This window comes from Corythoichthys intestinalis, chromosome 13 (assembly GCF_030265065.1).
Source record: "Corythoichthys intestinalis isolate RoL2023-P3 chromosome 13, ASM3026506v1, whole genome shotgun sequence".
Classification (NCBI taxonomy): Eukaryota; Metazoa; Chordata; class Actinopteri; order Syngnathiformes; family Syngnathidae; genus Corythoichthys; species Corythoichthys intestinalis.
Window position 1 is genome coordinate 27005536 of NC_080407.1, and position 72089 is coordinate 27077624.

At 40.5% G+C, this 72089-nt stretch overlaps 1 protein-coding gene across 2 annotated transcripts; it reads right to left on the reverse strand.

Moving 5' to 3' along the window:
- Positions 1-17050: 17050 nt before the first annotated feature.
- Positions 17051-34808, reverse strand: LOC130928998 (gastrula zinc finger protein XlCGF57.1-like). 2 transcript variants are annotated; one of them, XM_057855838.1, is made up of 2 exons: positions 34426-34808; positions 17051-20229 (listed from the first exon to the last, which is right to left on the reverse strand). In XM_057855838.1, exons 1-2 carry the CDS (start codon positions 34550-34552, stop codon positions 18434-18436), a joined length of 1923 nt encoding a protein of 640 aa, XP_057711821.1. In that variant the 5' UTR covers positions 34553-34808; the 3' UTR covers positions 17051-18433. The 2 variants fall into 2 exon arrangements, with proteins under 2 accessions (XP_057711821.1, XP_057711823.1); XM_057855840.1 differs by lacking the exon at positions 34426-34808 and adding an exon at positions 33715-34342.
- Between the last annotated feature and the right edge of the window lie 37281 nt (positions 34809-72089).

Genomic DNA, 72089 nt, shown 5'->3' on the forward strand with positions numbered 1-72089 from the left:
TACAACTTAATCCTATTTGGATCATGTAACAACATTCAAACTACAAAGGACCAGAAAAAAACAAATGAAGGCAAAACAACAATACCATAAAACAACAAAAACAGCGAGCTGCAAATTGCAGGCATGTACATAATGAAAAATTAGAGTGCAATATAATGAAAACTACACAGAGGAGACTGTTCATTGTGAACAAAAAATGTTCATTGTGAACAAAAAATGTAAAAAGCATAAGCACCGTTACCCAATTCGCTGCTTAATGCATCAGTACGTATTAAACAATATAAGTAGAGCAAAGCCACATGCAGTTAATAAAGGAAGACATTATTTCAGTTACATTCAGAATACTATACTGTATATAAGTACGGTCTTTTCAACTTATTTTCAGAATAAACACTTCATGTTTTCCCCGCAAGTGTTGTTTAGCTATTTAACATTTTTAAACATGCATACGCTTTTAAAAACTTTTTTTCAGTACGGCCACTTACCGTGTTTTCGAGCGGTGAAATGACGTTACTTGTTTTCATCGCAAGGGTTGATGACATTTCCGGTCTGAGGAGACTGAGAGCTGCGGTATTGCGTCATTTCTTATCTGCGGGATGGGTTATGAGACGAGCGGCGCAGGGTATAGACTAGAGCTGGGAATCTTTGGGCACCAAACGATTCGATTACGATTCAGAGGCTCCGATTCGATTATAAAACGATTATTGATGCACCACTCCTCTTTTTTTTTTAAATCTTTTTTTTTTTATGTTTTGTACATTAGTTCCAAAATTGTTCAAAAATCCGCTCAGGCTAAACCAAACTACTATTTCAGTATCAAGTTAACATATAACAGTAAACAAATATACGAAAATAACAGTAAATAAAAAACTCCAGTCCCCATTCTGTATCAGCAGCTTTAAACTATATTCTATTAATTTAACGTTGTGAATCAACTGTTACAGTTGTTAAAATTGCTCCCGTTATTCCATAATTTCCCTTCTGTCTACTTATGTCAGAGTTTCAAAACTATTTCATCATTTAAAGATAGATTCAAGACAAGATTCTGCCGATTTAGGAATATTTTAGATAAAAAGTTAATTAGGTTCGCTACAACACAGCCTTCTAGAGAGGTCTACTGCTTAAGATGCTGCTTTAAGATGGCGGCTGTTTACTTACGCCGGAAAGTCTGTCATTTCGCATCTCTGTTCAATAATACAAGTTCTAACACCGACATTGCAAGTTTGCATCTAGTTCTACATACTGTATATATGATATCTACTGTAGCCGTATGTTTGTAGCAACTAGGAACTGGGTGTTGTTTGGAGCAGCTGTCAGCCACAGTCAGGTATGATTGTTTTTTTTATCCAGCGGCATGAGTTGAACATGATATTTACTCTCTGTCCGTTCCTCATTGCGTCCCAAAGACCGCGCTGACTGTGTTTTACTTCCGCTTTACCTGGTATAATTCAATTATCGGAATTTGGATATATGTGAATCGTTCTCGAATCTTCCACGGCCGAATCGCGAATAATCTAAGAATCGGAATTTTCGCACACCTCTAGTATAGACCCCAATCACCAATGTCACACAATCACATGATCGCTGTGTTGTGCCGCCATATTGTCCGTCATTGTGTGTCCGTATTCTCAATGGTCTCAATTTATTGTGCAATTTATAGTGCAATTCATGGATGCCCCGGTGCTTTCAGACGCTGTAAACTCATTGGATGTGTTGCATAAAAGGCGTTATGTGGAAAAGCTTCGGTCGATCCATTCGCCAGATCTATATTTGATGCCTAAATCGATATTTTTCGACCCGCTGTCTTCGCCGTCTCTGCCTGACATCTGCTACCCTGATATCTACAACTATCTTGTCCACAGAAACTCAGCCTATTCTCACGAAAGTTTGAAAAACTTTAAGAGCAGCACTCTAAGCAACATTACCCAGTGTGACCCTTTACTTCCAATTTTCTAAAATGGCGACAATCAATAAAAAAAAAAAGTTGACTGCGATGGCCGACGCTTCAAGGATAGGTGGATATTGGACTATTTCTTCAATAAGATACGCAACAACTGTGTCTACCTCATTTGCAAAGAGACAGTCGCTGTTTTCAAAGAGTTCAAAGTGACGCGATATTACCAAACAAGACACGCTGACATGTACGACATTACAGGGCAGATACGCAGCGAAAAATTATAGCAACTTGAAGCTAGTTTAATTTCACAGCAGCAGTATTTCGCAAGAGCCCGAGTGTTGAAAGAGAACGCCACAAAGGCGAGATTGTTGAAATTATGAATTAAAAAAAAAAATAATAAAGCAAATGTGACACACAGAAGGGCTTGCTAAAATTTGTTTAAAAATATTGTTCTACGTAAATCAGCCAAGGTAGCCCCCCACATTTTTACCAGACCAAATCTGGCCCCCTTTACAAAAGGTTTGGACACCCCTGTTTAACTGATGATCCGTAGACGAGGCCAGCTTCTTTCACTTGGTACCAGCTAAATATTATTTAAAAAATAATGATGGCGGAAGAAATAAACATCTTGAATTTGAAACTGTATGTTGTCGGCGATTAGCCTCGCGATGATCTTAATTGTGGTTGTCAGCCCAAAACCCTCTAAATATATATTAAATGCATCTTACCAGGTATAAAATGACTACTACATAGTCTGTGGTGATCGTTTGGTGCCCAGTTTTCTCGTCGAATTGCAGCAGTCCATCTCGCTCTCCTCTTCGGGTCTCTCGGAATTAGCGTTGGGCATCGAACATCGAGCATCGATTGGACCCGGTTCTAACACGCCGATGGTCCCGGAACCGTTCGAATTTTTAGATTTCGGTCCTACATTTCGATGCCCTGACCCGGTGGCCTTATGTAAACAAAGAGCCTTTTCCGTTGAAAATTCTTGTGAATAAATGCTTAAATCCATGAATTCTTTATAGATATGGACGTAAAACAGTCTCGATTCTTGGTTTATAGCAACAACAACAACAAAAACGTGCAGTTAGCATTAAGTTTACGTAAATATATTGAATTATGACGCCAAGGCCGTAGCAGCTAATTTCTCCCATTGATTTTTTTCACGTTTCAAAATGCATGCATGGTACGAAAAATATAATAATTACCTTGAATGCTCGAACAAATCATTACTAAAACAATAATTCCTGTTCGTTAGCGGTACAGCTTTCGTACTTACGAAACTCGACCTAAATCCGGCGTTGGATTGCTGCATCCCTGCATACATATGGTGAAAAACACAGACATGACTGAAAAAAGTTTCTGCTTTTGCTCTTCTCTTTAAGCCAAAAGAACTGTTGTGTTTGATAGAACACTGTGCTTATATGCTGCAATAGCAGATTCATGTCGCAATAAGCCCCCAAACTATTTTTAATTTGTCCGTTTTACCCTGGAAACCCCCGTTACAGACGTCGCGCAACCGCTTTTGTTTCAACCCAGCCATAAAACAAAGGTAATTAATTATATTTATTATTCAAAATCTCTGTCATTTTTAGCTTAGAATCATTAAGTGATGTTTAATATTTTGTTAAAAACAAAAAACACTTTAAAAAATTTTCACTCGCATGTTTTAAACTTTTAAACAAATGACGTCTGTAATTAAGTCACGGATATCTAACTCATAATTATTGCTTAATTGAATTTTTTTTGTTTGTTACTGTCGCATTTTCTCCGATGTTAGATGATAAATAATCGATCCAAACAAAGAAAAAAAACAAAAAACATTTAAAATGGCAAATATATGAAAATGAAAATCTCGACCACTCCTTGATGTCTGCAATTTCTGCATCGCGACCCTTGTTATATTACCATGTGTCACCTATAAAACCCCCCAAAAAGTCCAGCTGTGGCCATTCACAGCTGTGTCTTGACACTCATTTATACATGCTACATGCAGTTTTTGGATCGAAACAAGGTATGTACGCGATAATAATAATAATAATAATTCACGCGTTCGTTACATCGAGATTGGATTACTGTAACTCCCTACTTGCAGCTTGTCCTAAAAGCTCTCTAAAAGGTCTTCAGCTAGTCCAAAACGCAGCAGCAAGACTTTTAACAGGAACCAATAGAAGAGAGCACATCACCCCTGTGCTCCAGGCACTTCACTGGCTTCCAGTCGAGTTTAGAATTAAATTTAAAATACTCCTTCTTACATTTAAGACCATTAATGGGTTGGGGCCATCTTATCTCACCGATGCTCTGGTTCCATACCGCCCCAACAGAACACTCCGATCTCAGAATGCAGGTCTACTGGTAGTTCCCAGGGTTTATAAAAGTACTGTCGGAGCTAGAGCCTTTAGCCACCAAGCCCCTGTTTTATGGAATCAGCTTCCAGCTAGTATTAAAGAAGCCGTGACAGCCTGCACATTTAAGATTAGATTAAAAACGTTCCTATTCGACAAAGCTTATGGTTAGGCTAGTTGAAGTTGGAGTAGACTCACAGTTTAGTCTAAGCTGCACTAGAAGCTATAATGCTGGGGGCAGTACAGCCGCTGAGTTCTATCTCCTTTTCTTACTCTACCTACCACTTGTCTTACTTTATTTCTATTTTCCAATGTTAATATCTAGTTGTCTAGTCTCTTCATCACTAGTCACCCGGTGTCCCCTTTCCCCCCTCCCCTCTGGGGAGGGGCTATTTTTCAGCTGCAGCCTCCTGACTGTCCGGACCCCTGGCTGGATAGACGTCCTCGCTGCTACCCCCGTCTCATCTGACTAGAGGGACTTCTTCTTGCTCCTTTACTCCGCTGTATTTTTACGGACTATAATTTCGCTTGCTAATTCCCATTAGCCGTTCTGGGGTTCCTGTCTATCCGTCCTGGGAGTGGATCTCTCCTGACTGTGGTACTCCCCAAGGTTTCTTATTTTTCTCCCAATTGACTCTGGAGTTTTTGGAGTTTTTCCTTGCCGGCATGGAGGGTCTTAAGGATAGGGGATACCCAGGACTTGAACTGCATCTATTCATCTTTGTTGCTTCATTTCTAATTGTGTATCATATTGCCTCTGTAAAGCCCTTTGAGACTTCTGTTGTGATTGAGGGCTATACATATAAAACTGAATTAAAAAATTGAATTGAATAATATCTCGTTAAAGTCATAGCGTCTGTAATTCTGCTCTCGCGTGCTCTCACCTCCAAATAGGGTTTTGCTGTTTAAAAAACTTTTTTTTTTTTTTTTTTAAATGCATTCCTCTTCAAATGTTTTCTTCCCCCAGAAAATTGAGATTTTAAGCTTTCCAATGATGTATCACACATGCATATCAGACAATTTTTAAATTTTGCAAATTGGGGGTCTCAGAGCGGGATCACTGTACTCATCTTCTCCAAGTTTTGCAAAAAGGAAAGACGCTGCGGTAGTCCATAAAATATATCAATGGTTTTCTTGTGTCTTGTTGGTTTCAGAAAATATCTTGGTGCTGAGCGGCAGCAGCCAGAATCTCCTGGCATGAAAGAGGATGTTGAGCACCCCCAAATTAAAGAGGAGGAGCCAAAGCCCTGCCAACACATGCAACTTCCAAACAAAAAGGAGGGGGAAGAGCTGCCATGCGTTAAAGAGGAGGATGAGTAGAAGCATATCACCAGGTCGACTGGTGAGCCCTTGAAGAGTGAAGATAGTTTGAGCCAGGCCGCCAGAGGGGCGGAGCCTCCAAGCGGCAGCAGCTCAACAGAAGGATTGCAAGCAGACATTTTCATCGCTCCATCAGACAGAAATGGGACCACATCACACTCACCTTACAATGATGATGGTCATAAGAAATCTCACCGTGACGACAAACTCTGCAAATGTTCTCAGTGTGGGAAAACCTTTGCTAATAAGTATACTTGTCGGACGCATATGAGGAGCCACACTGGTGAAAAACCTTTTTCTTACTCAGTTTGTGGTCAATGATTCTCTCAAAAGCAATGCTTACAAAGTCACGAAAAAAAACACACTGGCTTGCTCTGTTTGTGGTGGAAGATTCATCCAAAAAATTAGCTTGAAAATACATACAAGAACCCACACTGGTGAAAAACCTTTTTCCTGCTCAGTTTGTGGTCAAGGATTCATTCGGAAGGATCGGATAAAGAGACGTGTGTGTTGATGTGAGGAGCAGAGGCCAATGACTGTTTTGCCTGGCATCCATGCTGGCTTCATCAGATTTTTTGCACGTAGGACAATTGTATTCAATTGAGCTTCCTTAAATCCTGTTGAGGATTGGCACTTTTGGTGCCTTGCTTTGCCCAATTGTTGTATGAAGTACATCCACCCTATTGCCTAAACCTCAGCCGATTGAACTCTCTCAAGTTTGTCATGTTTGTGTGCTTTGTCAGGCGCATTAGTAGCACTCATTATTTAAAGACTCCTGTCACCATATGCGAGTGTCGGACTATTTCATTAGTTTGCTATACCTTACATGTTTACTTAGTTTTTGCCATTTTTCTGGCCATCGACGCCTTTCTCTTGGTTCTCTCTCCGACTCCGTTCGCGCTTCTATTTGTTTGTATTTTTTCTCGCGTGTTCTGCGTGCTCCCTTTGTTTTTTTGTTATAAATTTTACACAAACTTCCTTGTCTGTGTTGGATCCATATTATACGGCTCGCCATTTCTTTACAAAGTGGCATTATTTATACAATACTTACCCCTTTTGGATACATTTGGTTTATCTCAGCATGTCACAGTTCCAAAACATAACAGAGGGCACATACTGGACTTAATAATATCCAAAGGTCTTAACATCTCTGAGGTCACAGTGAATGATGTTGCTCTGTCTGATCACTACTGCATTATGTTTAAAATGACCACCCCTGTCCATCCTCTGAAAAGGGAAACAGAGCTGATTAGGAAGCGTTACATAAGTGATAACACATGTGCGTTATTCACACAGGCCTATGCCTCATCATTAACCCCTACAATAGCTCCAGTGGAAGAACTTGTAAATAGTTTCAGTTCCAGTGTGATGACTGTAATGGACACTATTGCCCCGATTAAGACAAAAACTTTGTCAAGAAAGAAGAGGTCACCCTGGAGAAATGCCATACTAGCTATAAAACAAAAGCAAGTTTGTAGACGAGCAGAACGCAGATGGCGAAAAAACAAACTCCTAGTTTTTTATGATATCCACAAAGAGAGTCTTCGCAAATACAACCAGGAACTGAAAAATGCTAGACAATCATATTTTTCATTATTATCATTATTATTATTATTTTTCATCATTAGTAGAAACACCAACAATACTCACACACTATTTTCTGTTGTTGACAAACTGACAAACCCACAAGCATCAATACCTCAGGAATCTGAGGTGTCCTGTAATAATTTCGCAGCATTCTTTACACACAAAGGACTAAAGATTAGACAGACTGTGTGCAACTCCGGATTAACAAATGTTACACTAAACGCCTCCCAAAATGTCCCCCACGTCAATCTTAGACAGTTTAGCCTCTTGGACTATGCCACTTTAACAGAAATTGTGTCCAAATTAAAGCCCACAACATGCTGCCTTGACATCCTTCCTTCAAACTTTTTCAAAACTGTTTTTCATTGCATAGCCCCAGACATACTTCAGATTATAAATACTTCCCTCCAAACAGGAGAGTTTCCTCAGACTTTAAAAACTGCAGTAATAAAACCTCTCCTAAAAAAACCTAATCTGGATGCCTCAACCATTAGTAATTACAGGCCAATATCAAATCTGACATTCCTGGGGAAAATTATCGAAAGGGTTGTGTTTGAACAGATACAGACTTTTATGATGCAAAACAATCTTTTTAACTCATTTCAGTCTGGATTTCGGCCACAACCTAGCACCGAGACCGTGCTTATCAAAGTCCTAAATGATATTCGTCGGAATACCGACGCAGGCAAATCATCTGTTCTGCTACTATTGGATCTCAGCGCCGCATTTGACACGGTTGATCACAACATACTACTCAGCAGATTGGAACAGTGGGTAGGGCTTACTGACACTATTCTTCAGTGGTTCACATCCTATTTACATGATAGGGATTTCTTTGTGTCAATTGAAAACTATCAGTCAGAACGAACCAAATTCACGTGTGGAGTCCCTCAAGGGTCAATTCTTGGACCACTCTTATTTAACATCTATATGCTTCCGTTAGCTCAGATAATGGAACAGTATGACATCTCCTATCACGCCTATGCAGATGACACACAACTGTACATTTCTGTGTCCCCACATGATTATAGTCCCTTAGTCTCCCTGAGTAAATGCATTCATCAAATCAATGAATGGATGTGCCAGAATTTTCTCCAATTAAATGTGGAGAAGACAGAGGTGATCATTTTTGGGCCAAAAAAGGAAAGGTCAAAGATAAGCAGCCAACTTAGCACAATGTCACTTACAGCTACAAATCAAGTCAGAAACCTTGGCGTAATTATTGACTCAGACCTAAAATTTGATAGCCATCTAAAGTCCGTCACTAAATCCGCTTATTACCACCTAAAAAATATAACCAGAATTAAGGGGCTTCTGACTCAACAAGACATGGAAAAACTTATGCATGCATTCATTTTCAGCAGATTGGACTACTGCAACGGTATATTTACAGGTCTTGATAAAAAATCAGTCAGGAAGCTGCAGCTAGTACAGAATGCTGCAGCCAAAGTCCTCACAAATAAAAGGAAGCTGGACCACATTACACCGGTTTTGAAATCGCTACACTGGCTTCCAGTGAGTCAAAGGATAGACTATAAAATACTACTGCTCGTCTACAAAACACTTAATGGCCTTGGACCAAAATACATGCTTGACTTGTTAGATTCCTATGAGACATCTAGACCCCTAAGGTCGTCTGGAACGGGTCTTCTGCATGTTCCAAGAACAAGAACCAACCAGGGTGAGGCAGCATTTAGTTATTATGCTCCTCACCTCTGGAACAAGTTACCTGAACATCTGAAGTATGCTCAAACTGTTAGCTCCTTTAAATCAGGGCTAAAAACGCTTTTCTTTGGCACTGCATATCCATAACTGTCTATATATTTCAACCTACCTGCCTTCTATTCCTCTTGTGCTTATCTCCATTGCTGATTTCAATGATTATTAGTAGTAGTAGTTTTTGCTTTATTTTTATTTTTGTTTTATTTTTATTTATTTATTTTTATGCTGTGATTAAATGCGATCTTTTGTCTTGGTTTTTACGTTGTGTTGATTTAAATGTGATTTTTATGGTCTTCATGTGATGTAAAGCACTTTAAATTGCCTTGTGTTGAATTATGCTATATAAATAAATTTGCCTTGCCTTGCCTTTCAAGCTACATTTTTCACATTTAATATTTGAAACAGCAGACCCCAATTTCCAAAAATTCAAAATCATTCATAAATAACGTCATCAAACAAATATGGAAAATTAGAATATATTGTTCAATATTGCTAAAATACTAATGATAAAAAAATCAATTCTGGCTCACAAATGAGTTTTTTGTGGCGGGATTAATGTACAATTTTTAAAAATTACTATTACTACTTGCGGTTGACAGAGACATGTTGCAACAGAGTATGAGGCCCAAATGAAGAAAAATGAAGACGTAAAAAAAGGTCCATGACAGTAAAATCGTCTTCGTACTACAAGACTTTTTTTTTTCTCGTTGTAAGTTAGTTTTGGTATATAATCTTTGTTCAAAATAAATATCTGAATAAATAAAACACTGAAATATTTGCATATTTAACTTGGAAGATTTTATGTCTGTGGAAAATGTTTTTGTTAATAACATGGTCACCACCTGACACCTTGCTTGCTACAAGGGTCACGTTGAATAAGGCGCTATTGGAACGGAAAAATTAACTGTTGACAAAGGAGGTGTTACCGTGGCGCAAAATGATTTTTTTACTATACAAAACAGTGACATTTTGTAATATTGAATTTGAGGTCGAAAATGAAAATGACTATGATGATGGTTCTATGATAGTGCCCAATGAGGAATTAGATTTAGACAGTGGTGTCCAGAAAGGAAATCTATCTTTGGTGTCTTCAAATAGGCAGGATATTTTTTGTTGCCATAATATTATTTTATTGTTGCTATTGAGCTTCCGCTGTGCAGGAGCTGTTGGTTACTTGTGTGCAATTTATTTTAGTGTTGTGAAAAGGGGGTGTTAAACCGAGGCTTATTGGACCTTTTAGTTTTCAAATGTGTTCGTATTATTGCGCCATCTAGCTGTGGGGATTTGCATAATAATACACAGGCACTTCTATTTCCTAACTATCTGGCATGCGTGTGCAGAGGCGTTGCGTCCCATTAGGCAAACCAGGCAATTGCCTAGAGCCTCCAGCTAGCAGAGGCCCCCAGAGGACCAACAGATTTAGCACACACAGTTTTACTGCACTGTCGCAGCGACAAGTGTAGGGAGTGTGGAATCATTTGGCAGATTACTAACGATACTATTATCAATCCCAATCAGCACTAACCATGTCACGTAGACTATACATGTTTAAAAAAGTCCAATCAGCTATTAAGACCACATGATTATTTAAAGAGTGACTCACCAAGTACTCTCTGGAAAGTCCTTGCCGAGATGTTTTACGGTGATTATCACAGGCCACCTCATTATTCATGTGACTACTTAAAGAAATGGTGATTTTTCCAAAAAAGTCTATTAATGGGTCTATCGTATTCCTCGTCGAATACTCTATAAGAAAAATATAACATATATGCATCGAGAATAATACTAAACGATTTTATTAGCGATTTTAATACTCCTTTTAACAAGGTTCCTTTGGTATGCATACGTTCCCATAGCAACCAGTCCTGTTATTGTCCTACGTCACAAGCACTGCGTATTCTGGGAGCGAGAATATGCGTAAGGTGCACATTTCGAGTAGAAGACAGCCACCTGTAAAATGTGTGCGTTGATGAACGAATGTAAGTACATCCATATGAGTCAGTGTAAAGTGCTTAGTTTTCACCACTTTTATGGCCAAGATGACCGTACGTGCACGCAGCGCGCACTAGCAACCCCCCCCCCCCCACCCACCTTTGTGTTCATTATCCTGCGCGAGTATGTATGTGTGTGACGTGACTCAGAGTGAGCATGGGCGGCGATCTGGTCTTTTTTTTAATTGGCAAAATGAAGAGAAGTTATTCTTCTGGAAGCGAAAAAAGAAAGGAAAAAAAGAAAAGGACAAAAGGAAGCAAGACAGCGGTGAGTTTACTATGTTACTGTAGTTTTATGTCCTAAACCAATTAACTGCCTTGACTTGTTGTAACTAGCTTGTTATCGTTTGCTAACAGCATTGCAGCATGCTAGAGTTTCTTCATACATAAAGATGTTACCTAGAACATGAAATCAGTGTTTAGAATCAACATACACACTGATCAGCCAAACTGATGTTGCATGTTTCACTTCTGTGCTAGAATGTTATCCTTACTAAGTAAAAGCAATATAACTTACCAGCTAGTCAGTAGAATACGGTACGTGTAAAGGCATGTGCATTAAGCACAATAATTATAATAATCTGAAGTACATTTTGTTTATTAAGGCAAATGTGTGTAAATAGTTAAGGATAGTGATTTCTTTGTTTTCATTAGTTGTGTGAGCAACAGATATTAATTATATAATGCAATGGTGGGGGGCACTTTGAGTGTCCTGAAAAGCGCTCTATGAGAGCGAGGCATTATTAGACTTTCATTAAATATGCTATTGCTCCAAGTCCAACTGTCCCCCTTACTTGCACACGCTCGATGGGCTCCATGTTGCTTGTTGCCTGGGGCCCCCGGGGACCCTTGCTACACCTCTGTGCGTGTGTACTGCCTTCGTGCACGCCTTGTATGGAGAAAACTCGCAAGCATGACTAATTTTGTCCGAAAAGGCTATTTTTGGATGGGAAAAACTAAAACAGATCAAGAATTGAATGTGGATATTCAGTTCATCAACATTGAACAACAAATATTGAGGCACAGGAGACTGTTGCGGAGGTGCTCTGTCCGACTGTTGATGCCGCATAGAGACTGGCAGTCACATTACGAATTCTAGCATCGGGTGGAAGCCGGCAAGTTGCGTTGTCCATCGTTTTTTCAGATTTCTTTGCAGTGTCCTACCACCAGCCAGTGTGAAGCCAAAGCAGTTTTCTGATGGCAATGGAACTTCTCGAACTGCGTTGGAAACCTTGATGGCAAACACGTTATCATAAAAGCACCAAGGCACTCTCAATCAGTCATGATGTATCAAGTGTGTGAACTGTCTGTTGTTGAAAATTGAACTTCGTAAGTCGGGTCTGCCTTAACAGCGTAGGTCCCCCACAGAAGTGTAAACCAGCCTTGATGAAGGGACATTTCCGCAAAGCGCGTACCGAGGCTCGCTTCATTTAGGGGAGGTTGCGAAAAGGATGATGTCCGACGCCTCGCTGCCCAGCTGTACCAAGTCATTGCTTCTGGGAGTGCTTTAGGTTTGATAGCTCGCCAGCACCTCTGGCTACATTCAAAATGAGGGTGTTTGAAAAAGAGTTGCGATCAGGTGAGAGTCTGGATAGTTTGGAGGCGGTTTGGAGAGTGAAAGGTTAAGGAGTGGTACAGTAGTTGATACGATGGAGCCAGCCTGTGTGGAAAAACTTCTGTTTTTGAATGAATGAACCCCACCCCCTCCCCTATGCTGTACATCAATGTTAAAGTTATACTTTTACTGTTCTCTCCCTGCCTACGCTCATGCCAATTTCAGAAAAAAAATACTGCACAATCTGTCATACGATAATACCATTTGAGGAATCATTTTCACACGCACCCACTACAGAGTATTTATTATTACAGTAATCCCTCGCTACTTCGTCACTCAAGTTTCGCAGTCAGTGCATCGCAGATTTTTTTATGTTGTTATAAGTATCTTGTTATAGGAATGAAAAAGAGTTCTAAAAACATTTATGTTCACTTGATATTCATCCACGTATTTATCTACACTTACATACTCCCCCACACATGTATCATGAGAGAATGTATATACAGTATGTATTAGTTATACATTATTTATTTAGGGCTGTCAAACGATTAAAATTTTTAATCGAGTTAATTACAGCTTAAAAATTAATTAATCGTAATTAATCGCAATTCAATCCATCTTTATAATATGCCATATTTTTCTGTAAATTATTGTTGGAATGGAAAGATAAGACACAAGATGGATATATACATTCAACATGCGGTACATAAGGACTTATTTATTATAACAATAAATCAACAAGATGGCATTAATATTATTAACATTCTGTTAAAGCGATCCATGGATAGAAAGACTTGTAGTTCTTAAAGGAAAAACGTTAGTATATATAGTTATAGAAATTTTATGTTAAAACCCCTCTTAATGTTTTCGTTTTAATAAAATTTGTAAAATTTTCAATCAAAAAATAAACTAGTAGCCCGCCATTGTTGATGTCAATAATTACTTACACAGTCCTCCTGGGAGCTGAAGCCTATAAAATCATTCGCACCCAAGCGCCAGCAGAGGGCAGCAAAACTCCGCAAAACACAATTAACAAGCGGGCCTTTCACTCTACTGTCATTTAAATCTGTCTGAGCTGGGCAAGTGCGTTAATTGCGTCAAATATTTTAACGTGATTAATTTAAAAAAATAATTACCGCCCGTTAACGCGATAATTTTGACAGCCCTAATTATTTGATGTGTTATTTGTATTCATAATATTTTATTAACGTTTCAAACTATTCTTTAACTCACACACATCTCACATCGGCACTGTAAATATCTTTCACCCATTCATTTCTGCGGGTAGAGTTGGGATGGGGCCATACAGTCCCGGCCTGGCTCCCCCGTTTTTAATGCATCACACACCAAGGTTGTGGGATGGTGGGACCTGGGGGGGGGGGGGGGGGGGGGGGGGCTCACGGTTACCTCCTCACGGCAGGCCCTGCCATTCCTGCACCTTTTTTTAACGCACCGCACACATCATACTCCACAGGAGAGCTCTGGTAAAGGGCGGTGGGACGGGCGGCTGGGTACAAATTCCATGCTGCGGTCCCACTGCCCCAAGCCAAGCTCCCCTATTTTAATACATACATTGCACTACCCTCCCCTCACAATCCCATCACAGGGCTGGGTAATGGCTGCCAGCCGGGAACCTGGCAGCCACAGTAATAGGGTGGTAGGTGGGTCCCACACTTTTTTTCTATGGCATGGCTCCGATCTCGCGTCACCTCGCGGTGACTCCTCGGCGTCCTCCTGCCTCCGCCTTCCCCTCCCTTCTCTGACTGGGTATCCGCCCTGTGCTCCGTTGTGGATCGCTGGCTGGGCGCCGGTGTATTGGCTGGATCTTGCCTGCTACGGAGGGGAACCCTGCCCTGCGATGGGCTTGGTGGGCCGCTGGGGGTCCCGTGGCGTGCCGTGCCGGCTGGGTGGAAAAATGTATGTAATGGAATTGACATCGACTGTGTATATGAAACATTTAATATATTCACATCATTATATGATAAAAACTGTCCAATACAACGGTACAGCAGAAAATAAAAGTACAAAGATCGACCACGGTTCACGACGGGATTAAAAAACGCTTTTAAGAAGAAAAATACACTATATAGAGAATTCATAAAACAAAGAACTACAAAGGCAGAAAAATAAATAAAAATAAACTGACCAATATCATAAGGGTATGTAGGAAACAATACGATCGTAAAATATTGTACAACAACAAAAACGACATGCAACATCTAGCATGAGGGACAAATGCATGTATGACCCCCCCCCCAGCAACAGTTGCTAATGTCATGAATATTAATATGCAAAGGTGACGTGTTACGTACGGTACGCTATTTTAATGAACCTCCAATGTTCTTAAGTAGTTAAAATTGAGGTTTTGCATTTAGGAAATGTGTGGGGGAAAATTAGATTTGGGGTTGGGGTTACAGCTTGTTCTGTTAACTTTTATTTTTGTAAATCATTGAAAAAAAATACTATTTTGAATGAAAATGTGTTTGTTTTATAGGGATAACTGTGCCAAAAGCAGTTTTATCTGCATTTAAGTGGTTTTCCGAGGTTTGAAAAAAAAAAAAAAGATTCTGGCTCCGTGGCGACCTTAATGTCAGGGAGTTCCAGCAAGAAATTTCTAGCCACTCTCACCCCTGCTACTTCTTTGCTACAGTTAGTGTTGTGATGAAGAATAGATATGCTGTTTATGTGCTGTGAAATGACAATGAGATGAGTACTCGTCTTCTACCTGACTTATGTCCTGGAGAGGACTGTGGAGATTCCAGTGTGGTCATAGACCGAAATCGGAGAGAGCCAGCATGGGCCTGTGTCTCCACCCAGAATGGAACTGCCAGTGCAGTTCTACCAAGGCTTTTGCGGAATCAAAGACTAAAAAATGAATATAGTTTTCATTTTATGGCCTGTTTTGCACATTGAAAGGAAAAGTATCTAAGCAATTTAACATTGTAGTTTATATATAAATATATAACAATATAATTACATACTGTGTATAATACAGTGCCTTGCAAAAGTATTCGGCCCCCTTGAATGTTGCAACCTTTCGCCACATTTCAGGCTTCAAACATAAAGATATGAAATTTAATTTTTTTGTCAAGAATCAACAACAAGTGGGACACAATCGTGAAGTGGAACAACATTGATTGGATAATTTAAACTTTTTTAACAAATAAAAAACTGAAAAGTGGGGCGTGCAATATTATTCGGCCCCTTTACTTTCAGTGCAGCAAACTCACTCCAGAAGTTCAGTGAGGATATCCGAATGATCCAATGTTGTTCTAAATGACCGATGATGATAAATAGAATCCACCTGTGTGTAATCAAGTCTCCGTATAAATGCACCTGCTCTGTGATAGTCTCAGGGTTCTGTTTAAAGTGCAGAGAGCATTATGAAAACCAAGGAACACACCAGGCAGGTCCGAGATACTGTTGTGGAGAAGTTTAAAGCCGGATTTGGATACAAAAAGATTTCCCAAGCTTTAAACATCTCAAGGAGCACTGTGCAAGCCATCATATTGAAATGGAAGGAGCATCAGACCACTGCAAATCTACCAACACCCGGCCGTCCTTCCAAACTTTCTTCTCAAACAAGGAGAAAACTGATCAGAGATGCAGCCAAGAGGCCCATGATCACTCTGGATGAACTGCAGAGATCTACAGCTGAGGTGGGAGAGTCTGTCCATAGGACAACAATCAGTCGTACACTGCACAAATCTGGCCTTTATGGAAGAGTGGCAAGAAGAAAGCCATTTCTCAAAGATATCCATAAAAAGTCTCGTTTAAAGTTTGCCACAAGCCACCTGGCAGACACACCGAACAAGGTGCTCTGGTCAGATGAAACCAAAATTCAACTTTTTGGCCACAATGCAAAACGATATGTTTGGTGTAAAAGCAACACAGCTCATCACCCTGAACACACCATCCCCACTGTCAAACATGGTGGTGGCAGCATCATTGTTTGGGCCTGCTTTTCTTCAGCAGGGACAGGGAAGATGGTTAAAATTGACGGGAAGATGGATGCTGCCAAATACAGCAACATTCTGGAAGAAAACCTGTTGGTATCTGCAAAAGACCTGGGACTGGGACGGAGATTTATCTTCCGACAGGACAATGATCCAAAACATAAAGCCAAATCTACAATGGAATGGTTAAAAAATAAACGTATCCAGGTGTTAGAATGGCCAAGTCAAAGTCCAGACCTGAATCCAATCGAGAATCTGTGGAAAGAGCTGAAAAGCTGTTCACAAACACTCTCCATCCAACCTCACTGAGCTCGAGCTGTTTTGCAAGGAAGAATGGGCAAGAATGTCAGTCTCTCGATGTGCAAAACTGATAGAAACATGCCCCAAGCGACTTGCAGCTGTAATTGGAGCAAAAGGTGGCGCTACAAAGTATTAACGCAAGGGGGCCGAATAATATTGCACGCCCCACTTTTCACTTTTTTATTTGTTAAAAAAGTTTAAATTATCCAATCAATGTTGTTCCACTTCACGATTGTGTCCCACTTGTCGTTGATTCTTGACAAAAAATTAAAATTTTATATCTTTAAGTTTGAAGCTTGAAATGTGGCGAAAGGTTGCAAGGTTCAAGGGGGCCGAATACTTTTGCAAGGCACTGTATATATAAATATATAGCCACTATTTTGCACTCTTGCATTTGACCATACTTGCTTTTTTCGTTGAATTTTCAAATATAAAACTACTCAACTTCATTTTTTTCTGTTGAATGTTTTATCCTAACAAGTTGAATAAATATCACGCTTAAAAACGTTTCGTCAAGCATGTTTGGCTGTCAATGGGACATCAAAATTACAAATTTTGACAAAAATGTTTTGATTTGTCTTTTTGGGTCCAAAATGTTGATTATAATTGGTTGATGAAAACAATAGTTTGGACATGAAGGTTATGGTGTCCTAAAAAGGGGCCCAATCTGGCAATTTTGATTTTTTTTTCTTTGAAATATAAAGGCAACATCAATGGTATGCAGATTTGGAAAAAAATAGGCTTAGGTGCTAAAGGTTTTTAAAAAAAAACAACCTAAATGCACATGTCACTGCCATGCTTAATTAACAAGCACAATGGAGTACAAGCACTTTAAAATTCGAAGCAGAGTCGAGAGATTTTCGACGGGGGTCGGAATGATTAAAAGCTCAAACAATTTTAATTATCAATGTCCGATTTGTATGACAAAGTATAAGGGCAAAATAAAGACATGAGGACTATGAGATTATAGTGTTACTACGAGGAAAAAATGTTGTACTGTTACATAGGGGTAATGTAGCTGAATAAGCAGCCACGTACTTTCTGTAGCGCTCCACTTAAGTCAACAATGATAAATCATCTCGTGAGGCTGTTTTAGAATCAGTTTCAAAATAAGGAAATCCGTTATCTTTTCGCTCATCTGCATAAATTTATAATCAATGGAAAGATTTTACTGATGCTTTGTCGGAGCTCCCAGCTAAGCTACGTGTACATAAAGTGCGTAGCCCTTTATTCAGCTACATTACCCCTACATAATAATACGACATTTTTTCTTGTCGTTAGAGTACAACTTTAATCTCGTAGTCATTTTTTTCCCCTCCCTTTATTTGGCCCCAATACTCTGTCTTAATATGTCACTGCCAATCAAGAGTAGTAATAGTAACTTTTTAAATTATATGTAATCATCCCTCCCCCAAAAAACTAATATTTGTGAGCCAATCATAATTTTCCATATTTATGTAATGATATTATTGATGAATGATTTAGAATTTTTGTAATTTGGGGTCCACCATTTCAGATATTACCTGTAAAAAATGTAGTTTGAAAGAGTGAGAGTATTGTATGAATAATGCCACTCAACTTGAGAGTTAAATCAGATGAGCCAATACTTTTGGCAATAGTGTGGATCCACATCATACAAGGATTGGACAAAGCACATGTAAGGCACCAATACCGCCTCAACAGGATTTGAGGAAACTACAGACTACAATTAACCTATGTGCACAATCTGATGAAAGCAGCATGGATTACAGGCAAAACAGTCATTGGCCACTGCTTCTCACACCAATACACACGTGTCTCTTAATCCGATACTTGTGAGCGAATTTTTTACCACAAACTGAACAGGAAAAAGGTTTTTCGCCAGTGTGGGTTCTCGTGTGTCGATTTAAGTTGCTCTTCTGAGTGAATTTTTGACCGCAAACTGAGCAGGAGAAAGGTTTTTCACCAGTGTGGGTTCTTGAGTGTACTTTTAAGTATTGAATTTTAGTGAATCCTTGACCACAAACTAAGCAGGAAAAGGGGTTTTCGCCAGTGTGGTTTCTTACATGTACTTTTAAGGAACTCTTCTGAGTGAATCTTTTTCCACAAACTGAGCAGGAAAACGGTTTTTCACCAGGGTGGATTGTTGTGTGTCTTTTTAAGGCACTCTTATAACTGAATTCTTGACCACAATCTGAGCAGGAAAAAGGTTTTTCACCAGCGTGGGTTCTTGTGTGTGTGTTTAAGGCGCTCTTGTGACTGAATCTTTGACCACAAACTGAGCAGGAAAAAGGTTTTTCACCAGTGTGGGTTCTTGTGTGCACTTTTAGGTGGTAAATGCGAGTGAAACGTTGACCACAAACTGAGCAGGAAAAAGGTTTTTCACCAGTGTGGGTTCTTGTGTGTACTTTTAAGTCGTAAATTTGAGTGAATCCTCGACCACAAACTGAGCAAGAAAAAGATTTTTCACCAGTGTGGGTTCTTGCGTGTATTTTTAAGTTGCTCTTGTGACTGAATCTTTGACCACAAACGGAGCAGAAAAAGGGTTTTTCACCAGTGTGGATTCTTGTGTGTACTTTTAGGTGGCAAATTCGAGTGAATCGTTGACCACAAACGGAGCAGGAAAACGGTTTTTCACCAGTGTGGATTCTTGTGTGTACTTTTAGGTAGCAAATTCGAGTGAATCGTTGACCACAAACGGAGCAGGAAAAAGGCTTTTCACCAGTGTGGGTTCTTGTGTGTACTTTTAGGTGGTAAATTCGAGTGAATCGTTGACCACAAGCTGAGCAGGAAAAAGGTTTTTCACCAGTGTGGATTCTTATGTGTCTGTTTAAGGCACTCTTATAACTGAATTCTTGACCACAATCTGAGCAGGATAAAGGTTTTTTACCAGCGTGGGTTCTTGTGTGTACTTCTATGTGGCGCTTATGAGCGAATCTTTGACCACAAACTGAGCAGGAAAAAGGTTTTTCTCCGGTATGGGTTCTTGAGTGTGTTTTTAAGGTGTTCTTGTGGCTGAATTTCTGGCAACAAACTGAGCAGGAAAAATGTTTTTCACCCATGTGCGTTCTGATGTGTATTTGTAAGTTATGCTTTTTAGCGAAACCTCGACCACAAATTGAGCAGGAAAAAGGTTTTTCGCCAGTGTGGGTTCTTGTGTGTCTGTCCAAGCTGCTCTTCTGAGTGAATTTTGGAACACAAACTGAGCAGACAAGAGGATTTTCACCAGTGTGGCTCCTCATATGCATACAACAAGTATAGTTATTAGCAAAGGTTTTCCCATGGGGAGGTTTCTTATAACCATCATCTTTGTAAGGTGAGTGTGACGTGGGGCCATTTCCATCTGATGGTGCGATGAAAATGTTTGCTTGCGATCCTTCTGTTGAGCTGCTGCTTGTAGGCTCCGTCCCTCTGCTGGCCTCACTCGAACCATCCTCGCTATTCAAGGGCTCACCAGTTGACATAGTGATATCGTCCTCGTCTTTGACGTATGGCAGCTCTACCTCTTCCTTTTTGATTGGAAGTTGTACTTCTCTCTTTAGCTGTTGAGCGGCAGGACCAAGATATTTACTGAAACCTGCAAGACACAAGAAGACACATGATATACCGTAATTTCCCAAATATAACGCACACTTTTTCCCCCCAAAATAAACATGTCAAATCATGGGTGCGCATTATACACGGGTACATGGATGAAGACAGAAATATATATATATCTAAAGACAGATTTTTTTTTATTGACACGGCCATGTTGAGTTGAAAAAAAAAAAATATGCGCCGATCCGTTGCCTACCATTACCGTACGTGACGTCACCATTTTGTTTCGGTAATACTTGTTTCGGTAATACCACTCTGATTGGTCGAATGATTTCGTGTGTTAAATTCAGCTTTTTTCACTCTTCATAAAGCACAGAATTTAGTTTCTTGAACCCATTTGAGTCTACGTTTATTGCAGCTCCACAACTCGGACTATAACACACGTAAGCACACAGACTTCCTGTGTGCGTCAACTATATCTGTCCCTCGGGAAACTGAAACCCAAATAACAATAGTTCCTATTGTTACTGTGTCGACAGCGATGAGCTCTCACGGATTTCCGACTTACGTTCTCACTTTCATTTTACCGTATCAATCCATGGAAGAAACATTTATTCATCATGATGAAATGAGCAAGTTATACAGCAGCCTTTAAAGAGCATATGACACCAGAAAAAAAGTCTTAAATGGCATTATTATGTGAATTAGAATCATATTTTGAGACGATTCGACTATATACAACAATTTAGCAAAGCGCAGATGACGAGAAATTAGTCTTTTAATCTGCCGGTTAGCCACGCCTACAATTATAGGGCTTTAGCGCCCCCAACAGGTGGATGACGTCAGCGGTAGACTAGGCTCATCGGTTTTACTATTCAGCCCATTGCGGGGGAATTGTTCAGAACGAGGAAAACGCGACGAAGAGAGCTGCAAAATGTCATTGTTTCAGTCTCTCTACTCCCAATATTTTTACAGGATATTCTTTTTATCCAAGTATTTTTCCCCAATAGCTATATAAATGGCTTGAGAGGGACCAGTCACCCCGTCGAGGGGGAACTATTCACAATGAGGAAAACGCAACGAAGAGAGCGGCAAAATGTCATTGTTTCCGTCTCTTTACTTCAATATTTTTACAGGATATTCTTTTTACCCAAGTACTTTCCCCAATTGCTAAATAAATGGCATGGTCATGACAAATAACAATCTTGTGCTAAATGGAATATAAAATAATAAAAATCCATTTATTCAAGACGACATGGCAAAATTATTCCATAATGGTCAAAACAGTCGACTTCACCTTGACTGTCACACCTCCCGAACGATATTTTATGACACCTAAATCGGACATATGTAATACCCCTTCCCCGGCTTCGGAGAATGTAAACAGACCAGAAGGAGTGACAGCTAGCCGACATGCTAACCCGAACCGAGGGATGTTTCAAAGTCTTCGAAGTGGAAAATCACACATAACTAGCCTGGATTATTTGACATGACGACCCGGTTGTTGAGTTTCTTTGCGGATCGGCAAACCGCCCGGCGGAGAGCAATTTACAGTTCGTTCCCTGGAGGAGGGTGGCTGGAATTGTTGTGCAGCTAACGTGCTAACAGCTAACTACTAATGAGCATGAGGATAGCTTTTTACATGCCTATCAATGATCAAACGTAAGTAGTCCTTTATTTAAAGGAATTTTAAAGTGTTTACTTTGTAATCACTGTATTCGTATTTGACATAATACAAAACAAGATGTTTACTCACTTCCTTGTAAGTCCAATGGTCCCACAGTAAATATCCACGGTGAATGGGAACCTGTTGAAACTCCAAAAAGGCGCATACGCCTCTCCCGCATACAGAATGATTTTTCTGCAGCCGTTTGGCTGGCGTGATGCAAAAAATAAAAGTATTAATCCGCAAAATCAGCTGAATCCTTCGTCCTCATACACAACAGTACACTGTATAGTGAAGAGAACGTCTTCTACCGTACACGTCACAGCGCCCTCCTCCTCAATGCAAGACCGAAGCCGGAAGTCACTCATTTTCATGGCGCGGGATTAAAAAAACTAAATAAATATAGCGATCGCTTCCACACACATCCAAGCGGGCCATATCATTCAGGGGCATAAAATACCGCGTGTAGTATGAAATAAACATGCTTTTTCGTGTCACAGGCACTTTAAAAGAAAAGTCACATCTGTTTTGTTTTCTCCTCGATTCTGGTAAGTTGGAGAAGTTGTCAAATCATATTATTACCATACATATTGTCAGTTTACGGTCATGTTTTGAACTACTAATCAATAAATCTCATTTATTCTGCATTTTCTAATCAATAAACATTGTCTATAGACCCCAATCACGTGACGTCACAACTCCGCCCCCCTGACTGGTGCCGCCATATTGTCCGTCAGCTCATCGTGTTTACATATTACCGCTACGTAAATTCCTCCTATTACTGCGTGTTTTTCTGCTTGTCTAAGGAATCACCGCCTAGTAAACAAACCCAAAAACCTTCCTGACAATCGTTAACATTGATTAATCAAAATGGTGAAGGGATGTGTGGCGGTTGGTTGCAGTAACAGAGAAGATAAACGGTCATTTTAGTAGTTGCTGTGTGCCCATTGTTAAAAAAGGGCAAATCTCGAAAGCAGCACGGTTTGTTTATCTCGGTCCATGGTGCGTTTGTTTCGACAGCCGTCAGACAGCGGCGAAAACATTAATAGTCATGATGCCAACACGATCGCAGACATTATCAGACGGAGACTACGAAGCTCATCGCCACGGTCGCACAGCAAGAAGGTGGGCACAACAACAGGTGTTGTGCCGAAAAATAGCCGCCCTGCGTGAAATGTCCCCCCTGCGGGAGCGCCCACACAGAAACGACTTTCTTGTACCGTGAATATGTATTATTTTACTCTGCTTGAACTAATAAATGTCATACCTGTGTGATTGTCATTGGGATATGGTCGTGAAAACCTGTAGACTAATACATTTCTGTTCAAAGATGGTTATGTGGCCCAGTCCATGATTTGTTACTAAAATACAGTACTAATATTTTGTGTAATTTAATTATTTAAAACTGATCTTACAGTCGTAAATCCGTTACTGTAATGCGTCCATGAAAACATTTGATGTTTTCACGTCAATAAAGCGTTATAAATAAGCGCTCCCGGCAGGGGGAACATTTCACGCAGGGCAGCTATTTTTCGGCACACACCAGCCCATTGTCGATGAAATTTCATTTTAGAATCGTGACAACGGTGACGCGCAGCTGACCACATGTCGGTTTATATTCGGGCCGGTGCCAATTTTGGGTACCCGACTCCTCATCGTGACATAAACTGGAGTATAATTGGAAATTTTGTGGTCTCAGGACGAGCTCTGACGCACGGGACGGGACCGGACGGGAGGAAACATCGGTTTGGGCATCAAATATGGATCTGGCGACTGGATCGACCGAAGGTTTTCCAAATAATGGCTATTATGCAACTCATCCAATGAGTTTACAGCGTCTGAAAGCACCGGGGCTTCCATAATTTGCAAGTGAATCCACCTTTACAAACTACGATCATTGACAATACGACACACAATGACGGACAATATGGCGGCACAATACAGAGATCTAGACATGTGCCGGTTACCGGTTTCACGGTTTACCGTGGTGTGAAAACATCGCGGTTTCAAAACCACTAAAATGTTCCGTCATACCTTAGTACGGTATTCGCTATTTTTCACGTGCCAAAATGCAGCCGAAGTGGCTTGGTGCGGCACCGCTCACCCCTTCCCGTTTGTTGCCGTGAGTGTCACTCAACAGCCAGCAAACCCAAAAACAAACCCTCCAAACACAAGGCGTGCTTTTCTTCAATTTATTGAGCTCTCAAATCGTGGTGAAATATACAAATAAATACATTTAAAACGCTGTACAATTGTATTTTTCCACGTGTGATTAGGTTCAACAGGATAGCAGTAGCTCCATTAAAAAGTTCGCCAAAAACAAAACACACATTTTCCTTTCAAATTCAATATACAAACTGACTAAAACTTACAAAGACGAATGTTAGCCTAGGCTAAACTGGGAGAGGAGCTTCTTTTATGTCTCACAGCCGCTGAGTGAGAGAAAAGCTTGAATGCAGGGGGGGAAGAAAAAGAATCGCGTCAAAGATCGCTAATTGAGAGAGGAGGTCTCACTCCTTACTTTTTTGTTGTTTTTTTTAGATGAAACCTTTCCTCAACAATATTTTCATTTTAACTAATTTATAAAACTAACTTATACCTTTTTAATTAACTTATTAACTTATGAATTCTTTGTTCTTTTTAACACAAAGGCATGGCATCATGTAGACTAGAGCTGACACAGTGGCTGAAAATGGCGAAACTTCACTTGAGCTTCCCCCCCTCAAAAAAAAGTCATACAGTATATATTTTTAATTTCATTTAGAAGTGTTTTTACTTTTTATAGCAATATTTTGTTCTTACTCTAATATTGAGCAACTTGAGCTGTGGCTGTGGGTATAGTCTAGGTTCTATTTATTTTAATTTTATATAATATTTGTTATTTTTTGTTAATTTATTTATTTTCACATTATATTCATGTTCCAATTTGCAAATATGTTTTGAAAAAATCCTGTTCAATGGATTTTTTTAAATTAATTAATTTATTTTTTAACCCATACATCTCAAAATTTTGGAGCTATAATTGCAATACCGTGATACTGTGAAACCGCGGTATTTTTGCTCACGGTTATCGTACCGTGAAAATCTCATACCGGCACATGCCTACAGCGATCACGTGATTGTGTGACGTTGGTGATTGGGGTCTATTGAGCAAAAGTGTGCCTGTTACTGATTCACCGCGAACCCGGAAGTTTCGGAAAACACTAGTCGACTCATCATTAAAGTCTGCACACTAATCGCGAGAAAAATACTCATTTAGGACAGCTCTGGATTGATATTTTTTTTATTGAAACAACTTTTTTGATTAAGGGAATGTCTTGATTATTGGTCACATTTTGGGTAGGACATTTGTGTCTTTATAATTCCATCAAAAAATAAGTTGATTCAAACAAAGAAAAAATATTTTTAAAAGAAAAATCAATTCAATCAAAAAATTTGTTTTTCAATTCATGGCTTCAGACTGCCACGAAATGGGGGCTTTTTGCAACTAAAATTGAAGCCAGTGCGAGTATTTTTTTCATTTGCTCACACATGTGCGACAAGTGAGATTGTGTTTTTTTTTTCTCTAGCAAACTCCTTCATGGTTAAATCGGCGAGTTCACTGTAATGTAATGAGCTGGTTTGCCAAGTGAAAATAGACTAATTTTGATTGAAGCAACTTTTTTTTGTTGATTGAATAAATAAAGACACAAATCTACCTGCATAATAAGTAAAGGTGTGTCAAATTTCAGATTCTTTAGATTATTTGCGATTCGGCCGCTGCAGATTCGAGAACGATTCACAAACATCCATATTCCGATTTTTAAAAAATGCTTAGTAAAGCAGAACTAAAACACAGTCAGTGCGGTCTTCGGGATGCAATGAGGAACGGACCAAGAGTAAACATCCACATAAATCGCCGACAGCCGCTACAAAAAACGCCCAGTTGCTACAAACTACGTCCACATAATGCTACGGTAGAGATCACATTATATAGAACTACATGCGAAATGATAGACTCGTCGGCGTGAGTAAACGGCTGCCATCTTAAATCAGTAGACTTCTCAGGAAGACTCTGTTGTAGCGAACCTTCCAAGCGAAGCTAATTCACTTTTTATCTAAAATCCTCCTGAATCGGTAAAATCTTGGCTTGAATCTATCTTTATAACCATTTTAAAACTTTCACATGTTGAAAGTAGACAGAACGGAAATTATGGAATAACTGTAGCAATTTTAACAACCTAAACGGTTGATTTAATTAAATTAATTGAATGTAGTTTAAAGCTGCTGATACAGAAAGGGAACTTGAGTATTTTATTTACAGTTTTGAACAGTTAACTTGATACTGAACTAGAAGTTTATTCAAGACTGAGAGGATTTTTGTACTATTTTTGTAACTAATGTATGAAACAATTAAAGCAGCCAATAGATGGAGGTGGGGGGGCATCAAAAACTGATTTATAATCGAATCGTAGCCTCTGAATTGTAATCGTAATCGAATGGTTAGGTGCCCCGAAATTCCCACTTCTAATAATAAGGTATCTTAGAGTGAACTTAAAGGGGAACTTTGAAGTAAGGTTGGCCAATCATGTTTTTGAATAATATCAATGGCTAAACAATTATAAGCATATTTTCTTTTTTTTTTTTTTACGCAACCCTTCCAGATTCTTTGTTTAACCCATAGCAACGCCCTTGACAACGAAAATGCTTTTCTTCGGCAATCTTCGGAAATTACGTCACACCGGGAAGTGCGAGGGAAGTCCGCCATAGAACAGTATTGTTTGTTGCATTGTTTCTCGATAAGATGCCACGGCGGTGTGTGGCGATGTTTTGTTCTCACTCAAACGAAAAGTTGTATGAGTGGCCAAAGGATAGCAGGGCACGTAAATGGACATCTTTCGTTCGCACGAAGCGAATGAATTTCATGCCATCATCGAGTAGTGTTCTCTGCTGCAAACACTTCGAAGATGCCTGCTTCCTTAACCGGTCTGCTTATGATCAAGGATTTGCCAAAAAGTAAGTGTGATTTTTGGATATAGGCTGTATTGGCACCATGGAAAAAGTGCTTAGAAAATGGATTTCGTGCCACTGAAATGGATCTACATGATCTCTGCATTGTAATTTACATACAGTACGTTGCTAATTACTACCAAAAAAAAAGTTCTACTCACGGTTTCCAGTCATTTTTTAGTAATTAGCGTTTTCGTGTCGGTCTTTTTTTCCCCCGTGGCGCAGTGATATTGATACGGCGGAGTCGTATCGTCAGTGTGTGAAGCCATTTTAGGTCACGTGCACCAATAGGAGACGAGGACTGTTGCTATGCGCTTCGATAAACAAACAATATGGCGGCGACCGTGCCAAGCTACGACACGAGCGAAGATGAACCAAAGATAAGAAAACCGCATTCGGAATTTAGTCAAAAGGCATCGAAACGATGCTATATGCATCTCTCAACTGTCCAAGGGCGAAAAAGGGCAGGAATTTGGAAAAAACGTGCAGAGCCCGCGTGGTTGCGTCAGACAATGGCTTTCTTCCCAGGCTCCGTCGAAGGATCTTGCTGAAAATGCGTCGACTGGGATTTTTAACGACATTGACTACAGGTAAGCCACACACACGCCTTTTGTTGTGAATAACTATGGGAGTTGTGGGCTTCTGGTCAGATCACATATGAAGTTAAGACTTGCAATGTGAGTTCTGGGCTGTAGCGGTCATTATTATGATGTTAAGATTGTTAACTTTGAGCAAAAAGTTTAGATTGACAAATAACATAGTATTTAGTCTGTTTAACCGTAGTTCCAAAAACCAATTTGATAATTTTATTCAGGAAAAAATGGCAGAATAGACAAGCCTATATAATTTGGATTGGAAGATTATGTAAATATGATATGGATGAAACAGTTCTCACATGGTTTATGTGTGTGTGCGTGTTTTTCAGAACTGAAACACCCTTCACTGACAGCTACAACTTCTTCTGTGAGACCGTCGTCCATTAAAAGATTAGAGTTGACCAGGAAGTGCTGCGAATGGACAAGCTTGTGGAAATATGGCTTTATTGGGACCATGGAAAAAGTGCTTAGAAAATTGATTTTTTCAAAGCCAATACCCTCCTAACTTAGTCACCAGCCAGAAATGTATCCTGATGTGAATACACAAAAATACAGATCTAGTGTTGCTGTTTTTGCTTGTTTTAAGTGTTATATTAATTCTGGCAACACAAAATCTTTATCAAATGTCATAAACACATCTACCAAACATTTGAAACAAGTATTGGTGCCTTAGTATACACATAGGTGAATTCAGAATGAGAAATGTAGCTAATTTCTTGAAGGAAACACTTCAACATTAATGATTTGCACCCAGCACAATGAAATATATATTGAATTAAGCTAAAGGCTTTTGTGTCATATTAAAAATATCACAACCTACTATGCAATGAAATATATAAAATAAAAAATGCACGCCATGATCATAAATAGCTGAAAATCAACCCAATTGCTACCACACCATTCCTAGATGTGAATCATGGCAAAAATGGAATAAGACAAAAAAATTAAAGGGTGATCAAAAATATAATGTGCCAAAATCATAAGGTGATACTTAAAAAATGAAAGACATCACAAAAGAAGTGATGGACACGTGTTGAAGATAACTTCCAAGTTTTATTTCATGTTTCACAAGTGCTCAAATGTGAGCACACCCAGCAGCACGGACAAAATCAAGCCACGATGAGAATTCCTCTCAAACGTGTGCATGTCGCAGTTATTGTCTTGATTGCGACTGTTGTTCGATATTTCACATCATCAGTACTTGCTGGACGTGTTGGTATGTTAAAGACAAAGTTCGTTATCCATCTTTATGGCACATAACGTATGTTATACACCAAGTGTATGTTCCACCACTTCCAGCGAATATTGATGACATGAAAGATTACATAACAGACGCAATCAACGCGGGAGGGAGGAATTCTCATGTCAACTTGATGTTGTCCATGCTGCTGGTGATGGCCATATTTGAGTACTATGAAAACATGAAATTAAACTTAGTTACTTCCTACATCTGTCCAAGGTAGTTTTTATTTTTTTTTTTTATGTTTTTAGTTTTTGACATGGCATTTTGATTTTGGCACAGCCTTTTTTAATCACACTGTATATACACAAAAGGTTGGAATCATTCAAGTATAGTACTGTTGGTACACATTTATTTAAACATGGAAGTATCTCATACTATAGAAATACACATTATTACACATACAAATATTGAAAAACGAATAAAAAAATAGAAATAAAAGAATAGTAAAACTGTACATGACAACATTACTCCTCAAAATCGCTTTACTCAAAGTCATCATCCCATCCAAGTGTCTTCTGTTTCTTTGGAAACATTCTCACATGTTTGGCACCGATATAAATCAGTACAAGAAAGTTTTGCAGACATACAGGAACATCTTCCCATGTCACAATTGGTTGCCTTTCAACTACAGTTGACTACTTGCAAAACAGTATCGGGCAGGATTTTTAGTCATCCATGTCACTGCCAACTGCCCATCCTCAATGTCCCACCCATTCCCAATGGGTGAAGGGGCACACATTTTAACTGTCAGACAACGTTTCATAATTGCTGCTTGATAGTCTGCTGTCCTGCAATGTTGGTACAGAGCATCAGTTTTGGGGGGAATAGAATGTTCTGGCAAGACTGACGAGGCCATACAGAAAGATCTGCATTTGGCATCATTTTTGGCACATGACTGGCAAAACAGGTGGCACACGTATTTACACAACGTGTTAAATGTTTGTAGGTCAAGTTTAAAACTGCTGCCCAGCTTTGCAAACCCAGTCAAGTATTCTTTTTTATGACGTGCAAAAGAAAAGGGTTTTTTTTTGCCTTTGCCATGAAAGGCACAAGCAGAGTCACAACCTGTGAATGTATGGATGCCAATGAGTGCTGAACACACACTAGTGCCAGGAGCTGCAGAGACCTTAGAGACGTCAGTCCTCGTTCTGTTGCCTCCTCCTGTGAAAAAATGCAATTTACACTGTAAATCTATCTGCAGACTAACAGCAATCACTGCCACGTCAGTATCAGGGCTTTTATTGACTACAGCTTGATGTTCTTGAGCCAAAAGGTTTATTTAGCCATTGTCACCCATAACTGGTATGCAATAAAAAGTTCTACTGGATTCACTTTCGACACACTGTACCCTATATACATTTTATAACAAAGTGGTATTGATATCTGGGCTAAAAAATGGTATCGTTACAACACTAGTTTAAATAAGATTTTTTTTTAGCATAAGTTAATAACAATTAACCTTGTAGTAAAGGCGTGCGTGTGGCTTACCTGTAGTGAATGTCGTTAAAAATCCCAGTCGACGCATTTTCAGCAAGATCCTTCGACGGAGCCTGGGAAGAAAGCCATTGTCTGACGCAACCACGCGGGCTCTGCACGTTTTTTCCAAATTCCTGCCCTTTTTCGCCCTTGGACAGTTGAGAGATGCATATAGCATCGTTTCGATGCCTTTTGACTAAATTCCGAATGCGGTTTTCTTATCTTTGGTTCATCTTCGCTCGTGTCGTAGCTTGGCACGGTCGCCGCCATATTGTTTGTTTATCGAAGCGCATAGCAACAGTCCTCGTCTCCTATTGGTGCACGTGACCTAAAATGGCTTCACACACTGACGATACGACTCCGCCGTATCAATATCACTGCGCCACGGGGGAAAAAAAGACCGACACGAAAACGCTAATTACTAAAAAATGACTGGAAACCGTGAGTAGAACTTTTTTTTTGGTAGTAATTAGCAACATATGTAAATTACAATGCAGAGGTCACGTAGATCCATTTCAGTGGAACGAACCAACACAATTTTGGCTCAGCCAATACAGCCTAATAGATGACTGATGACTTTGTCAAAGCAGAGGCTGCCAACTGTTGTGGAATGAACAGTATAAGCTAGCGACGTTAGCCGAGGCTATCCCCGATCATAGTTGTTGTTGTGTTCGCTAGGTTAAGCGTGTTTAAATTGTGCGTCATCTACGATCTTGTCCGAAAGGGTTAATCCACTATCAATCGGGAAAGGGGTGTGGATGTGCACATAAGCGGGTCGGCGTCGCGATAATTCACGGTCACGTTGCAGATAGCCTTCTAGTTTGTGTTTCGCCGCTTTGCGAGAGCCGCTGACAGGTGACAAGTGTTGCTTTTAATGTCTGGCAGCGAATCAGCGAGCGCGCAGGCCACGCAGTGAATCATGGGAAATGTAGTCTCGGGACAACACTGAATTGGTGCTTTGTAATCTGTTCGCTTGTGTGAAAAAACTACATTTCCTCACGCCATTAGACGCCACTTTGTTTTCTTATTGATGCCACAAAAAAGTGGAGAAAGTCATCGGCGACTGTGATATAGTGGATATTATTTAGTTGTAATACGGGAGTTGACCAGTAGAGTGTACGCATGTCATTTAGATGTGTTATTGTTTGTGCCTTACTCCTTCACTAAGAGAAAAACGTTATTGTTCAGAGTCACTTGGCAAGACGTTGAGTAAAGTTGTAAAAGCCAATAAAGGTGTCTTGGGTCACTCGGTCAAGATATAACAACGACTCATCTCCTTCTTCCCCCCCCCAACGTTTTTGTTTTATTATTTAATATGCACGAGAGCTGCCGGATCTGCCAAAATGAACATGAAGTCTGATTTTTTTTTTTTTTTTTTAACAATGTCATCAGATAGACAAAACCATAAAATTATGTGCAAATGCCTGCATCTTCAAATCATGAAAATAATAACAGCCTATATCCTCCTGACTACCAGGGGAAAAAATGTTGTCCAATCACATTTATTTTGAAATTCCCCAATCTATGTGAAGTAATTAGAATACTGCAAAAGAAATTTTTGAAATTTTTACTTTTGTTTTTAAGCTTTGATGTGTCCTCTACAATGGACATCGGAACCCAATAAAGGGGAAACAAAACTTCGTTGTCAAACAGTTAGTCCAACAGAAAATATCAAAGAGTCAACTTGACAAAGCCTTCAACATAAACATAACTGTCCATCATGCCTTTTCTTTTGTTTCACTTTTGCTTCTATTGTGTTTTTTGGTAGGATACTTCAAAAGCAATTCCCTTTCTTGGTAACACAAAGGAAATCTTGCATTCGGAGCACATAACATACTGTATTTTTTACTGTTGCAGTCAGATCGGCGACACCTTGATGCATTTCATCCACCATCTCTGAAAGATGCACAGCACCATAGTGTCTCAGAGCTGCATTTGTCTGTTGTTTTCATTTTTGACATGGGGGAGTGTAGTCATCTTCACTGTCACTTGCTGCACGTCCTGCTTGGGCTCGAGCAATTAATCCTTCACCAAGGAGCACTTTGAAGTCAAGGAACTTCTGTGGTTTCTTCACCAGACACTCTCAGTCACTCTTATGCTGGAGCCATGAGTTGGCAGTTGCCAGGTCAAAAAAGGGGAAAATGGCATGATCTGTCCATTTTCTAGTCTGAGCGGGCATCCTGTAAAAACTCTACATTCAATTGACCAAGTCCACACCATCCATGTTGGTGTTTTACTCAGCAATTGCCAGTGGCCTTGACACTTGGACAAACCTTTTCTATTTCTTGGACCATCTTCTGAGTGTGCCCTGATGTTCAATCCCATAAGCAGATGATGCCATGACAACTGGCTTGTTGTCCAACCATTTTATGACAGCAAGTTCAGATGTGCTTTGTCTCACAACCATCTCTGGTGACCCTTTTTAGTTCTTTTTGAAGAGCTCATCCCCTCTGATCTTGCAGTCTTTTGGAACCCTGTTATTCATGAGGGTTCCAGTCGCTGTCAGTCCTTTTGTCATCAGGGTGTCAAGGAGGCTGATTGTTGTAAAGTACCTGTCAAAGGACAGGTGGGTGCCTTGAGAACAGACTACGTCAATTGAAGAACAGCTTGTTCCCCAATGCTCCTTCCTCCTGGAACTGTGAAGGTTGTCTTTCCTTGGTAGACCACAAAATCCAAAACTAGACCAGTTGGTGCACCAAAAACAAATATTTACCTTGAGTCTACTTGGGTTTGGTTTGCCCGGTACATACTGGCACACTGGGCATCGATCAATCAAAGGAACCATTTGCTTGTCACAATTTTCCTTTTCTTGGCTAACTCGGACGTCCTTGCCGTAGTTTGGTCAAGAGGGCCCTGATTCTCCACAAGACATCACTTGTTTTTTCTTCATTTGAAACATCAAGGTCGTTGACAAGCTTGATGGAGTTTCTCAATTTGTAAAACCGATTTCTGGTCTGCTCTGCTTCAATTTCCTCCTCAGAGGTCCCTGAATCATCTTCCTCTATTTCTGCGTCAAATAGTGGATATTCATCATCTTCATCAGATAACTCAATGTCTGAGTTTCCATCAACAATCAACAGTAAAATTTGCTCTGCTCCTGAGAATGACGTTTCTTGTCATTTGGGAAAGGGTAAAATGTACAAAAGTACTTCGAATGTCCGATACAGAGGACATTTTTTAAACACTTGAATACTCTGCTAAAATACACTTAAAATAACTCAAACAACACTTAAATGTGTTCTTAAGAGTCTTATAGACAAAACGCCAACAACATTTCAAGACAAAATGTGTTCGATAAAAAGTATTAAACACTTACTTTTCCTATTCCCATAAAATGTGCTTGCATTGACGGAAGCCATTTTCTTCCATGGTAAAGTAAAGGTTAACAAAACCCCACCCCTACAAATTTGGTATCATTGGAAAGCTCTGGATGTCCTCTATAGAGCACAAAAGGAATGAATTCAATTGGATGCAGTGGGTGGGAGATATTTCGGTTTATAAATGTCCTGTACAGAGGACAAATTTGAACTACTGGTAGTCAGGAGGATATCTTACCAATGTAATCTCGATGGGTCTTGTATCCATTCCATGTCAGGAAGTCTAGGCACATTGTTGGCATCCTGACTGGCGTCTGGCTAATAACATAAAATTCCAATCTCCTCTTCTTCCTCCAACTCTTCAAAAACTTGGATCTCCTCCCTTGCGCTTGATCTATCGCTTATATAGCTGTTTGGATCATTGTTTGAAGGGCTTTGTATGGCGGCCGTATGTATGGAGGTGCCATCGCGTTCCCGGTGTGACGTATTACTTCCGGGTTCGTCCCCTTTCAGGCTCGAACTTCGGAAACGCGACTATTTTGTCAAATATACAACATATAAATTATTTTTTCATGCTTTATTTGTTGGACAATGTTTAATTACTTTACTTGTGACCCTATTTGGCATGTGAAGAAATTAGTTCCAACTACAGCTTTAATCAAAATCTCGAGGCTGGGCCGAGTGTCCTCTTTTTGGAAATCAAAATATGGTCAATCTAGCCAATTTAGGGTCGGAAGAGCAGAACTTCAAACCACCCGAGTGTTTTCCGCCATACCCAAATTTCCCTTCTGGAGGATCAATCAAGAATTATCTTTATGATTCAAAACGACAGATGTCCAATTTATTTAAACAGAGAGGTTTGGCATTGAATGCTAATCTTTCATTTCAATTTCAATACCATGGGGACAAAAAATGATTAGTACTGCGTTTCCCGAATCGGTGAACCAACCTGGTAGTCTACGTAGAACAACTTTTACTTGCATTTTGCAAGCCGTCGAGAGTTGATGTTGTCGCTGATCTTTTGCGCCACAATGTTCCGCCTTGAACTTTGCGGCTGGCGTCCTTCTTGCACGCATTTTGCGCACTTTAGGAGGCTCCAACTTGATGTTCAGGCGTCGAACCACGTTGTTCTGTGTTCGCAAGTTAAGCTAAGCAAACTATGCTCCGAAGCTTCAACGCGCACAAAGACCACTTGAAAATGGACGGTTCCAGTCAAGTCGTTCTGAACCTCCTGCGTCGCGAACTTACTCAGTGGGTTAACTCCGCACAAAAAGCAGCATGTTGCTGAGCCCGTTTTACTTTCTGCAAGGGTAACTAACCGTGTGTGTGTGGCGACCAGATGGCGGCGCGCATGTGCAGACAAATGTGAGTAGCTCCGCTACTGCGCATGCTCCACTCACATCCTGTCGGGACTCACATTGGGTTGCGACAGGCCTACTTAAATAATACAACAACCATTTGATTTGCCTTCAGACGATAATGGATGGATGGATGGATGGATGGATGGATGGATGGATGGATGGATGGATGGATGGATGGATGGATGGATGGATGGATGGATGGATGGATGGACCTCACGTACTGGTTAGCTTTCTTGCAAAAGAAAGGAGAAAAAAGAAGTCCTGTGCTAAAGAGTAAAGCAATCCCAATGTCAACAACATTGGGATCGATGGATGTTAACAAGTTTTTTATTTTTTATTTATTTATTTATTTTTTTTTTTAACAAATGAAATGCCTCAATTTCTTTTTCCAATGAAAATCTTTCTAAAGCTTTATTGATGGTTTTTCTCAAGTTAAAGCGCCACGCAGAAATTAATAAATTTAATTTTGTAAGCAGGATTTTTGTATTATTCTTATTATTTAATTACAGGTGTTTTAACTCATTTCAATTTATTTTATTTATATGGGCTATTATTTATTTTATTATGCATTCATATTTTACAAATGTGATGTAGTATTCATTTATATTCTATATTTTATGTTGTACAATTTCAGTTCCTAAAAAAAGGACCACACTATTGCAGTAGCAAAAGAAATATTCCCTGACTCAAAGATTGCATCGGTAAGTTAATTTTATCAATTGACCTTTTTAATTTCGTTTACCAAAATATTGTTATGCACTGTAATTTTACTCAAGCTTATAAAAGTGTATGAAAAACGCATAAATATTGTTTCTTGGATTTCTTTAATCCATTCATTTGACAATATTACCAATAAATTCATATTATCATATATCATATTGCACGCTATATAAAACGTTGTAAGATTAGTCACCATTTTGTAAGGGCAAACGTCACTATTTGTAAGATTGCCAACGGCCTCGGGTTGAAAGGTATGTCATCCGCTACAATATTAACTCATGTTAGATAAGGGATTATAAAGGTTCATCATTATTATGATGTTACTTAAACATTACTCTTTAAAAATGCATTAGCCAGGACCCTTATTGTAAAGTAATGCCTAAATTGTACTCCTACAGTGTTTTGTGTTGACCAACATGTAATTCAGATGTTTAATCATGAATAAATAGACCGTTAAATGTGAATGACTGTTTAATGAACTGAAAATAATACAATCGTTCGATTTCATCCCTGCTGACCGCCAGCGGGCGGTGCTGACCGCACTGAATGATTTCTTTGAAGAACTACACTTCCCAGGATCCTTATAAGTAAAAAATAACGCTACAATCCAACTGTTGATTTTTTTCCTCTCGAATCTTGTCACAATATAGATTGACTTGTATAAGACGAACATTTTTATCTTGAAAGGAAAGTTGTAATTTGGGCTGTTTTTTTTTTATTTTTTATTTTCGAACTAGTCGGACTTTACGGTGCGATACGGCTGGATAGTGCAGACTGTCTTTCAGAAATCAAGTCAGGAAAATGTCAGAGAGAACGACACCGGCTGCAGTAAAGGGCCAGGAGGAACTTTGTGGAGTAAAAGAGGAGACCCCACGTCAGCAACCCTCGACTGTGTGCAAAATAATGCACGCAAAGGTTGTTCTTTACAGTCTAGAACAGGGGTCTCCAAACCGGTCCTCGAGGGCCGCTGTGGGTCCTGGTTTTTGTTCATACTGATCAAGCACAGACCTTTTAACCAATGTGGTTGCTACTAAAACAAGCAGCACCTGATTGCAATCAACTGATTACACTTATAAAACACCAGATTGGTGAAAAGGTGTGGTCTTGTTTTGTTGGAATGAAATCCTGCACCCACTGCGGCCCTATGTGGAATAGTTTGGAGACCACTGGTCTAGAAGGTTGGTTCAGGTTCGATGATACGTATTGTATAGACCCCAATCACCAACGTCACACAATCACGTGATGGCTGTATTGTGCCGCCATACTGTCCGTCATTGTGTGTCCGTATTGTCAATGATCGTAGTTTCTAAAGGTGGATTAACTTGCAAATTATGAAAGCCCCGGTGCTTTCAGACGCTGTAAACTCATTGGATGAGTTGCATAAAAGCCGTTATTTGGAAAAGCTTCGGTCGATCCAGTCGCAAGATCCATATTTAATGCCCAAACCATGTTTCCTCCCATCCGGTCCCGTCCCGTGCGTCAGAGCTTGTCCTGAGACCACAAAATTTCCAATCATACGCCAGTTTATGTCACGATGAGGTGACGGGTACCCAAACCGGCCCGAATATAAACCGACATTTGGTCAGCTAGGCGTCACCATTGTCACGATTGTAAAATGAAACTTGATCGACAACGGGCCGGTGTGTGCCGAAAAATAGCTGCCCTGCGTGAAATGTCCCCCCTGCTGGGAGCGCTTATTTATAACGCTTCATTGACGTGAAAACATCAAATGTTTTTATGGACGCATTACAGTAATGGATTTACGACTGTAAGATCAGTTTTAAATGATTAAATTACACAAAATATTAGTACTGTATTTTAGTAACAAATCGTGGACTGGGCCACATAACCATCTTTGAACAGAAATGTGAGTCAACAGGTTTTCACGACCATATCCCAATGACAATCACACAGGTATGACATTTATAAGTTCAAGCAGAGTAAAATAATACCCATTCACGGTACAAGAAAGTCGTTTCCGTGTGGGCGCTCCCGTCAGGGGGGACATTTCCCGCAGGGCGGCTATTTTTCGGCACAACACCTGTTGTTGCGCTCACCTTCTTGCTGCGCGACCGTGGCGTCGAGCTTCGTAGTCTCCGTCTGATGATTTCTGCGATCTTGTAGGCATCATATTGATATTTTCGCCGCTGTCTGACGGCTGTCCACACAAACGCATCATGGACCGAGATAAACAAACCGTGCTGCTTTCGAGATTTGCCCTTTTAACAATGGGCACACCGCAACTACTAAAATGACCGTTTATCTTCTCTGTTACTGCAACCAACCGCCACACATGCCTTCACCATTTTGATTAATCAATGTTAACGATTGTCAGGAAGGTTTCTGGGTTCATTTACTAGGCGGTGATTCCTTAGACTGTTAAGGTGCGAGAGCAATAGGGGATCCCAGAGTGGACACACAGTGGTTAAAAAATGAGCAATCGTTTATTGTGGGTCACAAGGCTGTCTCGGGTGTAGATTGCTGGGAGCGGAGTTGGGGATCTGACGTGGGATGAGGAGGCTCGGAAGAGAGGCAGGCATGTAATCCGATGAGGGGCGCGCAGAAGGCAGGACCTGGGACGAAAGCAATGTAGTCGTAAGCCGGAGATCAAAAGATAGCAAATACAAGGCGAGATACAACTGACGTGTGAAGCAGACAAGTTGATCGGGCGACGAGGTGGCAGCGTCCACTGGCTTTTATTGATGGCTGATTGGCATTGCCAGCACCTGTGGCCGCTCCACCCGTCTGTCATCCAACCTGCAATCAGTAAAAACATGCACACCTGCCGGAGGTGGGCAGGTCTTAGAAAGAAGGGGAAGAGGACCTAACAGCACCCCCCCCCCCCCCCCCCCCCCCCCACGGGCGACACCAGGCGCCCGACGGAGACGCCCAGGATGGGCGCGGTGGAAGTCCCGGATGAGCGCCCGCGACAGCCCCCACCGGGCAGGGATCCAGGACCGCTCCTCCGGGCCATAGCCCTCCCAGTCAACAAGGTACTGGAGCCCACGGCGGCGGACATCCAGAAGCTGCTCAACCCGGTAGGCCGGATCCCCGTCGACCGACAGAGGGGGCGGAACAGGGGGGGCCAAGGGACTAGTGGAGACCGGTTTCACGAGGGAGACATGGAACGTGGGGTGGACCCGGTAATGTGCAGGGAGCCGGAGACGCACCGCGTTGGGGTTTACCACCTTCGTGATCTCAAAGGGCCCATCGAACCGGGGGGTGAGCTTCACGGACCCTGTCTTCAAGGGCAAGGACTTGGAATAGAGCCACACCTTTTGGCCGACAGTGTAAATCGGTGCGGGCGAGCGGCGACGATCGGACTGGGTACGGGACCTCTCAGAGGCGCGGAGGAGAGCGGCGCGCGCTTGTTCCCAGACTCTGGAGCAACGGTCGATGTGGCCTTGGACAGACGGGACGGCTATCTCACTTTCCTGGGAGGGGAACAACGGGGGTTGGTAACCCAAGGAACACATAAAAGGTGACATACCCAAAGAGGCATTCGGCAGGACGTTGTGCGCGTATTCAATCCAGGGCAACTGGTCGCTCCAAGTGTTGGGGTGAGCTTGAGTGGTGCACCGGAGCGCCGCCTTGAGCTGCTGGTTTGCACGCTCACACTGGCCATTTGTCTGTGGGTGGTAACAGGAGGAGAGGCTCACTCCCCCGCCCAGGGCCGCACAGAAAGCCCTCCAGACCTGAGAAGTAAACTGGGGTCCCCTGTCGGAGACTATATCTGACGGGATGCCATGCAAACGGAAGACATCGTTAGTGAGCAGGGTTGTAGTTTCCGTGGCTGATGGAAGTTTGCGAAGGGGAATGAAATGAGCGGCTTTGGAGAATCTGTCCACAATAGTGAGGATTACAGTATTACCTTCGGAGGGGGGCAAACCGGTGACGAAATCCAGGGCTATGTGGGACCAGGGTCGGCTTGGGACAGGTAGTGGGCGAAGGAGTCCAGAGCTGGGCTTGGTGGACGTTTTGCTGCACGCACATACTGTACAGGCTAGGACATAAGATCTAGTATGGCACATGGCACATGGGTGGATTTTGCTATCGGTGGGCTGGCGTTGGGAGAGCACTGCGCCCACCCCCGACTCAGAGGCATCAACCTCCACAATGAACTGGAGTGACGGGTCGGGGTGGACCAGCACGGGGTCTGAGGTGAAACGACTCTTGAGGTCGCTGAAGGCGGCATCTGCAGCGTCGGACCAGAGGAACGGTTTGGCGGTGGAGGTGAGGGCCGTGAGGGGAGCTGCAATCCGGCTGTAATTGCGAATGAATCTCCTATAGAAGTTTGCAAAACCGAGAAAGCGTTGTAGTTGCTTCCTGTCAGAGGGGCGAGGCCAGTCCAGAACAGCAGTCACTTTTGCCGGGTCCATTCGTAGCTTCCCATGCCCCACAATGTAGCCAAGGAAGGCAGTTTCGGGAACACTGAACTCGCATTTCTCGGCTTTTACGTACAGCCAGTTCTCTAGCAGCCTCTGGAGTACTTGGCGGACATGGTCCTCATGTTCTGATGGGGTGCCAGAGAACACCAGAATGTCATCCAAATACACCATGATGAACTTGATAATCATATCACTCAGGACGTCATTCACCAAGTTTTGGAAGACCGCAGGGGCGTTAGTGAGCCCGAAGGGCATAACAAGATATTCATAATGGCCCATGGGCGTGTTCAAGGCAGTCTTCCATTCGTCGCCTTCCTTAATACGGACGAGGTGGTAGGCGTTACGTAGGTCGAGCTTCGTAAAGATGGTAGCCCCGTGCAGGGGGGTGAAAGTGGAATCAATAAGAGGAAGAGGGTATTTGTTTTTAATTGTGATTTCATTCAGCCCCCGTTAGTCGATGGTGGGTCTGAGGCCGCCATCTTTTTTATTCACAAAAAAGAAACCTGCCCCGACAGGGGAGGAGGAAGGGCGAATAATACCTGTGGCCAGGGACTCCGTGATGTATGACTTCATTGCCTCCCTTTCTGGTAGAGAGATGTTGTAAAGTCGTCCCTTGGGGAGGGTCGCACCAGGAAGGAGAGAGATGGCACAGTCGTACGGACGGTGAGGAGGGAGTGACACCGCATGGTCCTTACTAAAAAACAGTCCAAGGTCATGGTAGCCTTCTGGCACAGCAGAGAGGTCAGGTTGCGTCGGTTCCTGGACCGAACAGGTAGGCACTAAGGCAGATTTAAGACAGTGTGAGTGACAATAGTTACTCCATGCAGTTAACTTAGGGTGGGTCCAGTCTATGGCGGGGTTATGAGTTCTTAGCCAAGGCAGACCAAGGACCAGAGGTGTGCGGGGACTACGGAAAACAAAAAAGGAGCTCACCTCTCGATGGTTGCCAGATAAGAGGACATCAACGGCTTCGGTCTGTCTGCTCACGCTGAACAGGGGCTGTCCATCCAGCGCAGTAGTCTTTAAAGGGGCAAGAAGCGGGTGTGTACTTAACCCCAACTGGCTCACCAAGGTTTGATCAATGAAATTTTCGTCGGAACCACAATCTACAAGGGCGGTGACAGTGCGGGATTGGCCCCTCCAGGACAGCGTGGCGGTGAGCTGGAGTCGGCGTGAGGAACTGTGGGACATGTGGCTCACCAGTAGTCCCTCCTCTAATGGTGAGCCTAGCAGTTTCCCGGACGCACCGGGCAGCTGCGAATAAAATGCCCCCCTTGCCCGCAGTAAATACACAACTGAGCGCTGTACCTGCGAGTGCGTTCCTCCTGGGATAGCCTGGCGCGGCCCAACTGCATTGGTTCAGGTTTGTCAGCAGGGGGCGTTGTCGCCTGAGCCGCATCAGTGGCCTGAACAGGGAACGAAGACGGGCGTGGAAGGGCAGCTAGGCGCAGGCCGGGGCGGTTCGGCGGTTCCCGGCGTTGTCTTCTTCGCTCCCGCAAGCGATTGTCAATTTGGATCGCTAATTTAATAAGGTCGTCCAAAGACCCGGGTTCATCCCGCGTGGCCAATTCGTCTTTGAGGGACTCCGTTAAGCCGCGGGTGAAGATCTCCTGTAGCGCCGCATCGTTAAAACGGCTCTCTGCGGCCAACGTGCGGAATTCCACCGAGAATTTGGCGACGCCCCGTGACCCTTGGTGAATGGACATCATCCGCTTGGCAGCCTCTTTACCACGGATAGGATGGTCGAAGATCTTTTGCATTTCATCGGTGAAGTGGGCGTACGAACTACACACCGCGGACCCCTGCTCCCATATAGAGGAAGCCCAATCGAGAGCCGCTCCGCGTAGGCATCCGATCAAATAAGCAATCTTTGTTCGGTCCCCCTGGTACATGGATGGCTGCTGTTCGAAGACAAGGCTGCACTGGACTAAAAAAGCACGACATGTACCAAGGTTGCCGTCGTAAGGAGACGGAGCCGGGACGTGGGGTTCCCGCGTCGCAGCTGTTAACGACAGGTTAGTTGCGGGAACATGACTTGGCGAAGCGGCGGAGGGGAGGCGCGGCTGTGCGTGCATGAGGCAGCGGCGTGAGTTGTGCCTGGATGGCTTGAAGTGACTCAGAAATGTCTGTTACCTTACTGAATAGATATTCGATTGCTTGGTGGTGGTCAAGGAGTGACGTGGGCGAGCTGGCTGTGTTGTCCGTGGGATCCATGATGGCCCGATCAAACTGTTAAGGTGCGAGAGCAATAGGGGATCCCAGAGTGGACACACAGTGGTTAAAAAATGAGCAATCGTTTATTGTGGGTCACAAGGCTGTCTCGGGTGTAGATTGCTGGGAGCGGAGTTGGGGATCTGACGTGGGATGAGGAGGCTCGGAAGAGAGGCAGGCATGTAATCCGATGAGGGGCGCGCAGAAGGCAGGACCTGGGACAAAAGCAATGTAGTCGTAAGCCGGAGATCAAAAGATAGCAAATACAAGGCGAGATACAACTGACGTGTGAAGCAGACAAGTTGATCGGGCGACGAGTTGGCAGCGTCCACTGGCTTTTATTGATGGCTGATTGGCATTGCCAGCACCTGTGGCCGCTCCACCCGTCTGTCATCCAACCTGCAATCAGTAAAAACATGCACACCTGCCGGAGGTGGGCAGGTCTTAGAAAGAAGGGGAAGAGGACCTAACATAGACAAGCAGAAAAACACGCATTAATAGGAGGAATGTACATAGCGATAATATATAAACACGATGAGCTGACAGACAATAGACCCCAATCACCAACGTCACACAATGACGTGTCACTGTATTGTGCCGCCATATTGTCCGTCATTGTGTGTCCGTATTCTCAATGGTCTCAATTTATCGTGCAATTTATAGTGCAATTCATGGAAGCCCTGGTGCCTTCAGACGCTGTAAACTCATTGGATGTGTTGCATAAAAGGCGTTATGTGGAAAAGCTTCGGTCGATCCATTCGCCAGATCTATATTTGATGCCGAAATATTTTTCGACCCGCTGTCTTCGCCGTCTCTGCCTGACATCTGCTACCCTGATATCTACAACTATCTTGTCCACAGAAACTCAGCATATTCTCACGAAAGTTTGAAAAACTTTAAGAGCAGCACTCTAAGCAACATTACCCCGTGTGACCCTTTACTTCCAATTTTCTAAAATGGCGACAATCAATAAAAAAAAAAGTTGACTGCGATGGTCGACGGTTCAAGGATAGGTGGATATTAGACTATTTCTTCAATAAAATACGCAACAACTGTGTCTGCCTCATTTGCAAAGAGACCAGTCGTTGTTTCAAAGAGTTCGATGTGATGCGATATTACCAAACAAGACACAGCGACAGTGTTTCCCACTGGATTTTAGGAGACTGTGGTGGGAGGGTCTCTGACCCTCGGGGTAGGGTGTGTGTGTGTACATTTTCAAGCCTGGTGTATCTCTTTAGGGCATTTTGAGACCAACGAATGTAATATAAATTGCTGTATGCGGTGTCGCCGGATCGCGCCAAATGCAGCAGAATGCAGCAGAGAGTAGTCCCGTAGCCTGGTACACCAGACTCAGCGGCAATATGTTCCAATCCGCGGTAAATTCGGTTTTACATTACCAAAACCACATCGAGTCGCTAAAACCAACAGTCTGTCTCGCGCTAGGCATGTTAATATGAAATGTCTCTCGCTAGTTTCTTGTTGCTTAACCGACGTCGTGTCAGCCCGTCGCTGATTGGCCCGCTCCGCTGTCTATTTGCTGTGGCTGGCTCCGCCCTTGAAATTTGTTTCTGCTTAATGGTGGCCAGACTCATACTCTCATGGCCAGGCATGAAAATGGGTCAGGGGTTAAAAAGGTGAGAAGGGTGTGGAGGAAATATGTTCCAGTACACTGTATACCCCAACAAAATATTGAGCTCTGTCGACCCACACTGTGTTTCAGCAGGGCCGTGCAGAGACCGGAGGAGGGGCGGGTGCTCGTAGATCAAAAGGGGCACATGAACAAGTATTTAATACACCTTAAAACAACATAACTTCAATTTTAACCAGCTTTAGATAATAATTGCCTGCGACTGTGACATACTTTAATTGGGAGGGGGCAACAGTGAATAGAAATCAAAACTGTCATCAACACTTTCTGGCTGTGACTCAGTCAGTCTGCCAATTTTCTTCCTTCAACCTCTGCATCAAAACTTCCTTCCTAAACTTTTTCATCTGAGAACAAACCACATCAGATGGTCACTGAGCCACCAACAGCACAGTTTTCTTAAAACTATTATTTCCTTATTGTCCATACTTAACAACTCTAGCACCTAATGATTAATAAAGCAATGACATAAAAACTTATAGAAAAATAACATTGTAATTGTGTTTATAATTGTATTTAATACCCGACTATCCTTGCAAACTTGTTCTTACCAGGTCTGCTATCCACCCAGCTGATGAGGTATCCACTGCCTTTAGCAGCCTCATCTAACTCCTTTTTTTATCCCTCAATCTCCCTTCCCTACGAGGCATGTCTATGTAATGAAATATAAATATTTAAAAAAACAAAAAAACAGACTCCCCGGTGGCTTTTAGTTTTAAAGCTTTCTTAATTTCTTTCTCTCTCAATAACAATGGAGGTAGATTTGTGTTTTTATTATTCAATCAAAAAACAAAGTTACTTCTATCAAAAACAAAGTTGCTTCAATCAAAATACAGTATATACTTTTAATCCCCAAAAAGTCACTTCAATTTTTTTTTTAAAAAAAGTGTTTTTGATTGCAAAAATAAATTTGAGACAAAAAAAGCATTTGAAAACTATTTTTCTTGATTGAAACAAATTTTTCCATTGAAGTAATGTTGTTTTGCGTTTGGGCCACATTTTGGCAAGGACATTTGTGTCTTTATTATTCAATCAAATAAGTTGCTTCAAACAAAAAAATATATATAAAAAGAAAAACTTTGCACATGTGTCAATCACTGTTTACCAAAGCCTGAGAGGGTTTGAGTAGACTCACTATGAAGCATTTAATAAAGCCAAGCATTTTCTTACTACTTTATTCTTCTTTAAAGGGGATGTCGCGGCAAAGGGGGTGTGAGACATCAATAGAACCGTTATGTGCCAAGATAACAAATATTGATAAAGTTAACAAAAAAATCAATCACATTAATGAGCAATTATCGAAAATAGATCGAAAATGACGAACATTCCCGAAAGTGGTCCGGAAACAGCCAAATGGGGCGGCGACCTCACGACAAGTGATTGACAGTCGAGGCGGAGCCAGGTGCCATTGTTTTTTAACGACGAGAGAGTAGCGTTGGGGTTTGTTTGACGAAAACATCTCAAAAATGGTTCAAAACTGCTGTGCTATGTGGTGTACAAATAGTTATTTATCGGAATATAGTATCCATGAGTTCCCGAACGCGAAAAAAAAAGCTGGACTACGCAGACGATGGGTAAAGTTCGTCCTGCAAAGAGGGCTAATTTTCTAGACACAGCCTCCGGCACGCTTTTCTGTGGTGCGCATTTTCCACCTGAAAACTTCTCGAACTATGGACAAGTGAAATTGGATTTTGCTAAAAGATTGCTGCTCAAAGGAGATGCGGTGCCGACCATACACGCGCAGCGACCTAAATGTCTCGAGATATCAAGAAAAAGGATTATGACTAGCAAAGGAGGCTAAGGTTAAGGAAAGGAGGGGAGCAGCCAAGCTCGAAATGGCCAGAGTGAGTACTCTTTTATAATTAAAAAAATGTCACGCATTGGATACAGGACTGGACACATGTATACATTATCGTTCGTAAAATATATAGAACAAATCCTCTGATCCCATTCATATTTGTGTCTGCTGGCAGAGCGAAAAGCTATGATAGCGCAATAAATGATAATTATTCTATGCATTCCTTTATTTTGCAGTCACGGTGTATCAGCTTCACAAAAAGAAATGCAAAACAAATTATTGGTGTTTGCCACACGATCTGCTGCCGATGTTTCATCAGTGTCATTGCTCCCCTCAATGACCGTTTCATTACGCTGCATTGGCGTTGGTTTGGGCTCAAATTGGTAACCTAAAACATCGATTAAAGCTTCGTAACTCTCCTCGTCATCATTAGATGAACATTCGTTACGTCCTTCTACGTCGGATTCGTCGCTGAAACTAGAAACGAAATTGTCTGCCATCATCGCCGCCATTCAGTATTAAAGCACTGAGCCTTTTTCTTGTTGAAGAAACACCCCTCACTGTCAATTCTGAATTCTCTTTTATTGACAACGAGGGGTGTTTCTTCATGAGGGAACCTGGAATATGTGCAGGACGAACACAATGCATCAGCATAAACAGCTCAAAACACCCCTAATTCTCCCCTCACTAGAAGGAATTCTATTGATGCAGACAGGCGCTGCCCCCATAGTGGCCGGTGGGACTCTCTTCACTTGTCGTGACGTCACGCACACAATCTGCCAGATCTCGGGTGCCGGTCGTTTTAGCTTGACAATCGAGCCAAATTTCTCTCATTTTCTTGTGTGTAATTACACGAAGTGGCATGATATGAATACAAAAGGCATGCGTTTATGGATAAATGATGGAATATTAAAATTTTCCCAGGGCACTACATCCTCTTTAAAAATAATTCGGTGGGGCAGTAACATGTTTAAAACTTATCATAATTCTTACATTTTGAAGTGCTTGAAAACCATTTATAAATGATACTTTGGTGAAAAAAGTGAAAAAACATGTCATATATATGTATCTTTTTTGCAATGTAAAATCTGAATAAATGCATTGAACACGCACAAAAAAATGGGGGGGGGGGCTACTTCACGGTTTTCACTTATTGCGGCGGGTTCTGGTCCCCATTAACCGCGAAAAACGAGGGATCCCTGTATTTCTGAAAAGCTTTAAGAAGCAGGACTCATTCCCACCACTCGTCGGCCCGGTGTTGTGCCGACACCGGCCGTCAGCTCAAGTCCCAGCCGAAAATAACGCGTCTCAGGCGGACAACGGGAGCAATGCGAGGCGCCCCCTCCATCCGAGAGCATGCCGCTTAATTTTGTCGCTTAACAGTGTGTTTCTTCGTTTATATTACCGCTAAATACACAAACTTGACGCCAATTTAACGGGAGCTATTTTTTGTCATGGGAGATTTGGCTAGCTCTGGCAGTGTTCAACGCAAGCTGCAAAGAATGGCAGTAACTTTTTTATGTCGCAAAATGTGAAAACGATTGAAACCATTACTCACCAAATTCAATCTGCTGGCAAATACAGGCAAGTGTGTATGCTGCGGTCTGGTCTGCCCTGGTGTGGATAAGCTTTTTGTTTTCGCAGCTTTGCAATGCAACCAAAGGCTCTCCGAGCACTCCAAAGGAGTGCGCGCGTTTGGAATAATGGAACGCAGCTTGGGCCGATGATTGGTTCTCGTCAGCGAAGCATCTAGAAGGATTTGCTGACTGTCCAAGTGTCACTTTTTTAAAGAACCAATTTCTTAAGTGCTCAGTTTACGTACTAAGTTAATCACATGATGATGATAATAATAATTAAATAAAACCTCCCGACCCCCCCTCCTCCCAAAAAGAATTTCTCCTCGGATCTACGCAATTCACGTAAGTCGCCCTTTTTGACTTCAAAACGGCGAATTTTGCCGAAAGGTGAGAGATTTTCATGCTTGCATAGCACAGCTAGGAGTCTGGTGTACCAGGCTAGTAGTCCCGTCTATGAGCGTGACCTGTTGCCGCGTGTGTCTGTGTGTGTGCTCTCGCTCGCGCGGGTAGTAGAGTGGAGTGGGCTACAGCTGTGTAATCGGCTGACTGACGCATCTGATTATTATCTTTTTTTTTTTTTTTTCGGCGGGGGGGGGGCAAACGAGACTGTGGTGGGAAACACTGCGCTGACATGTACGACAAGATTACACAGAAAATACGCAGCGAGAAATTAAAGCAACTTGAAGCTAGTTTAATTTCACAGCAGTATTTCGCAAGAGCCCTAGGGTCGAAAGAGAACGCCACAAAGGCGAGATTGTTGAAATTATGAGTTAAAAAAAATAATAATGATAAAGCAAATATGACACACAGAAGGACTTGCTAAAATTTGTTTAAATATATTGTTCTACGTAAATTAGCCAAGGTAGCCCCCCACATTTTTACCACACTAAATCTGGCCCCCTTTGCAAAAAGTTTGGACACCCCTGTTTAACTGATGATCCGTAGACGAGGCCAGCTTCTTTCACTTGGTACCAGCTAAATATTATTTTAAAAATAATGATGGTGGAAGAAATAAACACCTTGAATTTGAAACTGTATTCTGTCGGTGATTAGCCTCGCAATGATCTTAATTGTGGTTGTCAGCCCCAAACCCTCTAAATATATATTAAATGCATCTTACCAGATATAAAATGACTACTACATAGTCTGTGGTGATCGTTTGGTGCCCAGTATTCTCGTCGAATTGCAGCAGTCCATCTCGCTCTCCTCTTCGGGTCTCTCGGAATACGGTAGAACCTCAAGTCTCTCCATCTGTCTTCCCTGTTACTCCAACCAACCGCCACACACACCTTCACCAATTTGATTATTCATGTTAACGAGCAGAAAAACACGCCGTAATAAGAGGAATGTACGTACATTCATGATGCAGTGCACCCTAACAAGGTTCCCAGGGCCTTTGGAAGCGAAACAGCCCTACAGCATCACTGACCCAAAACACATAATTATTATAAATCCAATAATTATGGAGGGCAATATATCATATAAATCTAGAAAAAACAACCATCTCATTTGCAAAACGTTGCGGCTTTTATTATGGTGTGGTGGTGACTTCATTGACTGACGTTGGGCTGGTATAGGTGTGCAGACACCCCTGAAACCACTAGAGGGCGACATACACAAATCACTAATCTGATTTGTCATTTGTTTCAACATTTATTCATTCATTTCAATTTGTATTCAATATTTTTTGATTTCATTCTTGCACTCTTGTTCCCCTTGTAACTGCATGAAATTATTTTATGTCTTTGGCTCATAAAACTCGATGGACGAGGTTTGAGTTGATTGAGTCAAGCTATTTCTTCTTCCTTCCCAACATGGGTAACATTGTGGAGGCTGGGCTGATTCATTTTGAACAAAACTCCCAAAATGGGCCAGACAAAAGTATTGGCATCCTTTGAAAAATCATGTGATACTTCTCTAATTTGTGCAATTAACAGCACCTGTTACTTACCTGTGGCACATAACAGGTGGTGGCAATAACTAAATCACACTCGCAGCCAGTTAAAATGGATTAAAGTTGACTCAACCTCTGTCCTGTGTCCTTTTGTGTACCACATTGAGCATGGAGAAAAGAAAGACCAAAGAACTGTCTGAGGACTTGAGAAGCAAAATTGTGATTAGCATTGGCAATCTCAAGGCTCCAAAGACCTGGATGTTCCTGTGTCTACCATGCGCAGTGTCATCAATAAGCCCATGGCACTGTAGCTAACCTCCCTATAGACCCGAATCACGTGACGTCACAACTCCGCCCACAGACTTGTGCCGCCATGTTGTCCGTCAGCTCATCGTGTTTACATATTACTGCTACGTACATTCCTCCTATTACTCCGTGTTTTTCTGCTTGTCTAAGGAATCACCGCTGAGTAAACGACCCCAAAAACCTTCCTGACAATAGTTAACATTGATTAATCAAAATGGTGAAGGCATGTGTGGCGGTTGGTTGCAGTAACAGAGAAGATAAACGGTCATTTTAGTAGTTGCTGTGTGCCCATTGTTAAAAGGGCAAATCTCGAAAGCAGCACGGTTTGTTTATCTCGGTCCATAATGCTTTTGTGTCGACAGCCGTTAGACAGCGGCGAAAACATCAATATGATGCCAACACGATCGCAGACATCATCAGACGGAGACTACGAAGCTCGTCGCCGGGGTCGCGCAGCAAGAAGGTGAGCACAACAACAGGTGTTGTGCCGAAAAGTAGCCGCCCTGCGTGAAATGTCCTCCCTGGTGGGAGCGCCCACACAGATACGACTTTCTTGTACCGTGAATATCTGCTTGAACTAATAAATGCCATACCTGTGTGATTGTCATTGGGATATGGTCGTGAAAACCTGTAGACAAATACATTTCTGTTAAAAGATGGTTATATGGCCCAGTCCACGATTTGTTACGAAAATACAGTACTAATATTCTGACGCTGGGCGTGTGCTTTGGTCAGATGAGACCAAGATTGAGATTTTTGGCAACAAACACTCTAAGTGGGTCTGGCATGCCACGAAAGATTCCCTACTGAATGAATGCACTTGTATTGAAGGTTGGGTTTTTCTCTTTTTTTCCATTAAGTTCCCATATTATCTGAAAAAAAAAAAAAAAAATTAAAATTACAAGAAGCTAAAAAACACATCTTAACCAAGGGTGACAATAATTATGGAGGGCACTGTATCTAAAAAGAAAAATCCAGAAACCATAATGTACGATTTTTTAACGATTTACTTGTGTGATACAGCTGCAAATAAGTATTTGAACACCTGAGAAAACGAATGTTAAGATTTGGTACAGTAGCTTTTGTTTACAATTCCAGAGGTCAAACTTTTCCTGTAGTTTTTCACCAGGTTTGCACACACTGCAGGAGGGATCTTGGTCCACCCATCAGTCAGGTTTCTGGGCTGTCGCTGAGAAACACGGAGTTTGAGCGCCCTCCAAAGATTTTCTTTTGGGTCTGGAGACCGACTAGGCCGGGGGTCGGCAACCCGTGTTTTAAGAAGCGCTGCCCTAGTGGTTCCCTGGAGCATTTTCAAAAATGTTAGAAAATGGGAAAAACATGGTTGAGGGAAATATATTTTTTGTTTTGATATGGTTTCTGTAGAAGGACAAAAATGACACAATGTTTTCCAATGCTGTAAAAGTGTGCAGAATTAATATTAAATTTCAACATTTCTGTCAGCTAAGATTTGCGTCATAGCCTGCGACACACTTTTCTATCAGTTGGGTAGGATGCCAGGCAGGTGGCTATTGTAAAAAAATCGGCAGCAGAGTACCCAGTTGGGAGTGAGAAAAAGTGTGATTCCACTACTTCTGAAGAACTTAGAGGAGCGCAAAAATAGATTTAAAAAGTGGATTGCATCGCCAAACTCCACTACTACTGTTGCATGTTTTGTTGCAACCTGGGAGATAGTAAAGCGCGGAAAACCGTTCACAGATGGTGATTGCGTGAAGGATTCATCAACATATCAGAACACCTTTTTGCATACTTCAAAAACAAAACTAAGATAATAAAGAAAAAGACATACCCAGATAAGGGGCATATTATGCACGTTCCATTTTGTAGTTCTATAATTTCATAAAAGCAATGAAAAATGTCATCAATGTTGTAATGAAGCTAAACTTGAGGTAGCATCATACAACAGAGTAGTCACACAGTGATGCGTTGGATGCACTGCAGGGAAAATAAACATTAAATCATGAAGGATCATTATGTATTTTTAGCCGACTTAGTCATTTTGATCGTGGGCTCATATAGCGAATACAGATACATACAGCATGTGTTGCCTTCATTTTTCGGCTTATTTAAGGCTTTTTTGTGGCTCCAGACATATTTGTTTTTTTGGTCCAACATGGCTCTTTTTACATTTTGGGCTGCCGACAACTGGACTAGGCCATGCTCAAACCCTATTGTTCTTCTTATGGAGCCACTCCTTGGTTTTCCTGGCTGTGTGCTTCGGGTTATTGTCATGTTGGAAGACCCAGGCACGACCCGTCTTTAATGCTCTGACTAAAGGAAGGAGGTTGTTCCCCAAAGTCTCACAATACAGGGCCCCAGTCATCCCCTCTTTAATACAGTGCACTCGTCCTGTCCCATCCGCAGAATAACACCCCCAAAGCATGATACTCCAACCCCCATGCTTCACAGTCGGGATGGTGTTCTCGAGATAGCACTCATCATTCTTCTTTCTCCAAACAGGGGTAGTCGAATTATGACCAAAAAGTTGTATTTTACTCTCATCTGACCACAAAACTTAATCCCATGACTCCTCTGCATCATCCAAATGGCCATAGGAAAATGGGCCCTGACATGTGCTGTTTTAAGAATGGGAAGCTTCCATGCCATACATGATTTCAAGCCATGACGTCTTAGTGTATTACCAACAGTAACTTTGGAAATTGTGGTCCAAGCTCGTTTCAGGTCATTGACCAACTCCTGTCTTGTAGTTCTGGGCTTTTTTAGGATAACTGAGACCCCACAAGGTGATATCTTATGTTAGGTGCGAGACTACCTTATCTGACTCCAATTAACACTTACATGGGGCTACACTCCGATTGAGATTGAACGTCATGTTTAACTTCTTTCATTTTCTAATGATTGCTCCAACAGTGGATCTTTTTATACCAAGCTGCTTGGCGATTGCGGCGTAGATTTCCAGCCTTGTGAAGGTGAACAATTTTGTCTCTGGTGTCTTTGGACAGCTCTTTGGTCTTGACCATGTTACAAGTTTCAGTCCTACTGATTGTATGGGGTGGACAGGTGTCTTTATGCTGGCAACGTTCTCAAACAAGTGCATTTCATTCAGGATAATACATGGAGTGGAGGTGGACTTTTAATTTGCACACTGTAAAACCGAACAGTACATCTTAATAAAAATAAATAAGTTAACATAACTTAAACTATGAAAAAAGTTGGAGTCACTCATTCCCATAAAAAAGTAGAACTCAAAAATGAATATTTGTTTCAATAACTCAGTTGCTTTGAGTGCATTAGAAGTTTTGGAGCATTTAAGTAGTGGTAATATCATTCATTCTTTTTTCATCTACTAATTTTCTTTAAGTTAATCTTCTATCAAAATAAAATTGTCTCATCAATTTTCAGCTTTTCCTGTTATTTTAGTTACCAAAACTGTATTAACAAATAAACTAAAGAATGCATCCAATAGCTCTTGATGAGCTCCCAAAGTGCAAAGATTTGATGTTAGCACAAAATCAATCAGCCAATATGTTTGACTAACAATGTAAATACATTTGCATGTACACACAAAAAAAAAAAACATTGTGTTGTAACATTGTTTTTTCCCCAGAAAGTATTTCTTCTATTCAAACTGTGTGTGTGTGTTTTTTTTTTTTTTTTTTTGTTATTTATTTATTTTTTGTCATTTTTTAAAATTTTTTTATTAGTAATACGTTTGCTTTCTTTTTGTGCGTTTGGATTTTGGTAGAACAAAAGGTTTTATATGCGAGAAAGAAGAAAGAATTTTTTTGAGTTTCCCCACTCTGGAATAAATAAAGCTTCTACTCTTTATTAAACAGAAACAAGCCCAGAATGTTGGACTGTTTTGTACCATTAAATTGCAGACGTCACTGACGGCACACCAGCGACCTTCGTTTTTTCCTCTTTCCCCCCCATACTTGTATTCCACTGAATCAATTTTTGTAAACATCACTCGTCAATCCTGGAAGGGCGGTAAATGCACTGAGATTGAGATTGTCCGCCTACCAAATTAAAAGAAGAAGAAGAAGACTAGTCTACTCATCAAGGGGTAAACTGCCCGAAAAAAAGCAGAAGACTACACTAGCTTGTCAGAGATCTCACTGCTGCGAACGTGCGATGTGCCCAGTTGCACTCTCTTTCAGTCGGTGCGGAGTAACGGAGTTCGGCAGTCGTAACGTGAGCACACGCTTCGTTGCAAAGTTACTGGAAGGATTTGCTGCCATCGTCACACATACACGGTAATTTTTTTCGGTTATTTTTACTGTTTTGACAACGTTTTGCTTACTCTCGCCACAACACATGGCAATGTAAAATTTGAAAGGAATCTGTGCACATATGTGGTCCATAGACCACTCACAGGAAACTATCTGCTAACGCATTACAAAGTCAATCTATAATATCCCCGTGTGTGTCACTTCACCAGGGGATACAATCGTTAATTGAAGTGAGTAGTTTAATATAGTGTGTGCCTAAAATGTTTGAAGAATTCAGTTTGACAATCTCTGTTTGATGTTGTTTTTTTTTTTATATATATATATATAGCTCTACAGTGAATTCCATAGGATCACCAATCAAAATCTACCGTTCACCTTCTTTGCTGCACTGGACAAGTACACGCCCCAGCTACAAGCTCTACAAAAAGAGGAAGACCAGCAGTTTTGCTCAGAAGATGGAAGCAGTTTTAGTGGCATATGAGGAACAGGTATGTTATTTCTTTCTTCTTGACACTAGGCATTACATTGATTTTGAATATGAATAATGAATGCTGACATTCCCTGACACATATTGTCTTTGTGCAACAGGACAAGAATGACATCGGTGTACCTAGAACAGCGGCCCTGGCTGGCCTACCGCTGTACCTAAAGGAGGACTCCTCAGAAGTGTTCAAAACTTGCAAGGTATTTGTGTTTTTTTTTCCAATTACATTTTAGAAGGAGTTAATATCCTTCCCTATGGAGGTAGATTTGTGTCTTTATTATTCAATCAAAAAAAAGTTGCTTCAGTCAAATAAAAAGTTGCTTCAATCAAAATATATATTTTCAATCGAAGAAAAAGTCACTTCAATAAAAAAAAAAAAAAAATGTGTTTGAATGCAAAAATAAATTTGAAACTCAAAAAACTATATTTGAAAACTATTTTTCTTTGATTGAAATTTTTTTTATTTAAGTCAAGGTTTTTTTTGATTGAAACAACATTTTTGATTGAGTCATGTAATTTTGCGTTTGGACCACATTTTGGCTAGGACATATGTGTCTTTATTATTCAATCAAAAAATAAGTTGCTTCAAACAAAAAAAATACATATTTTCAAAAGAAAAATCACTTCAATCAAAATGTAAAAAAATTCAATCGTAGAAAAAAAGGTTTGAATGGGAAAAAATATTTGAGACTCAGAAATTCGCATTTGAACACTTTAATTTTCATTCGAACCGTTTTTTTTTTTTATTGAAGCAATCCTTTTTGTGTTTGAACCATATTATTGGTAAGACATTTGTGTCTAAATCATTCAATCGCAATAAAAGTTGCTTTAATCAAAAAACTATTTTTAATCAAAGAAAAAAAACATTTGTAAAAATATATACTTATTTAAAAAATATATATTTTTATTAGAAATATATATTTTTTATTGAAGTGTCACTTTTTCTGGAAAGCAAAAAGTTTTAAACTTTTTTTTTTTTTTTTTTTTTTGAAAAGTGGAAAAAGTTTTGAACGCACTTTTTTTTTTTTTTTTTAAGTGGAAAAAGTTTTGAAGGCACTTTTCTTTTTTTCGATTGAATCATTTTGACACAAAGAATCAACTTCAACGCTAGGTCCGGTGTGTTTGAGTGGCAGGTGACTACGCCAATGGCATAAAAGTATGAAGCAAGAATAATGGCCACCAGGGTTCCATCCAGCCATCGGACTCTACTGGAGTCCAAGCCGAATTTAGGTCACCTGTACGGGGGTGTCACATCGGCATATCACCGGAGTGCCCGCGATGGTACGGTGCCCTGGTGCTTAATGTGATTTAACACGGCGAACTTCACCCTCTGCCCTGATGTGATGGTTGGCAATTGGTTCCAACCGGAGTGTCCGCGAGTGGCCCGGGAGTGGTCGGCGAGTGGCCTGACACTAGCCAGCCCAGTAAGCGAGTGGACTACCGGCGAGTCGCCGGTGTCCACGCCGGAAGCCCGGTCAGGAGCCCCGTCCTTTCAGCTTTGAATGAGTTCGTGTCACTCGCGGGCCGTCCACTCGACAGCCGGCCTCCACGCCTGGGGGGTGATATCGCGGTCCGACTAGTGTGCCGCGACAGGGCAACGTATCGTCGCGGGTACGCCGGTGATGTGCCAATGTGACACCACCGTACCGGTGACCTAAATTTGGCTTGGACTCCAGCAGAGTCCGATGGCTGGATGGAGCCTTGGTGGCCATTATTCTTGCTTCATACTTTTATGCCATTGGCGTAGTCACCTGCCACTCAAACACACCGGAACTAGCGTTGAAGTTGATTCTTTGTGTCAAAATGATTCAATCGAAAAAAAGTGCGTTCAAAACTTTTTCCACTTAAAAAAAAAAAAAGTGCGTTCAAAACTTTTTCCACTTAAAAAAAAAAAAAGTTTATAACTTTTTGCTTTTCAAAAAACGTGACACTTCAATAAAAAATATATATTTTTTTAAAAAGTATATATTTTAACAAATGTTTTCTTTCTTTGATTAAAAATAGTTTTTTGATTAAAGCAACTTTTATTGCGATTGAATGATTTAGACACAAATGTCCTACCCATAATATGGCTCAAACACAAAAAGGATTGCTTCAATCAAAGAAAACAGTTTGAATGAAAAATAAAGTGTTCAAATGCGAATTTCTGAGTCTCAAATATTTTTTTCCCATTCAAACCTTTTTTTCTACGATTGAATTGTTTTACATTTTGATTGAAGTGATTTTTCTTTTGAAAATATATATTTTTTTGTTTGAAGCAACTTATTTTTTGATTGAATAATAAAGACACATATGTCCTAGCCAAAATGTGGTCCAAATGCAAAATTACATGACATCAATCAAAAATGTTGTTTCAATAAAGAAAAACTTGTCTTAAATTAAAAACAAAATTTCAAAGAAATATAGTTTTCAAATATATTTTTTTGAGTTTCACATTTATTTTTGCATTCAAACACATTTTTTTTAATTGAAGTGACTTTTTTTTTTTTTGATTGAAGCAACTTTTTATTTGATTGAAGCAACTTTTTTTTTGATTGAATAATAAAGACACAAATCTACCTCCATGAAAAAAAAGGTAAATATCACAAATAACAGATTCACAAATAGCAGATGACAACTCCCTTCTCATTACATGGAAGACAAATTGAAGGTAGTTAACTTCAAATATCGAAATAAATTCTCTTAGGTTAATGCAGTACTTCTCAAATGGTGAGCGCGCCCCCCCAGGGGGGCGCAGAGCGATGCCAGGGGGGGCGCGAGTGACCTCGGGGAACATGCTTTTTTTTTTTTTTTTTTTGCCGTACTAGATAGAATAAAGTGTACTTGCATATCCACTCCGTGGGTGGCAGTGGCGCTCTCATTTTCAAAGTGCGTGCAGTATTTTGGAAGTAAGCAAGACCACACGGAAGAGACTCATGCAGAGCTGGACTCACGCAGCGACCCACTGTCTTCTTCGGTTCTCACGTGTCCTGCCGAGAAGTGCCGTTTTCGGCTTGGGATCGTCACGACCACCGCCCTCACCTACGGTTCTCCCTCGGCCGCCGAGAATGCGCTTTTTTCGGGCCGTTTGCCTTTGACTTTTAATATAGTGGGAAATGAGGAAAGACCACTGTTTACTGAGTCTAAAAATGATTATAGCGGAGAAGCCAAATCAGTTAAGACGCCACTTAAAGACATTAGACCTCAATCTCATTGATAAGCCGCTTGATTGTTTTTCAGCGAAAATGTGCCGAATATTGCCAATTGTCACAATCGTCCCGCTTTGTCAGTGTTATATCAGTAAACCAGTGAGCACTGTGGTGAATCAGCGAAAATAAAAACTTTCCTTCTGTCCAAAGACTTTTTTCCCCCCTTCTATTCAGTTTTGTTTTTTTTCGGTCAAATTTTTTGGCATGTTGTCCTGAAGAGTAAATGTTTCTAATCAATTTGAATTTGTTATTATTTACTGATTTTATTACATTTTATTTTTCAGTATCAAATGGTCAAAAATGTACCTTGAGTGTATTTTTACAGTTTGGATGTGACTTTTTTTTTTTTTTTTTAACTTCAGGCAAATTGATGCGCGTTAAGTCTTTTCTGCTACAAGCAACACAATGTTAAAAAAGTTATACTTTATTATAAGTTGATCTATGTTACTTTTTTTCTTTAATAGAAAAAAAGGACACAATGTTAGGCTGAGGCGTACTTATAATAGTAATATAGACGAATGATACTATTTACAGTGGCGGCAGAGAGTTGGGGGGGGGGCGCGAAACATTTACGTCTTCCTTGGGGGGGCGTAACAGAAAATAATTGAGAAGCACTGGGTTAATGTAAGATTTAATCACAAAACACCACGAAGCTGCATTAGTACGTTGAATTTCTTTTTTGATGTTCCTTCAGCCTTTTAATAAGCTTAATTACAACATTGTATTCTCTTTTCAGGATGATTTGGCAGCAGCCTAGGAGGGGGCAGTGGCTCTGGTGGCAGTGGTGAACGATGAGGAGGTGCCTGCAGGAGTTCCCTTTGAAGCTCAGCATGTGATGATTGTTCTTGAGGATCAAGTTGTAATGTCTCACAGATCTTGGGCTGATTCAGTTGTAATTTTGTTTGGACTAGTTTATGCCCTCCATTTGAGTTACCCTGAGAAGCTAAATGGCTTCTTCGAATTCATCCAGGTTGTCCTCCTAGGTCTTGATGATGGGAGAAAGCAGCTCAAACCTAAGTTACAGGCGTTGAAAAATGAGCTGGAGTAAAGAGGTTAGGAGTTTATTGTTGAAGGTTACATTTCTAAAATAATAATTTGTGTTTGCATTGGTAATGTAAGATTGTTACACGTTTTACGTTTGTAATTTAGAGAAAAGTACCTTGTGTTCCAATTTGAATGTTGAGCTTTCAACTGAATAAAGGGTTTAAGTTGTGTGGCATATCTAAAGTTTTTATTGTGTCAATTCAACTTAAATATTTTAACGTAATCGGTTTCCTCAATTGAATTGAGTAGCTACATGTTCTCAGAACTAGAATATAATAATTTACTTTAGTGGAACAAAACTCAGTAATGATAACTACATTTTTAACATTCAGGTAAAGAAATTCTGTTTAAGTCAGTGTTACTTAATTCAGATAAATTCAGTTAAAACAGTTTAAATAAATTAGTAGTAATTATTAATTTGAGTGACACACACTTATTATTTTTAAGTTTCATTAACTGAGTGGATTGATTCAAATAAACCTTATTTACTCAAGTTAATTTAACAACAAATATTTGAGTTACTTGAACTTAAACCAAAGAATTGAGTTTAGTTGATTTGTTTAAGTTAATAAACTTAAATCGTTTTTGGCAATCGGTTTCCACAAATGGTTTGAGTTGTACTAACTTATCAGGTTTTACAGTGCAGACTAATAGGTACACTGTTAAAAGTGCTACATCCACAATGTAGATTTAGTATATTTCAACTGCTTGTGATTTACCTTATTTTATTTGTTTTGTCATAAAAAGGATCAAAATTCTTTGCCTCTACTTGAAATGCAAAATTATATATATAAGAATTTATTGTAAGTGCTACTGACACATTATATTTGAGTATTTTTTTCCACGTGACTGTTGTGTACATGAAACATTATAAATTTGAGTTTACATGGAAAATTCATAGTAGTCCTTAAACGAAAAAATTGAGTTGAGGTTAGTGACTATCCATTAAGCTTGGCGGCAAAGGCGGCAGAGGAGGCAGACTCAGACAATACACGTCCGTTGGCATGTTCCCTACAGAGCAAATTTCCTTCAGGAAAAAAACGGTAAGTTCCACTAATATATCTGAGTGATTATTTGTGCTAAAACTATTGTGACTTGCAATGTTTGCTTTAGAGGTCCCGTTTTTTCAGTTAACATTAGTTAATCGCACTTTAGCTATACCTGCCTTCACACATGGTAAATGTAAGCTAACTGCTACGAGTTAACCAACAAACGTGTTTTTTCCCCTCTATCAACATAATTCAAACGGATTCTTAAAGCTGAGAAACAGAGCTTTGCGGTGATATACGACAAATTACACCAGTGCACTGTGAGGGAGGGGGGAGAAAGGCAGACAAGCGGGGCTGCAGCCTTTCCATTGTAAAGAAGAGTCCGAATGTTGACACAGAAGATTTCTGAGAAAAAGTTTAGTAGTGATTTATTTGTCCGGCATGAAAATCTCTCACCTTTTGGCGAAATTCGCCATTTTGAACTCAAAAAGGGTGACCTGCGTGAAATGTATAGATCCGAGGAGAGAATTTGGGGGGGAGGGGGGGGGGGGTTAATGTCGGACGCTTGGTAGGAAAGCGGCACATAGGGCGTTATATTGCTGCCTCTATTCTAAGCGAGCAATAATGGATTTTGAGCACAGAAAACACTCCTCCTGCTGTCGCTCAATTTCTGCACAGTGCAGACCTGTGCTGCCTCTATTCCGAGCAAGCAAAAAGCACACTTCCTGCTCTAACTAAATTTCTCAACTCCTGCGCTCGTCAATTTTTTTTCTATTTATTTAAATTTATTTATTACATTTTTTTTTCTTTTACCAACTGTGTCACGAAGCCAACCAATCAGAGAGCTAGCGGAGGGCAAACAGCCAACCAGTGTACTTTCGCTAGCTTTGTAAATCCATCAAACGACCTTTTTCATGCCTGATTTGTAAAAAGTAGTTTAGTTCTACAGTTAGTCTTAGTAGTAGACTACAATTACATGACAGTAGCCATGGCATTTCGTATAGGTATATGACATTATATCAGAAATGTAAATACTGGTCATGTGTATCCATTTGCGGGCACACCAGTTGTCCGATTAATGTACGCCTATTTAAGAAGGAAAGTCAACGCTGATTAGACATGGCAACCCGTGACGTTGCCTGAAATGTGCACTTTTCAGCTTGATGTGACGCTTTTTTTTTTTTTTTAATTGTATGCGAGTTTGATTTTGTGTAATTTGATCCAATTTAATGCTGTGCCATACATTAAGTTTAAAATGTATTTTCCACTAAATTCATATTCTGACATATTTGTTTTGTCTTTTAGATACTCAACATCTGGACTCTTCCAACAACACAGCTACCCAGGTAAGAGGAAGTTGAGATTGATACACTCACATGTTGAAATAGATATGAGAATACAAACACAAGTAAATATATAAATGAGTATAATGAGTATAAAAGTGTTCAGCCAGAGTATTTAGCCAAGATCACCCTTACAATTATTTTTGGCAGGCGTAGTAGGCCTACAGAAGTTGAGAATTCTCTGAGAATATGATGATTATGATGATGACTCCATTGTGTAATTCCTGTTTTTTGTGACCTTTTGATTCTTAACATGATGTTCTACGTTAAGCGAGCTGGACTTGTAAAAGATGTAGTGATGTTCTGCCAACAAGAAAATATTGCCCCAATGACTGATAATAATGTGAGAATCCCCTTAAACGCTGTTTGTGGAAATGTTGGCATACGTTCTTAAGACTAAGGTAAGGAGAGTAAGGTAATACTGTAATTAATTACTTTTTATACTCAAAAATACAAACATGGTGACTATGTCCCTTTACTTCTTGATTAGAGGTCATCATGAATGTTAATTTGATGTATGGGCTAAAACTAAATTTTACCTACAACTCAAGCATGTATGTATCTTCAATAACAAAATACTCCTACCCCCTTCAGTATGTGATAAAGATGGCATACTTCTGCTTACAGATCAGTAAGGAGTTCCGCCCAATTAATGACATACCGAACACACACCAAAGAAGTTGTCACTGTTCCATGCAAAAAGAAGAGCTGTGGGCCAAAGGATCAAGTCACGGATGCTGGAACTCATCCAGGTAAGAGGGGAAAAAATAATCTTACATTAAATATTTTTCATTACATTCAAACACCTTTCCCCTCATGTAATCTCATGTCCACTCCCCTCTTCTACAAGTACTCTCCTCTCCTCTGTACCCTCCTCTCCGCTCCTTTACTGTTTCCTCATCTCCTCTTTTCTCATCTCCACTATTCTCATCTCCTCTCACCCCTTCTCTTCTACCATATCCTTCCCTTCTTTTTCATAGGACACAACTGTCTCTGTTGATAAGAGAAGGGAAGCGGTCCTGAGATGCTTGATTGAGTACATTGGGGGCCATGAAGAGGACCTTATAAATGACCATAATGTATGTGTTCGGCTTAAAGCTACTTATCTATTTGATCTGTACTACTTCACTCGCCAAACTACTTTCTTCTTTGTCTCTACCAAATGGGACTTGAAAATTAGGTGCATGCAGTGCTGATACTGTAGGCATCGTCATTGACTGATACCCAGTCATCAGAGGTTTGCCCAACTTGGCAAAGGCATGCTGTCTTCTGTATGGACTGATCTATGCTCTTGAGCTGAAATATCCTGCAAAACTGGTGCACACATATGAAGTCTTTCAGCAGCTCTTTCTTGCCATGAATGTCATGCGTCCCAAACCATCACCGAAGTACACTAATTTGCTGAACAAGCTGAGTTAAATTTTTATTTTCAGTTTTGAGATTTTTTTCTATACATTTTCAGCCACATTGAAAGTGTGAGATTTGCTTTTGTTGTTTTTACATTGATTGCCATGGTAGTTGGCAGAGTGTTTTGAGAGGACTGCACTGACTTCTCTTTGTTTTGCTGTGTTCAAGTTAGGACATTTTTGGCCATGTTTAAGACAAAGCAAAACTTTTATGAAATAAGTGTTGTGGCAACGCAGCTGAGCCACTAAACAGTTTCCAGTGTGTGCGTGCCCTCGCTTGGTTGCTCGGTCGGTCGACTGTCTTTTATCGCTGTGCCATCTTTGTTATGCTAAATTTTGTACATTATGGCTATATCTATGCTAGGAAAAAAATAAATAAAAAATAAGAGTAAAAATATAAAAATGAATATTTGAAATGTCTTTTCAGCTTGTTCTTCATTTAAAATTGTTGCTCTTCACTGTTTAGTCTATTTCAATGTTTTGGTGTGCTTTAAAGAGAACGAAAGCGATCTCATCTGTCAGAAAACAAAACAGTTAAATTCTCTCGGAGTAATGAAGCTCCAGGCTGCTTATATTAACTAAACACCATAAAAAATGTACTATCTGAATAAAGAACTAACAAACAAAATAAATGAATATTTTACCATCACTTACGTTCTCTTTATTGATAAATTTTACAGTAGAATTGTTTAATTGAGATGAATGTACTTCTGGTGAATAACCAGAAGTACATTCATCTCAATTAAGGCTTATTTAAGTATATTGAAAATTATTGTATTACTTTACATGAGCTCAAAAAATTGAGTTAAACCAATACTACTGATAATGCCTAGTTGGCTCAATCAAGAAAATTAAGTTCATTAAACGCATAAAAATCCAGTTGATTTAAACCAATACCACTGCAAATCCCTAGTTGGATAAACTTAATTTTCTTGATTGATCCAACTAGGCATTATCAGTAGTATTGTTTTAACTCAATTTAATTTTTATGAGCTCATGTAAAGTATTAAAATCATTTTCATTCTACCTAAAAAAGGCTTGAAGTTTACTCAACTTAAAAAGACCAATGCAATCGCTTGCCTTATTTTTTATAAGTTAGATGCAGGTTTTTCTTTTTACAGTGTATTTAAGGGTCAGAACTCTAGCTGATCGACAGGTGTTCAAAAAAAAAAAAAAAAAAAAAAAAGTAAGAATACTAATATTAATGCTTGTGATTTGTGGATTTTTCTTTCTAGATTATCTCTCCCACAGTGGACATGCATGTACAATAAACATTTCAGACTCCTCCATGATTTCTAAGTGGGAGAACTTGCAAAATTGCAGGGTTTTCAAATACTTATTTTCTTCACTGTATTACATATATATTACCTATAATAGAGTAGTGTAGTACAGGTAAATACTAGTAAATAATAAATAAGGTCAAAAAACATCTGTTCATATGGCCATTAGGCCCAAATAGTTTTTTTTTTTTTTTTTTTTTTTAAATATTGATGTTCATATCAAAAAGGAATAACAACTTTTAAAAAAAACAAAAAAGGGAAAAAAAGTACTAGTTTTACTTGTTGTTATTGAGATACAACAATAGGGGGGAAAAAAACGCGAAAATATGTATTTGTCATACATTTAAAAAGTACACTGTACATTTATTGATTCATTCATCTTCTGAGCCTATTCGAGCCAACTATGGGCAGTAGGCAGAGTATACCCTGTATTGGTTGCCAGCCAATTACAGGGCGCGAGGAGACAAACAACCTGTCACGCACACACTCATAACTATGGACAAACTGGAGTGTCCAATCAGCCTAGTGTGCATGTTTTTGGGATGGGATGTGGGAGGAAAGCGAAGACAACCTCCACAGGCACTGTCACAAAATGCAAACTAAACTCAGAAAGGCCTGGGATTGAACCCCTAAAGTCAGAACTGAGAGGCATATATGCTAATTACTCTTCCATCAGAGCATAAAAAACCAGCCTACGCATGGTAAGAAGGGAAAAGAAAGGGGGGGTGGGGGGGTGCAGATGTCTACAGAAGTGGAATGTGGCACAAGATGGAATCGACGCACCGCCAGACAGAACAGCGGTGACTTGCACTCATGTGTTTTTTTTTTCTTCTTTTTTCCCCCCCAATCAAATCTTTAATCCTTGACACAATATGTCATGACTGTTTTTATTTTGTGTGTTTGTTTGGGGCCTAAATCTATGTAGTAAGGAGAAATTTGAATTGCAGTTAAACTAAAAAATAAAGAATGTATCATTGTTTATTTTTTTTGAAATGGCAATTTTGCAGCTCCAAGAGTGTAACATTAACAACTAGAAACTGCAATTTCGGGAGAAATTACACCTGGTCTTTCCTGTGTGGCTATACAGATCGTAGCCCCGCCCAAGGCTATCACTAGAATGGACAAACATGCCTATCAAGGGCATTAAACAAATTAAATGCCATTGAAAATGAATGGGAAAAATTTTGGACGTCCATGGACGTCAATGGTATCAACTTACATAAGCGTCAATGGAATCCAAGTACATTGGCATCAATAGAATGAACAAACATGAAGAAATGCCATTGGAAATGAATGGGAAGTTTGGACGTCCATGGACGTCAATGGCATCACCCTCCATAAGCAGCAATGCATTTGGGGACTTTTGGGGGACACGTCCTATTGATATCTAGTCATTTTCTGTTGATATGGGGGAAAAAAAATTTCCCATTGAAAATGAATGGGAAAAATTTTGGACGTCCATGGACGTCAATGGTATCAACTTACTTAAGCGTTAATGGAATCCAAGTACATTGGCATCAATAGAATGAACAAACATGAAGAAATGCCATTGGAAATGAATGGGAAGTTTGGACGTCAATGAACGTCAATGGCATCACCCTCCATAAGCGGCAATGCAATCGGGGACATTTGGGGTACACGTCCTTTTGATATCTAGTCATTTTCTGTTGATTTGGGGGGGGGGGGGGGGGGAAATTCCCATTGAAAATGAATGGGAAAAATTTTGGACGTCAATGGACGTCAATGGTATCAACTTACATAAGTGTCAATGGAATCCAAGTACATTGGCATCAATAGAATGAACAAACATGAAGAAATGCCATTGGAAATGAATGGGAAGTTTGGACGTCCATGGACGTCAATGGCATCACCCTCCATAAGCAGCAATGCAATCGGGGACATTTGGGGGACACGTCCTATTGATATCTAGTCATTTTCTGTTGATTTGGGGAAAACAAAAAATTCCCATTGAAAATGAATGGGAAAAATTTTGGACGCCCATGGACGTCAATGGTATCAACTTACATAAGCGTCAATGGAATCCAAGTACATTGGCATCAATAGAATGAACAAACATGAAGAAATGCCATTGGAAATGAATGGGAAGTTTGGACGTCAATGAACTCAATGGCATCACCCTCCATATGCGGCAATGCAATCAGGGACATTTGGGGGACACGTCCTATTGATATCTAGTCATTTTCTGTTGATTTGGGGAAAAAAAAAATTCCCATTGAAAATGAATGGGAAAATTTTTGGACGTCCATGGACGTCAGTGGTATCAACTTACATAAGCGTCAATGGAATCCAAGTACATTGGCATCAATAGAATGAACAAACATGAAGAAATGCCATTGGAAATGAATGGGAAGTTTGGACTTACATAAGCGTCAATGGCATCACCCTTCATAAGGGTCAATGAAATTGGAGAAGTTTGGGGGACACGTCCTATTGATATCTGGTCATTTTCTGTTGATTGTGGGGAAAAAAACATTTCCCATTGAAAATGAATGGGAAAAAATTTGGACGTCCATGGACATCAGTGGCAGCACCCCCTATAAGCGTCAATGGAGTCAGGGATGTTTGGGGGACAGGTCCTATTGATATCTGGTCAGTATCTGTTGATTTGGGGAAATTTAGTTTTTTCCCCATTGAAAATGAATGGGAAACATTTTGGACGTCCATGGCCGTCAATGGCATCGACATCCATAAAGTCAATTGAATCCAAGTACATTGGCATCAATAGATTAGACATGCATGGCCGTCAATGGCATCAATGCAATGTAAAAAAAAAAAAAAAAAAAAAATTCAATTGGAAATCCCATTGGAAGTGAATGGGAAATGTTCTCATTAGAAATGAATGGGAAAGTTTTTGGCAAGTTTCTGGGAAACCGTAAATTTTTTACAAATACTGTATACAACTTTTATGCCCCTCACCGTCACGGAATTTTTGATGCCCAAATTGTGTGATTTGGTCAAAAATTGAAGGACTAGATACATTTTGAATCTTTTCTTTGTTTCCCATTAAAAATGAATGGGCCAGTTTTTGGCAATTTGCCGGGAAACCGTACATTTTATCAAAAAAAAAAAAAAAGCGTATTTTTTGTGCCCCTCGTCATCCCGGAATTTTTGACGCCCATCTTGTGTGTTTTCGTCAAAAATTGACGGACTAGTAACAGTTTGAAAGTTGTCTTTTTTTCCCATTAAAAATGAATGGGCAGGTTTTTGGCAAATTTCCGGGGAACCGTATATTTTTTCCAAATTGTGTTAATAAGCTTTATTCCCCTCCCCGTCCTGGATTTTTTGATGCCCAAATTGTGTGATTTGGTGAAAAATTGTAGGACTAGAAACATTTTGAATTTTTTTTTTTCTCATTAAAAATGAATGGGCAAGTTTTTGTCAAATTTCTGGGGAACCGTAAATTTTTTCCAAATTCTGTACACAACTTTTATGCCCCTCACGGTCCCGGAATTTTTGATACCTAAATTATGTAATTTGGTAAAAAATTGTAGGACTAGATACATTTTGAAAATTGCTTTTTTTTCTCGGAAAACGGAAAATTTTTCGGGAACTTTTGAAAAAGTCCCTGCGTCGCGCAAAAATTCCTGACGTGTCGGTACTTGAATGGTGCCGATCGGTCAAGCGGTTCGGGCTGCGCAGCGCGCCGAAGGATTCCCATTCAAAAAAGAAAACAGAATAACATATAGGGGGAGGCCGTAGAATCTCACTACCTGATCTTTCCAAATGAAAGACCAGGTAATAAAAGGACATTTTTGTACTTCCAACATTATGTCACATCAAACAAAACACCATAATGCATGACCACAAATATAACAATAATAAAACCCGGAAATTATTCAACAACAAAAAATATAACCAACGTGTATATCCAAAAATATTTATTATGTAAGAAAAAAGTAGGATTATTCACATCTAAGCCTGTCACAATATGCAACAATTCCATCTATCACACGATAAATGAAAATGAAGGCGATAATTTTCCGGCTGCGATTTATCGCCTCACGTGCGCGCGTACATGCATGCGCACAGCAGATGTGCGGCGGTCGTGTTGTTCCTTCCTTGTTACCAACAGCGCAATATGCTGTGATGAGGATTCACTCTGTTTTATTGACTTCTGGGTATGTTCGTTTTACACATTTGAACCTAGCCTAAGGCTACGTTCATACTACAGGTCTTAATGCATGAATCCAATTTTTCCGTGTTTTTCCCCGACTCGAGTGAGGCAATCGGTCTTTGTCAGGTGACGTAACGCTGTCAAAAGCCGCAGTGCATTGTGGGTTGAATCGCCATTTTGAGTGTACACTTATTGTAAACAACTGAGCAGTGAGAAATTAATCGTCTTTGCTTTCATCATTGTCTTTGATAAATGGGACACTCGTGTTGTTTGAAAGGCTGCCATACTAAATCACACGACAAAAATGGCAGCAAAGTTAACCACGACGTAAGATTTTTTCATTTTCCCTCTTGGAAAAGAGGTTATTGACAGCAGGTTGAGGAACTAACGAAGCGGTGTCGGATGGCCTGGGTCGCAGCGGTGAAACGACTTTCTACACCATATCTCCCTTCCGGCGTGTTTGCTCTCGGCATTTTCATAAAGGCAAGTCAGTTTTTTTCAAAGTATTGATACTGAATATGCTGGGTTTTTTTTGCTTTCTAAAGTCGCTATTTTCTCAATGGCTAACCTTAGTTAGCTAGCCTCACTTGTAAACTACAGGCAAAGAGGGAGGGCAGTTGAAATGGGTTAATCTGTACGTGATAAATCAGTGTTTAATTTATTCAGTCATCGTTTATAAAAATATTATAGAGTGAATGATTTAAAAGATAAACAGCAAAAATGCACAGAAATATTTATCAACGCGCGAGATTTCCTTTTGTGATCTGAGAGATCTGATGGGATGGTAGAATGTCTGATTGTTTACGAAAGTGAAATGCCATGGAAACATCCAATCTTACCTAGCTTTCTAAATAAAACCTGTGATTGCAGGGGAACCAGCTTATGAAATGATGGAGACTGACACAGACTGGACACCATCCCTACATCTGGGACACACATCTGTTACACCGACAAACACTGCACGCTCTGCAAGACGAACGTGAGCAGCTACGGAAAGAGACACTGCAAGCACCAGAGATGGGGGTCCAGCAGGATGCAAACATTGAAGAGCTGCAGACCAAGGAGGGACCATCTGAGCCTGGTGAAATAAACAGTCACCAACAGAATGAGGAAGGGACACCTGACGCTGGAGAAGAAAGTGGTCAGCTACAGACTGAAGAGGAGACACATGAAGCTGGAGAAGAAGGTGATCAGCTAATCACAGAGGATGAGACGCACAACACCAATCAGGATGTGACACAGACTGTGATTATTGACCGTTTTGAAATTTTCACAGAAAACCCATCAAATCTGAAAGCACGTGCCCAAATGTTTTCCAGCTACAAGCACCACCACACTATGAAGTATTTAATATGTATTACACCCAAGGGAGCCATTTGTTTCTTATCAAAAGGCTGGGGAGGGCGTACAAGTGACAAACATATAACCCTGAACAGTGATTTATTATTTTTTTGGATAATTTGTTACCTGGGGACATTGTCTTGGCTGACAGATGTTTTGACATACAAGAATGTGTGGCCATGTAGTGTTCAGATGTCAAACTCCAAGCATTTACAAAAGGCCGCTGTCAGCACATTTGAGAATCCATGTTGAAAGGGTCATCGGAAATGTTTGTCAGAAGTATAAGATCTTAACAGGAACCATACCCTTAAACATGATTCTTCCATGTGAAGGTGAAGAAGCCACAATGTTGGATAAGGTTGTCACTTTCTGCTGTGCCCTGATAAGCCATTGCCCAACAGTAGTATATACAATTTTCTTTTCGTAGTATTTGTACAAGTAGTTTTTTTTTTATACGTTTGTAGATGACTTAAACCTGTTTAATAAAGTATGTCAGTGACAATTTTGAAGTCTTGACTCCTTGCCTCTCTTAGGTACGTAAAACACTAGTGTTGGTTTTGATAATGAAAAGTACTTTTTTTTTTTTTTTTTTTTAACTAATTACATTCAAACAATTTTGTGGAGATAAACACTGAATAGGAAATACAATGTTTGCTAACAAAACGAGATGTTTGACAGGTTTACTTTTTTTGGATTTATAATTTTTACTAAAATTCTCAATCAAAACACAGCAGCAGCACAATGGTAAACAGAAAATAGCAATACAAGGAAATATAAAACGTGCATATGAAGTAAAATAACACTAGTTGTAGAATAACGTGTTCAAGTAAATTTGTCCCACTTCACATGATAAGTCCTGCATTGAGAGAATTGCACATCTTTGCATGGCAATGTCAACACTGAAACAATATATTGTCCAATATACATGAATTTGCATGTCATTATGACAGTTCCTTCACCTGTTTTAGTCATGTGATGTTTAAGATGATATTCAAGGTACAATTCAAGTTCAAGGATGTTCAAGTAAGAGCTGTATCATGTTTCTGAGAGTAGCAACGAGTGACGACTGTGTTGTCGCAGTCCTGCGGTTGAAATGCGAAGATGCTGCACCGAGCCATTCGTTAAATGTCCGTGAGCTTCGAGAGATTTATAGTTTTTAAAATGTAAGTGCTGATACCGTAAACGAGGGACTTTTTTTTTTATATCCAGCGATGAAGTTGGAGGCAGTAATGTGGCGTCGGAGCTACTCCTGTTCTGGTTTGTTTACATCCGTGATACACTCAAAATGGCGAAAGGGGGCGTGTCCGCTAGTTTGGGCACGTGACTGACAAAGACCGATAACTTGACGGTCTGAACGTGAGAAGTCGCATATAACTGGACCTTTTCAAATCCGATCTGGGTCACTTTCGTATGTGATCTAAATCTGATCTGGGCCACATTTTTCCAGAATGTGGCTGGCGGTCTGAACTTTGAAGTCTCCCGAATCGGAATTCATGCAGCAAAGCGAAAGCGGCAGGCAGGACGGGAGTGATGTAGCTGTGCATTAGCCTCTAGCTTGAACTCTGCTTTTATGCATAGGGTGACCAAACGTCCTCTTTTGCCCACACAAGTCCTACTTTCCTCGTGGTCCGGGCGGGTTTTATAAATTCATAAAAATGTCTGGTTTTTATGATTTTTTAATGATTTTTCACGGGACCAATCGGTCTTTGTCAGTCACGTGCCCAAACTAGCGGACACGCCTCCATGCGCCATTTTGAGTGTATCACGGATGTAAACAAACCAGAACAGGAGTAGCTCCGACGCCACATTACTGCCTCCAACTTCATCGCTGGATATAAAAAAGTCCCTCGTTTACGGTATCAGCGCTTACATTTTAAAAACTATAAATCTCTCGAAGCTCACGGACATTTAACGAATGGCTCGGTGCAGGATCTTCGCATTTCGACCGCAGGACTGCGACAACACAGTCGTCACTCGTTGCTACTCTCAGAAACATGATACAGCTCTTACTTGAACATCCTTGAACTTGAATTGTACCTTGAATATCATCTTAAACATCACATGACTAAAACAGGTGAAGGAACTGTCATAATGACATGTAAATTCATGTATATTGCACAATATATTGTTTCAGTGTTGACATTGCCATGCAAAGATGTGCAATTCTCTCAATGCAGGACTTATCATGTGAAGTGGGACAAATTTACTTGAACACGTTATTCTACAACTAGTGTTATTTTACTTCATATGCACGTTTTATATTTCCTTGTATTGCTATTTTCTGTTTACCATTGTGCTGCTGCTGTGTTTTGATTGAGAATTTTAGTAAAAATTATAAATCCAAAAAAAGTAAACCTGTCAAACATCTCGTTTTGTTAGCAAACATTGTATTTCCTACTCAGTGTTTATCTCCACAAAATTGTTTGAATGTAATTAGTAAATGTAATTAGTAAAAAAAAAAAAAAAAAAAAAGTACTTTTCATTATCAAAACCAACACTAGTGTTTTACGTACCTAAGAGAGGCAAGGAGTCAAGACTTCAAAATTGTCACTGACATACTTTATTAAACAGGTTTAAGTCATCTACAAACGTATAAAAAAAACTGCTTGTACAAACACTACGAAAAGAAAATTGTACTATACTACTGTTGGGCAATGGCTTATCAGGGCACAGCAGAAAGTGACCTTATCCAACATTGTGGCTTCTTCACCTTCACATGGAAGAATCATGTTTATGGGTATGGTTCCTGTTAAGATCTTATACTTCTGACAAACATTTCCGATGACCCTTTCAACATGGATTCTCAAATGTGCTGACAGCGGCCTTTTGTAAATGCTGGGAGTTTGACCTCTGAACACTACATGGCCACACATTCTTGTATGTCAAAACATCTGTCAGCCAAGACAATGTCCCCAGGTAACAAATTATCCAAAATAATAATAAATCACTGTTCAGGGTTATATGTTTGTCACTTGTACGCCCTCCCCAGCCTTTTGATAAGAAACAAATGGCTCCCTTGGGTGTAATACATATTAAATACTTCATAGTGTGGTGGTGCTTGTAGCTGGAAAACATTTGGGCACGTGCTTTCAGATTTGATGGGTTTTCTGTGAAAATTTCAAAACGGTCAATAATCACAGTCTGTGTCACATCCTGATTGGTGTTGTGCGTCTCATCCTCTGTGATTAGCTGATCACCTTCTTCTCCAGCTTCATGTGTCCCCTCTTCAGTCTGTAGCTGACCACTTTCTTCTCCAGCGTCAGGTGTCCCTTCCTCATTCTGTTGGTGACTG

Coding starts and splice junctions, on each gene's coding strand:
- LOC130928998 (XM_057855838.1), bottom strand. CDS start 34,552: ATGCGTGCAAGAAGGACGCCAGCCGCAAAGTTCAAGGCGGAACATTGT. Junction 20,230..34,425: donor TGTTCTACGTAGACTACCAG/GTTGGTTCACCG, acceptor TGTGTCTTGCAG/GTTTCAGTAAATATCTTGGT.